General features: G+C 39.8%; 1 protein-coding gene across 1 annotated transcript; it reads left to right on the forward strand.

Moving 5' to 3' along the window:
- The first annotated feature begins 18,705 nt into the window (after positions 1-18,705).
- Positions 18,706-48,616, forward strand: CPO (carboxypeptidase O). The gene is made up of 9 exons (XM_054478878.1): positions 18,706-18,855; positions 28,757-28,853; positions 34,636-34,737; positions 37,481-37,585; positions 38,800-38,910; positions 40,017-40,107; positions 41,574-41,776; positions 47,396-47,480; positions 48,311-48,616. Exons 1-9 carry the CDS (start codon positions 18,788-18,790, stop codon positions 48,571-48,573), a joined length of 1,125 nt encoding a protein of 374 aa, XP_054334853.1. The 5' UTR covers positions 18,706-18,787; the 3' UTR covers positions 48,574-48,616.
- The last annotated feature ends 23,473 nt before the right edge of the window (positions 48,617-72,089 follow it).

The raw sequence follows: 72,089 nt of genomic DNA on the forward strand, positions 1-72,089 counted from the left end.
AATTATCTGCAAGATGCTAGAGAACATTTGTAAACTGGTAATTTTTTTTTTTACCCGGTTACAATTTAGATTTAATCTGGAAGCCTGTGAAACCTGAAAATATTTGGGTTCTTCTATTTATTTATAGTTTACCTTTGTATAAGAGAGGTTTATATATGTTTATTAGCTGGGGGTTGAATAGTTAGGAGGAAGAGCTTGAATCTAAGGAAATATAAGCAAGGAAGAAAATAAACCAATTTGTCAGGGTCCTGATCTCAAGATGAATTGGGGGGTGATGGTAGAGAGATAGGGTCAAAAGCAGGGCACCTTCTCTTCTAAGTCAGGAGGGGAGGAGTTGAAGTAAAGGTGGATTTTTAAATATGCGTTCGACTTCCTCAATACAGTCAGAGGCTGTGTCATCTGCTGAGAGATGAGTAAGTTCAGAATGGGTGGAGCTCTTGAGAGCAATGAAATTTGACCATCCATTGGGGGAATTGAGGTGGAGCTGACTAGACAAAGAAAGGATTGCTGAATGGTGACAAGGATCCCGGTGAAGTTGAAGGCTATGAATTTGAAGTGGCAAAGATTTCTCTGTCCTCCTAAGTCTCTGATTTAGAAGCCCTCCTTTGGGCTTCCAGGGCACTCTGCTCTACCATCCTGATTATGCTTATCACACTATGGGGTAACTGTTGAACTCCACCCCACCACCCCACCCCATCAGACTATATGCTCTGAGAAGGAAGAGAACCTACCTCTTATTTTCTGTGTATTGCTCTGAGTAGTTCTGCTGTTTCCAGTGCACAGTGGATGCTCAATAAATACTGGCTGAATAAGCATTAGCACTGTGGTCATCATGAGATTCTTCTATTGCTCTCAGAAGCCTAGGTAGAGAAGCAAAGGAGGTAGATGGTGTAAATGATCCAAGGTGGTTAGAAGGTTTGCAGGGTGGACATGGCACAGGGTGAAGATGTTAAGGGTGCTGGCGAGAGTCTTGCTGACACAGTGCACCATGAGGGCTGGGTTGAGTAGGATTTGAGAGGTGGCAAACATCCAGATGAAGGAAAGGTTTGGGGTGAGGCCATGGGAGCGGAGTGCTTATGAGAAAAATGAGGGTTGAAGCAGGGCTGGGATATGACCTTGGCAGTCCAAATGTCTCCTGGTCTCTAAGCTCTACTTTTCAGTGAATTCCTCACGATCCAGTGGGAACCTCCCATCATCAAGGGTAAGGAGGGGAAAAGCATTTAAACAACAAATAGATTCTAGTTGAAAATAGATTTGTGAGTGAGAGAAGAAAACAGATATTAGAACTTTACTTCTAAACCACAATATTGACATTAAATTTGTACAGATAATTTTTCTTCAAAGTAGATAAAATGAAATTTGCATAATCATGTGGTTAAACTTTGCAACTATCATAGCTTTTGGTCACTATTATTACCCTGGTTTTCAAAGCACAGACCATACCCAAGTCATCTTTGTGGACCCTGAACCGAGCACATGGGGGTACTGCCCAGCTGGCTGGCACAAACCTGGAAACAGTCTCCAAGTCTTGAGTTCTTTATTTTACTGGTAACTAAAACCTATTTCTACTGACATGTCAGTCAGTTAAATTTACATGTCTGTTTTATGGTCTTTTTTTGAGCTACTAAAGACTTCTGCTTTCCGTTTTGCAGATATTCTATTTAGATAATACCAGGCAGGGAAGCAAGAGAAGATCTGCACAGATTTGAACACTCCATAAGTTTTCAAATAAGTGGGGAACACTCACAGGTTCAGGAAGACTGCATTAAGAACTAATTTTTTCTGGGATAATTGAACTTCACATCATTCTAACAAATAGGTACTGAACATATACTCTGTGAAAGACACTGAACAAATGGAAAATATATATTGTTCCTGCTGTCAAGCAGTTTGCAGTCGGGTAGAGAAGGATTAGAATGACATAAGTGACTACAGAAGAAAGCAGAACTGTGGAGGAGACAGAAGGACAACTGCCTTGGGTAAGAAGAAAATCTTCAAGAGGTCAAGGATCAAGTTTTTTGTGAAAGTTTATAATCACAATCACTTCATGCCCACAAGATGCTCTGTGGATATTCCCTTGGACAAAAACTGTCATCAACAAGGATACCTTCAGAGACCCTGCTCTTAAATGCAAGGCCAATGGGAGCCAAGGTGTAGTCCAAAGAGAGGTACCAGATGGGTAAGAACAAGTCGTTCTCCCAGAAACTGTGGTTTTAGATGTTTTTGTTGTTTTCAGTCTTTACAAATAAAAAAATAAATAACATACATATGAAATCAGTACTCAAAATGTCATGGTTTAAATGACAAGCATTTATTTGGCACATGAATCCATGAGCTGGACTCAGTGATCCTTCTGATCTGTGCTGGCTTCTTCAGGCCTCTGGGGTCAGTTAGGTGTTTCTGCCTCTAAAATGTGGCCAGCTATTGGCTAGTGCAATGGGGAAACTTGCTCTCATCATCTGAAACTCTAGTCCATGCTTGTTCCTATGTGGCATAAGCACAGCCTGAGGGCAAACCCCAGTACATATGTGCTTTTTCATGCCTCTGCTTGTGTCACATTGGATACTATTCCATGAACCAAACAAGTCACAGTGCCAATCTCAGAGTCGGTGCAAGAGAGCACCGCTACAGTGTGTGGAATCAGGGAAGGGGCAGACTTGTACCCATTTTTGTAATCTACCGCTCCTTGCTAATTGATAAGGGAGACAGATAGTAGGTTACACAACAAATAGAAGGTCATCACAGTAGGTCATCACACATTCATAGTAGGTCATAGTGGAAGTCTTCCTATTATTACTAGTGATTAAAGAAATATACATTAATATGGGCTTCTAGTCCTCATTTTGTAGAAGAGAAAACTGGAGGCTCAAAGCCTTGCTAAGATGATGGGTAGATGACTATGACTACCCAGCCTGCAGACCAAGCAAGATCCCCAGCTCCAAGTTCAGCAGCCAAAGGCAAGCCTCGATTCATACTCTGGCTCTACCACGTCTTAGTAGTATAACTTTGTATAACATTTCTATGACTCAATTTCACCTCTGTAAAATGAGAGCAATAGGCGGGGTGCGGTGGCTCACGCCTGTAATCCGAGCACTTTGGGAGGCCGAGGTGGCAAATCACAAGGTCAGGAGATTGAGAGCATCCTGGCTAACACGGTGAAACCCCGTCTCTACTAAAAAAAAAAAAAAAATACAAAAAATTAGCTGGGCATGGTGGCCGGCACCTGTAGTCCCAGCTACTCAGGAGGCTGAGGCAGGAGAATGGTGTGAACCCAGGAGGCAGAGCTTGTAGTGAGCCGAGATCACACCACTGCACTCCAGCCTAGGTGACAGAGCGAGACTCCATCTCAAAAAAAAAGAGAGAGAAATAATACCTACCTCACAGATTACAAGGACTAAATGAGATCATGTGAAAACATTCTTTGAAGGTCTTGGTACCTGTTTAGTTCATACCTCCTCGTTTTCTTTCTGATGCAATTTTGTGAAACCAGCTACAAAATAAAGCAAAATCAGAAAAGCCTAGACAAAACAAACTAGAAAATAAATAGATAAAACTATAGGGACTAAGAAGAAACTGCAATTTTTGTATTTAACTGGTGACTGTTCATTCTGTTGTTAATTCACCCAGCAATTATTGAGTGCCTCTTCTGGACTTGACACTGTGCTAGGCATTGGGAATGCAGTGGTAAACAGAAAGAGGCAGATTCCTACCCTCATGAAGCTTAGAATCTAATGTCAAAAACAGACAATAACCAAATGATCACATTAATTAGTGCCGTACAATGCTCTTGGTTAGTTTTAGTAGGAGACCATATAATTGAAATATGTGACCCAATTAAGAGTAGGAGGGGGCCAGGAAGGGTCTCCTTGATAAATGGATGAGTGAGTTGAGGTATGAAGGGGACAGTGATTATTTCATCTAGACCACGGTGGTGTTATAAGGGGCCAAGCCATGTGGTCTCTGTGGGGAATTAGAAGGAGATTATATTAACCCTAGGCAATGGGAAGTCATAGAAGGGTATGAGCAAAGTTGAGATTTGGAAAGCTTTCTCTGGGATCAGGGTGGAGAACAGATTAGAGCAGGGAAGAAGTGGATGCAGCTAAATTACCAGACTATTGGAAGATGACTGGAATTACAATTCACTGATTATTTCTATTTTTTAAAAAATAAAGTAATGGTAGACCTGTTAATTCTACTTTGCAAAGCATACATCCTAAGGAAATATACCCCAAATATTTGTACATTGATCAGAAGTGGTCAGTGACTAACATTAGACCACTAATAGTACATTTTAGAATGAAATTATTGACTAAATGGGTTTTAGACAGCTAAGTTATTGTAAAATCCATGTGTGTTGGTCCTTAAGAACCAACTGGGTCATATTTATTTTATCATTACCAATTTTAAAAATCCATGTACCTAGCCAGGTTGTCCCTACCCTAGTGTCACATTGCAGGGAGAAATATTAAGTGGGCTGTGATATTTCAATATGAAAAGATCCTGCACAGCTGCAAAGTACAGCAGGAAAGTGTAGATGATGTGAAGATGTTAAGTGTTAAACAAGCTGAATACAAATTATTAGCAGCACAGTGATTATTAGGAAAAACTCATGAGCAAAGTTCAGAAGAGAAACTGAAATATTTCCTCAGGCTTGGGTACTTGGTTTAAAAAGACTTAAGAGTAACACTTGAGTTTAACAGTAGTGTTGGGAGTGGAGTCTACTTATTCATCACCGAAGGGGCTCAATTGCATTGCTTCCCAAAGAAAGTTGAGAGACTATGCTCCCCGCACCGTGTAATTGTAGCTTGATGCACTAGTCACAGATTCTTAGAAATAAGTAAACACACAGATCTTCAACTGAGACTCTCAACTTCAGCGTCTTCATGATAATAACTGTACATTCCAAGTTTTTGGTACTTTATAGCACCTTTTTTTCTACAACTGTAAAGTGCCTGTGGGAAGTGATTGTATTTTAAATATCTCAGCTTAATAAAAAATGCGAGAAGTTAAAGGTAGATGTGAGAAACATTCAGATATCTACAAAGCAATTTTTAAAATATTAGTGAAATTAGTGACTAAAAATGAAATTTCAAGTTGCTGCTGAATCTCCTAGAATAAACCTAGACTGCATTGACATGTAATTGTTTTTCAGTGACAACTATAGCTTCCATAAGAAAGTTTTGGAGGCTCCTAAAAATGACAGATAAATGAACTAACCTAACCTGCAAAATTAAACTATAAGAGTATGGACCTTGAAAAGACGGGTATGGTTCAAATTCCTTCCCTCAGTTGGGAAAATCCCATTACCCTTTGAAATTGCAGCTTCCTTGTAGGAAAAACAGGGATAAAAGTAACGATCTTTCAGGGTTGATAGGAAATTTAAATGAGGTATTGTATATGCAAGCAGCTGAGGAACACTCAATTAGAATATTAGAGCCCCTTCCTTATCTTTCAGACTTGAATGAGTTTCTTGGTGCATTTTCTTCCTCTTTCCCAGCTTAGCCAGCTTAACAATTAAAGCAACACCTTTCCAAGTAACATTGGAAATTTGACCTCCTCATCAGAAAAATGTGTATAGACATCTCTGGAGTCGGGCTACCCCACATAAAGCTTGGATTTTGGCTTCACTGTGGCTGCAGGTATTTGAGGATGCAATTAGCTGAACTAATCTCACTCAAATTCCTAAGTGCGACTTCTTACGTGGTTTTCATCTAGCCGTTCTATCTATCCCAACAATAATCTGTTGCTATACCTCGAAAACACTGAGTGCCGTCAGGAAAAAATGTGCAAAGCACCACAAAGATTATGGGGCATCTACTATGGAAAACCTAGACATTGTCTAGAGCATTGTTTGTGGTTATCTCTGTCTTTCATTGCCTTTGATCTATTTTTCAACTCTCCACATTGTAGAAAATGACTGATAATTCAAATGATTCTTTTCCATAAAAATGCAAGTGAACGATGTTCGGTGGAATGCAATGGACTAATTTTGTAGGTATTTGTAAATTTATTTTAACATTTTGTATTACCTATGTATATATGTGATTCTCTGAATTCTCTTTTGAACTGATTGTAACATCTTACTGGATCTCATTAATTAATGCATTAGATAAAGTCTTTGACCCATGTTCATTGTATATGAGAGTCTTGATTTTATATTAAAAAATGATCCTTTGAGAGTGGCTAATCCTGACAAGGGGGATTCTCCCAGCACAGTGCACCAGCTCTTCAGCTGATCCTGACAAGAGGGATTCTCCCAGGACAGCACACCAGCTCTGCTAAGGGACAGACTGCCTCCTCAAGCGAGTCCCTGATCCTGTACCTCCTGACTGGGTGAGACCTCCCAACAGGGGTCAACAGACACCTCATACAGGAGAGCTCCAGCTGACATCAGGCCAGTGCCCCTCTGGGGCAAAGCTTCCAGAGGAAGGAGCAGGCTGCAATCTTTGCTGTTCTGCAGCCTCCACTGGTGATAACCCAGGTGAACAGGATCTGGAGTGGACCCCCAGCAAACTGCAGCAGACCTGCAGAAGAGGGGCCTGACTCTTAGAAGAAAAACTGACAAACAGAAACCAACAACAACATCAACAAAAAAGACCCCCAACACAAAAACTCCATCCAAAGGTCATCAGCCTCAAAGATCAAAGGTAGATAAATCCATGAAGATGAGCAAAAACCAACGCAAAAACGCTGAAAATTCCAAAAGCCAGAAAGCCTCTTCTCCTCCAAATGATCACAACACTTCTCCAGCAAGGGCACAGAATAGGGCTGAAGCTGAGATGGATGAACTGATAAAAGTAGGCTTCAGAAAGTGGGTAATAACAAATTTTGCTGAGCTAAAGGATTATGTTCTAACCCAATTCAAAGAAGCTAAGAACAATGATAAAAGATTACAGGAGCTGTTAACTGGAATAACCAGTTTAGAGAATGACATGATGGAGCTGAAAAACACAGAACGAGAACTTTGTGATGCAAAGACAACTATCGATAGCTGAATTGACCAAGCGAAAGAGAGAGTATCAGAGCTTGAAGACTATCTTCCTGAAATAAGGCAGGCAGACAAGATTAGAGAAAAAAGAATGAAATGGAAAGAACAAAACCTCCAGGACCTATGGGACTATGTGAAAAGACCAAACCTATGACTAACTGGAGTAGCTGAAAGAGATGGGGAGAATGGAACCAAGTTGGAAAACACACTGCAGGATATCATCCAGGAGAAACTCCCCAACCTAGCAAGACAGGCCAATACTCAAATTTGGGAAATCCAGAGAACCCCAGTAAGATACTCCATGAAAAGATCTACCCCAAGACAGATAATCCTCAGATTCTCCAAGGTCAAAATGAAGGAAAAAATGTTAAGGGCAGCCAGAGAGAAAGGCCAGGTCACCTACAAAGGGAAGCCCATCAGACTAACAGCTGACCTCTCAGCAGAAACCCTACAAGCCAGAAGACACTGGGGGCCAATATTCAATATTCTTGAAGAAAAGAAATTCCAACCCAGAATTTCATATCTGACCAAACTAAGCTTCATAAGCAAAGGAGAAATAAAATTTTCTGCAGACAAGCAAATGCTGAGGGATTTTGTCACCACCAGGCCTGCCTTGCAAGAGCTCCTGAAAGAAGCACTAAACATGGATAGGAAAATCACTACAAAAACACATTGAACTACACAGACTAGTGACACTATGAAGCAACTACATTAACAAGTCTGCAAAATTAACCAGTCAGCATCATGATGACAGGATCAAATTCACACATAACAATATTAACCTTAAATGTAAATGGACTAAATGCTCCAACTAAGAGCACAGAATGGCAAGCTGGATACAAAGACAAGACCCATAATGGTGCTGTATTCAAGAGTCACATCTCATGTGCAAAGACGCACATAGACTCAAAATAAAGGGATGTACGAAAATTTGCCAAGCAAATGGAAAGCAGAAAAAAGAAGGGGTTGCAATCCTAGTTTCTGACAAAATAGACTTTAAACCAACAAAGGTCAAAAAAAGACAAGGGCATTACATAATGCTAAAGGGTTCAATTCATCAAGAAGAGCTAACTATCCTAAATATATATGTACTCAATACAGGAGTACCCAGATTCACAAAACAAGTTCTTAGAGACCTACAAAGAGACTTAGACCCCCACAAAATAATAGTGGAAGACTTTAATACCCTACTGTCAGTATTACACAGATCATCAAGACAGAAAATTAACAAAGATATTCAGGATTTGAACTCAGCTCTAGACCAAGTGGACCTGATAGATATCTACAGAACTCTTCACCCCAAAACAATATAATATACATTTTTTTCAGCACCACATGACACTTACTCTAAAATTGATCACATAATTGGAAGTAAAGCACTCCTCAGCAAATGCAAAAGAACTGAAATAATAACAAACAGTCTCTCAGACCACAGTGCAATCAAATTAGAACTCAAGATTAAAAAGCCCACCCCAAACTGCACAACTACATGGAAATTGAACAGCCTGCTCCTGAATGACTCCTGGGTAAATAATAAAATTAAGGCAGAAATTAAGAAGTTCTTTGAAACCAACGAGAACAAAGAGACAATGTATCAGAATCTCTGGGATGCAGCTAAAGCAGTGTTAAGAGGGAAATTTATAGCACTAAATGCCCACATCAAAAATATAGAAAGATCTCAAATCAACACCCTAAGATCACAGCTAAAAGAACTAGAGAACGAAGAGCAAACAAATCCCAGAGCTAGCAGAAGACAAGAAATAACTAACCTCAGAGCAGAACTAAAGGAGACAGAGACACAAAAAACTCTTCAAAAAATCAACGAGTCCAGGAGCTGGTTTTTCGAAAAAAATCAGTAAAATGGACAGACCACTAGTGAGACTAATAACGAAGAAAATAGAGAAGATTCAAATAAACACAATCAGAAATGATAAGGGGGATAACACTACTGACCCCACAGAAATATAAACAACCATCAGATAATACTATAAACACATCTATGTGAATAAACTGGAAAATCTAGAAGAAATGGATGAATTCCTGGACACATACACCCTCCCAAGACTGAATCCCTGTATAGACCAATAACAAATTCTGAAATTGAGGCAGTAATAAATAGCCTACCAACAAAAAAAAAGAGTCCAGGTCCAGATGGATTTACAGTTGAATTCTACCAGAGGTACAAAGAGGAGCTTGTACTGTTTCTTCCGAAACTATTCTAAACAATTGAAGGATTCCTCCCTAACTCTTTTTACGAGGCCAGAATCATCCTGATACCAAAACCTGCCAGAGATACAACAACAACAAAAAAACTTCAGGCCAATATCTCTTTTGAATATTGGTGCAAAAATCCTCAATAAAATACTGGCAAACCAAATCTAGCAGCACATCAAAACATTTATCAACCACGATCAAGTTGGCTTCATCCCTGGGATGCAAGGCTGGTTCAACATACACAAATCAATAAACATAATTCATCACATAAACAGAACTAAAGACAAAAACCACACGATTATCTCAATACACGGAGAAAAGGCCTTTGATAAAATTCAACATCCCTTCATGTTAAAAACTCTCAGTAAACTAGATATTGAAGGAATGTATCTCAAAATAATAAGAGCCATTTATGACAAACCCACAGCCAATATCATACTGAATGGGCAAAACCTGAAAGCATTCCATGTAAAAACTGGCACAAGACAAGGATTCCCTCTCTCACCACTCCTATTCAACATAGTGTTGGAAGCTGTGACCAGGGCAACTAGGCAAAAGAAAGAAAGAAAGTATATTCAAATAGGAAGAGAGGAAGTCAAAGTGTCTTCTTTGCAGATGGCGTAATCCTATATCTAGAAAACCCCATCATTTCAGCCCAAAAGTTTCTTAAGCTGGTAATCAACTTTAGCAAAGTCTCAGGATACAAAATTAATGTGCAGAAATCACAAGCATTCCTATACACCAACAACAGACAAGCAGAAACCCAAATCATGAATGAACTCCCATTCACAATTGCCACAAGAAGAATAAAATATCTAGGAATACAGTTAACAAAAGAAGTGAAGGACCTCTTCAAGAAGAACTATAAAGCACTGCTCAAGGAAATCAAAGAGGGCACAAGCAGATGGAAAAACATTCCATGCTCATGGATAGGAAGAATTAATATCATGAAAATGGCCATAGTGCCCAAAGCAATTTATAGATTCAGTACTATTCCCATTAAACTATCATTGATATTCTTCACAGAATTAGAAAGAAACTGGCCGGGCATGGCAGCTCACACATGTAATCCCAGCACTTTGGGAGGCCGAGGGGGGTGGATCACAAGGTCAGGAGATCAAGACCATCCTGGCTAACATGGTGAAACCCCATCTCTACTAAAAATACAAAAAATTAGCCAGGCATGGGTGGCAGGTGCCTGTAGTCCCAGCTACTTGGAGGCTGAGGCAGGAGAATGGCGTGAACCTGGGAGGTGGAGCTTGCAGTGAGCTGAGATTGTGCCACTGCACTCCAGTCTGGGTGACAGAGCGAGACTCCATCTCAAAAAAAAGAAAAAAAGTATTTTAAAAGTTATATGGAACCGAAAAAGAACTCACATAGCCAAGGCAATCCTAAGCAAAAAAAAAAAAAAAAAATGCTGGAGGCATCACACTACCCAACTTCAAATTATACTACAAGGCCACAGTAACCAAAACAGCATGGTACTGGTACAAAAACAGGCACATAGACAAATGGAACAGATAGAGAACTCAGAAATAAAACTGCACATCTACAACCATCTGATGTTCAACAAACCCAACAAAAACAAGCAATGGGAATAGGATTCTCTACTTAATAAATGGTGCTGGGAGAGCTGGCTAGCTATATGCAGAAAATTGAAACTGGATCCCTTCCTTACACCTTATACAGAAATTAACTCAAGATGGATTAAAGACTTAAACATATAACCCAAAAGTATAAAAACCCTAGAAGAAAATCTAGGCAATACCATTCAGAACATAGGCATGGGCAAAGATTTTATGAAGAAATTGCCAAAAGCAATTGCAATGAAAGCAAAAATTGACAAATGGGATCTAATTAAACTAAAGAGCTTCTGCACAGCAAATGAAACTATCATCAGAGTGAACAGACAACTTACAGAGTCGGATAAGTTTTTTGCAATCTATTCATCTGACAAAGGGCTAATATCCAGAATCTACAAGGAACATAAGCAAATTTACAAGAAGAAAACAAACAACCCCATTAAAATGTAGGCAAAGTATATGAACAGACACTTCTCAAAAAAAGACATGCAGCCAACAAACATATGAAAAATAGCTCAACATCACTGATGATTAGAGAAATGAAAATCAAAACCACAATGAGATACCATCTCACGCCAGTCAGAATGGCAATTATTAAAAGGTCAAGAAACAACAAATGCTGGCAAGGTTGCAGAGAAATAGGAATGCTTTTACACCGTTGATGGGAATGTAAATTAGTTCAACCATTGTGAAGAAGAGTAGGACAATTCCTCAAAGATTTAGAATTAGAAATACCATTTGACCCAGCAATCCCATTACTGGGTATATACCCAAAGGAATATAAATCATTCTATCTTAAATATACATGCACACATAGGTTCACTGCAGCACTATTCACAATAGTAAAGACATGGAATCAACCTAAAGGTCCATCAATGATAGACTGGATAAAGAAAATGTGGTACATACACACCATGGAATACTATGCAGCCATAAAAAAGAACATGTCCTTTGCAGGGACATGGATAAAGCTGCAAACCATCATTCTAAGAAACAGGACCCACAATAAACAAATGAGTACAAAGATTTTAAAATGTGAATCACCTGGGGATCTTGTTAAAATGGAGGCTGAGATTCTACCTTTCTAACAGTTCCTGGGGTCATAATGATGTGGCTGGTCTTGAGCCCACATTTAATTTAATTTTAGATATTAGGTTTTAGATAGTGTCTTAGTCTGTTTGGGCTATGATAACAAAAATATCTTAGTCTGTTCAGGCTACTATAACAAAGTTATAAACAACAGAAATGTATGGCTCACACTTCCAGAGGCTGGGAAGTCCAAGAACGGCACAAGCAGATTCGGTGTTTGGTGAGGGCTTTGCTTTACAGCTGGTGCCTTCTTGCAGCATCCTCACATGGACATTCTCACATGGAGGAAGGTGCAAACAAGCTCTCTTGGGCTTCTTTTATAAAAGCATGAATCCCCATCCATGAGGGCTCCACCCTCATAACCTAATCACCTCCCAGATGCGCCCCCACTCCGCCACCACACAACTGCACTGGGGATTAAGTTTCCACAAATGAACTGGGGGAGGACACAGACATTTAGACCACAACAAATAGCATGGTCAATGAAGATCTCTCTGCTACTCAGTCTCCTTTTCTGTAATTGGGGTTATTAATTGATCCTGCTACATAAAGGGTGTTTGTACATTAAAGTACAGTATCTTGGACATAGTAATAATTCTATACCCTTTTTTTTATAACTCTGTCACTTTAATTTTTAAAAGACTTCCCTGCAGAACAGCATGGCATCCTTCTAAGGAGTTAAGAAAATGATAATAGAAGCAAGAAGGAGATAGGAAAGTTAAGGTAAAGGACACCCTCCACTGACAATATTATTTCCAGGAATGGTAATAACTAGAAATTTTGTGAAATCTGGGAGGTCTCAGTGTATAAATGTGGAATTAGACTTCTGAATATACAATATTTGGGTTTATTAAACCCCAAAATAATTTTAGTAGCAATTACTTCTCTGAGTGTAAAATTAATCTCAATTTATAAAATAAAGTAGAAATTTCATGTCTATCCTTTTATAGAAATTATTTTAGAGATATGGGGTAAACCCTCAGGAATAGGAATATACAAATTGCATTAAATTATGTATATTTTATTTTAAAAGCCAATTATGCTGGAAAATGTTATTATTTTATAAACAGAGAGCTAGGATTATGTAGATTATATACGGTTGGTTTTAGAAGCTAAGATATAGCTTATTTTAAACAGATGCTGTATTTCAGAAATGCATTTCAGAAATCTGTTTTTTCAATATATATAAAGCTGAGAAGCTTCACCCACCCCCCTTTTTTAGGAAAATCCTCTGATGAACTTTACATTAAGATATTTCACAGTAAAAGAAAAAAAAAACCAGCTTGATATTATGCTCTTTGGGGAGTTTGGTTTTTCTCTTTGGTATTGTGTGGTCTTATGTTAGAGTAATCCTGCATAGCACTGTAATCTAGTCACACATCATTGTTATTAGTGTCAATGATAATTATACCATACATTTTGATGGCATCACAGTCTTCAGAGGGTTTTTCCATACACTACTTCAGTTAATGTGCTCCACAACCTGAGAGGAAGGCAGAACAGGTATAATTTTTTTTTCTTTTTTTACAATAGAAGACAAGTGAGATTTGCTGAAAATTGCGTGGTTGAGAAATGGAGGAACATGATTCAGAACCTAAGGCTTCTGAATTCTAACTCATTACTCTGCACCCAGCCCATCTAAGGTTGCACTGAGACTCTGACAAGGAAGGCAATGATCTGTGATGACCTTGCTGAATATATTAAGCAGAAATGAGAAGACATAGGACAACAACCTGGGGCAAAATGCAGATAAGGAAAGGAAACCTGTCCTAATTGGGTTGTCTTTCCTTTAAGTACCTGAGCAATGGATGGAAGCAGAGCCTCAGAATAATAACCCTCTTGATCAAGTTTTTCAGGATGATGATTCAGGGTGATGGTTTGCAAGCATTCTCTTTGAAAAGTAGTTGGTAGTTGATGCAAAATGAAATACTGTCCAGCTGAGAAAGAGATGGAAAATTATCCGGTGGCTAATTCCCAAGCTGATGGCCCTACCCTACCTCAGTTCTATCCCCACCTCATGCCCTGCAGATTGCTGGGATTTCTGGTGGAAATCCAACTCCTCTTTAAAACCTCCTCCATTTCCTCACCCTCCACCTCTACTCTTAGCACTTGAGAGCATACATTTAGTCTTTGCTCCTCTTCCCTCCCCAGATGATCCAAATAGAAAATACATCAGCACGTGGGAAAGAGCAACATTGATTTTCTTCACGGAAAGGCTGAGGACCCTGCGCCTGCCACACGTTGGCCAGGGTGAGCAAGCAATGAAGGAGAAAACACTTTTTTCAAAAAGCCAACTGGTAAGGAATGTTACTAAGCTACCATGTAATTTTCTGTAGCTTTCTGGCTGTGTGTCACAAGCCTGTTAAGGCCTAGCCATGTAGGATTATCCCTGTTACTTCCAAACTTCAGTTTTGTTTCTGAATTTAATTATCCACAAAGTTTCAGAAAGATCCACATAACTCAAGATCAATTACATTCATTTATTTTCATGTTTTCTGGGATCTGGCTGGTGTATTGGCTGGATCATCTGAAAAGCAGATACCAAGATGGAGCTGAAAGTAGAAGAGATTTTAGGGGCATAATTTTTGTGAAAGATAAAGGGGAGAAAAATCAAGAGAAAGCAAGGAGAGCCTTACACCCAGATCTGACACCTGTGAAAAGATAGAGGGAGGAAAGGAAGATTGGCCAGAAAGGGCCTCAGACTGTGGTACAGCCACAAGAAGTTTGCTCCTAGAGGCACCTTGCATTGGTTCAATGGTGAGCACTTATGCCAATTCTGTGCTCAGTCATTGGTTAGAGGATGTCCAGGTAACACATAGTCCCAGCGTGAATACAGAGTCAGATTCTGAAGCTACTCATAGCCAGAAATTGACAGCGGTTTCTTTCTTGAAGGTAGAGCTGACTTGCACACTTCCACAGCTGGGCAAAGGAAAGAAGATGGTCGCAGCAAAGCTAAGTCCCTACCTGTGTATGTGAGAGGCTACATCTAGTCAGTGGATTTATGCCATCTGACTAGAGCATAGATACAGATTCATCCATGCATCCATGCATCTGTGGACCCATGTATCCATCCATCCATCCACCCATCCATCCATCCATCCATCCATCCATCCATCCATCTGCTCATTTCTTGCTTTAGATGATGGCAGCAATCTGCTGAAGCTTCTGTCAGAAGAACCTCTCCTTGGTGCTGCCTCAGAAATCAAATCTAGATTTTGCCTCTTCTGCTAGTAAGGCTGTAAGTTCTGAGTGTCAACCAGCTTATATCTCCACCCAACCTGCCTCCAGCTCTCCTTGCAACCATAAGTCAATGTATTATCCATCTGAGACCAAGCCCTTAACCACACCTTAATTGCTGCCAGTCTGATATATGAATTATTTGAACCCCACTGGTACTTTGCTCCACTAGGCGGACCGTAATTCATGTTATAGTCCCTTTGATTCAGTGTTCCAGGCACAAACAATGCACACCAAGCAAGTGATGAAGTTTATTGCAATGTCCTTGGGTTCAGGGTCAATGAGAGCAACTGACAAGCAGCAGAGGTAGTGAGCTGACTTGGCTGTGTGCCTTCCAGTTCTTAAGTCATTGAAGCTGTTCACCTTCAACATGACCCTGGCTTTTGGTAATAATATTTCATAGCAGCCTCTATCCAACTAATGTGGCAACAAGCCATGCAATTTTGAGCCCAGAGAAATCATGGGCCTTTTGAGAGCACATTATTTTGGAGGATGAAGTCGGTGGAAATGTGTAGGGCTTGGCAGGTAATAAAAAGAGGTTGATTTTTTAAACAAATAATTCTACCAATTAGAATATAATTCTCTTTGAAATCAGCTATCTCTAAGGTCCTTTCATGTCTTTCATCCCATTACTTACTCTATCAAAGAATGCGAGTTTCACCATGACTGAAACCAATTCTCCCCCTTTTTTCCCCTAGAACAATGTTTATGTGTTGGCAGGCTTTCTCTCATGTGGCTTAAAGGACCACATGTGTTTGCAGGCATTCCATCAAGTAGTTTAAAGAGCATAAAACTTGCAGTAATATTTTTGGGAGTAAATTTTATTGTTATGGCTTTAAAACAATCAAATAAAAATAAGAATTCCATTAGTAGTTGAATATTGTAATAATAGAGTTGAGAATAAATTTTACTGTTATAGGAACTATAAAACAGCAATAATAAAACACTATTATTGTGAATAAATTGTGTGGAGATGACTAACTAGAAAGCTATAAAACACAACGATAAGAAATAATCTAATCACCAGGAAAGATGTGATAATAATTCACCCTTGTTAGTGAGGAGCCCGTGGTTCCACTTCATTGGCCCTGAGTTCCCTGGGTTACTGCTTGCATTCCATAAGGTTACAGAAAGATAATCTTTGGCCAGGGGAGTTGGCAGGAGACCACATATTACAGTGAAATTGGATGTGGGGATTGAGGAAAATCCAATTATCAGTGACAGTTAAGAAAATCCTGTGTAGTAATACCAAATGTCCTCACAACACATTTAAAAAATTATTTGCAGGTTTTTAATAACAATTTGTATGTATTATTTGACTACATTTTTATGTGTTTTTAAACTTTTATTTATATTCTTTTGTTTCAGAATAACTGTATGGAACTACATATCAGTAGCAGGGGAAGCCTTTTGTAGTCTTTCTTTTTATTTAGACTACCCATACGTCCCTCTGCTATGAATCCATGTCAACCCATTCCAATTAGCAAGAGTATGGAAAGAAGACACCCTTAACTTCCAGGTCCCCCTCTCTTTCTGTGGAACTGACAGCACCATTAGAACCCTTGCTCCAAAATTAGTACTACCAAGGTTCCTGCCAGTCCCCTCACTTGGGTGAGGAAGAGAGTGGCATGGGTGTTGCATTTTACCCCTCATTCTGAACAGCAAAATTCAAATTTAAGATTTTTGAATTAACTAAATCCCAAGGGAAGGATGCAAAATGCTAACAATGCAGTTTTCTTTAAGGTGCCGTTATCGTAGGCAAGCTATGCTGAGTTTTCTATACTCACCGCCTCCACTTTCTCACTTCCCTTTCCTTCTTTAACCAGCTCCAGGCAGGCGTTTGTCCCCACCACGTATCTACTGAAATTGCTCTTTTCAAGGTCTCCGGGAGCCTCTATCCTGCTGGTTATGATTGGTTATTTCTTCGTCCTCGTTTGACCAGTGGGTAACTCCCATTTTTTTTGTTTTTAATGCTTTCCTCATTTGGCTTCTGGGACACAATAGTCACCCATTTTTTAACTACCTCATTGGCTGTTCTTCACAATTCCCTCGCTGGATTCTTCTCTTCTACCAAGTCCTCTACAAGTTAGGTCAGCCCAGGTCTCAGTCTTTGTCTTTCTCTGTCTATACCCACGCCCTAGATGAACTCCTCTAGCCCAGTGGCTTTAAACACCATCGTGATATTGTGATACAATAGGAAATACATATTTTGTCTTTGTCCCTGGTTCCTGACACAGAGCTCCTAAAACCCTTGCAATTTCCTCTGTGATAAGATCAATAAAGGTAAAAGGGCCATTTTTGTTATTCATGACGTCCCTTTTGACTATGTCTAAGTTTAAGTGAACAGGTAACTTTTGGAAAGTTTCTAAGGATGGCGGCTGGTTGCCAGGAGAATCAGCCATATGATTAGAAAGTTGGAACTTACAGTAATCCCCTCCCATCTCTGGGGAGGAAAGAGGGACTAGAGATTTATTTAATCACCAATAACCAATGATATGATCAACCATACCTATGTAATGAAATCTTCATAAAAACACAAGGGAACAGAGTTTGGAGAGCCTCTGGGTTGCTAAACACATGGAGGGACTGGGTGGATGGCATGCCTGGAGACAGCATGGGAGCGCTTATCTCCTCTATTTTTTTAACTGCATTCTCTTTACTTGAAACTGTAATATTTGTTTGTATATTTGTTTATTTTTCTCTCAGCTCTACTATGAGTTCCATAAAAGAAGGGACTCTGCCTTGTTCACCCTTGTATCTTAAGTATCTAGCATAGTGTCTTGGTATACAGTGGTACTCATGAGATTTTTGTAGAATGAATACATGAATACAGGGCAGAAGATTTAAACTGGGTCCCTAAATGCCAAGGACTCCATTTAAATACTCTACCTGCTCTGCACTAAAGTTTGCCTTGCCCAGTTAGACTATTAGCAGTGGTCTTAACATGAGTCTTTAATTTTACTGGTCAATGAGACTCAAGCATAACTTGGCTATGTCTGAAAACATGGTGGAGTATCTGACAGACTCCTTCATGTAAGAGGGGCGTGAGGTAAAATCCACATGGGAAAAGATTGAAACTGTCTTCACTGCTCAGATTTGAAGAGATCTGGATTTGTTTAAGAAGCTGGTGATGTGGTTCATCAGAAAAAGAGAAGGCATTTGACCCCAATCAAAGCCTTAGATTGAAGGAGGAAGTGGAGATTCTGAATAACGACCATGTCCATTTTGACCAGAGCAGAGTGTTCTTTCTGGTCTCATGAACAGGCTCATGATTCACAAAGACTAGCCTACTATTCCCATCCAACCTGTGTGAGGGGAAGAGCAGGAATGATTGCTCCTGAGTACGAGTTATGGGGGTTACTAGAAATACTCCGAGGTAACTTTACATAGGGAGGAAATTTATTTCAGGATCTGGTGAAGTTGAGAGCTCACATAAATTTGGTTTTAGAGAAGAAATGAAATATCAAATGGTACAGCATTTCCCCCCTTGGAAAATGTGTTTGAGGACATGAGAGAGTTAATAAAGCAATTGCCCGAGTCTCTTTCTGCTGAGACATCCACTAACTGACTTATCTCATCTTGATTGTGGGAGCCACAGTCTTGATGCATTCATTCTCAAGGACACTTGATCTACTGCCAGAGAGGCCCAGAATTTTCTAACTTACTGTGTGGCAGAATGAAGCCTCTGCTTGAAACCCTTTATCTTTTGGGGATGCTGGTTCCTGGAGGGCTGGGATATGATAGGTGAGTGTAAAGTGGGAAGAGGGACTGATTATTATGATTTAGATTGTCTAAATTGAATGGTTTCTTTTTAAGACCAGTGCAGCTGGCTTCTCCTTCCTTACTACTCATATATACCACCGTGAGACGAGAATAATAAAGACCACTGAAATTTATCACTGAATAATCATAATCCTCTAATAATCCTTGAATAAATGAATAAATATCTAGCAAACATTTCCTAACACAATGCATGAGATATACCAAGAGACATGTCATGTTTTGTGATTGGAAAAAGAAAATTGTAATACAAATTCTATATCCCTCATTTTCATAGTATGTCAATTGGTAAATCACATTATCCTAATTATTAAGAAAAATGTTAAAATGACCAAATAATTTCACCTAGAGATAAGTACTATTAATGTTTTCAGATAGCTACCTGATTATGTATGCAGCACTATTTCTGAAATATTTCAGTTAAATTGTATTACAGAAATTTTCCTATGGCATTAGCAATTTATTTAAAACATAGTTGAAATTGCTAATAATATTCTGTCATTTAGTCAATTCCTGCTCTTTCATTTTTACAAATAATGCCGTGATGAGCAACCAGCTACATATTTTTTTTTTTTTTTTTTTGCTTTTTGCAAATCTTTGATTATTTCTCTAAGAAGTGGAATTACTGGGTCAGTAACTGAGGAAAATGTAAGGTTCTTGCTACACATTGCCCAATTACCCTCTAGAAAGATTACATCAGTCTACACTTCCAATAACAGTGTATGAAAGCACTTTTTAAGTGTTTGGCAAATTGACAAGTAAAAAATACACATTGTTGACTTCCTTTGTATTTTGCTGATTTATAAGAGTAAATATTTTGTCTTGCTTATTACTAATTTTATCATTTTATAAATTGCCCATTAATGTCATTTGCCCATTTTTGTGGTCTCTCCCTATTCTTAATGAATCATAAGTTCTCTAAATACATTCTATTGAAATCTGTGAGTGTGTATGTGTGTGTGTATAGTTTCCATATAAAGTGTGTTTTTCCCTTGTTCATATGCAAATCATTATTTTGCTCATTTAGCATATCTCATGAAGTATATGTGGTTATAATTGGTATTTCCTCTTTTGCTTCATGGTTAAAGAAACCTTGCAATGAACTTGCTCTCACATAACATAGAAACTCACTCCAATTTTTGTCCCACAATAATTGTCTGACCTCAGCTTGGTCCTTATCTTTATAGACAGTTCAATTTCAGATACTTACAGAGTCCAGCACCTCTGTAATATCAAAAACCTGTTTGAATATCTCTGTCTCATTTTTCCATTAGTTTACTTGGTTTCATATACATAGGGCATTTATTTTCCTTCCTCATCCATAAATTGGAAATGAAGACTCTTACATATTTTACAGGAAATACAAAAAAAAATTATGCTGCTTAAAAATATCAAGAGCCTTAAAACATAAATCTTTTGGCCTAGTGTTCCTGCCTCTGGACATCTATACTGAGGAAATAAACTAAAGTCTGAAAGAGTTTTCTGCAGCTCTGGGATGCAACTTTATTTGTAATATATATATTCCAATATTTGGAAACAACTTGAATGTCTGTGTCAGGTTATGTAAATGCTGATATGTGATATAGGACAATGGGATATGATTCATACAATAGAAAAATAAGTATAAAACTTTTTAATGGCATAGGAAAATGTATGTTTTATGCTAAAGGAAAGAGGCTGTATATAAATCTAATGGAGTACTTTAAAAAATAAAATAAAAATATGTACTAAAATGGTAATTGTTATCTTTGGTTGGTGATATTTTTTCCCTTCCCTCAACTATTATTCATTTTGCAAATATCGTACAATGAACATGACATAAAACTTTTATTTAAAAAATCAGATTCCAAGCCCAGGTTAAATTATTGAAGTGACTAGGCTCAGGCAGTGGGACTCAGATGAGACAGCTTCCATTGGATGGTTCCTCATGACTGCACTTGACCGTGCTTGTCTTTATTGGCCGCTTTTATTTAAATTATTAGTTATTGATATAAAAAATAATGGTCACTTGTATGTAACTCTCGCCAACTCAAAACATATGTTAGCTGCAATTTTTGATAATCTTTATTCACTACATGTGATAATAGTCTAGAAAATTTAAAATTAATAAAGATTACAAGCTTTGTAATATTTCTCCTGAGCCTTTAGGGAGGTAATCTCCCATATGTTATATATTGCGTACATCCTGAAAAAGTGTAACTCTGTATAATCATTTGGGATTTAGCAATATCAATCAAATGGCTTGAAAATGTTCATCCTCTTTGATCTACTGATTCTTGGAATGTAGCTCAAGGAAACAATAAAAAATAAGAACAAAGATTTACACAATAAGGTATTATCTCTAGAATTATTTACAATAGTATAAAAACAAAAAGCCACATAGCTTTAATATCCAGCATAGAAAAAAATATTTAAATAAATGATACTATGTAACATATACTTACTGTCAAATAGTGTGCAACCATTAAAGAGTTTTCGTTGGTTTGAGGAAATGTCTTTGGTAGAATACAGAATACAAAGAAACAAATACAAAATTATATATAGATATAATCTGCATGCATTTAAGAAAAATAAATGCACAGATAAAAGTCTGGAAGGAAATATGCCAAAATATCAGTAGTAGTTTACTCAGGGAGGTGGAATTATTGATAATTCTTCCTTCTCTTTTCTATTTTTCTCCTCCTTTTTTACCTCTCCATACTTTCTACGTTTTCCATGTTACGCATATGTTAATTTTGTAAGCAGAAAAATAAAGTTTGAAAATACAGAACTATCATGAAATATTCATGTAACTATTTCTTCACCAAGTATTTAAAATACAAAATTTGCCTCAATATTCATTAGGATTTTTTTGCCTCTTTATACATTCCAGTCAAAATGCTATCAGACCATCATCTTTGATCTGCAGACTTTATTAATAATGTACCCCAAAGGATCATTTTCTCTATTAAACATTTTATGAATTCCTGTTCAAAAAGAATACACAAAGTACAATAATCTTTTCATTTGATCAGTGAGATGAGACTGGTGATAATTTGGGAGATTAGCCAGCTTTTTCCTCCCCTCTCTACATGTATTATGCATCACCTAAGAAATTACCTAGAAACAGAGAATAGCCTTTTGTAAGTATATGGTTTAAGCATTCATTTGAACAAAGTATTCGAGTTTCTGAGGTTTACGTATTGTGTTTCAGTTTCATATACAAGTAATAAGCATTTTTAATATCGGGGCTTTCATTTAAATCCAAGACCATTCACTTTTTTTGCATATGAAATGGACCCAGTTGTTCAATGCTGGGCTTAGGAAGTAACAGACTCACACATTTTGTAGACATTGTAGCCAAGAGTAAGGCAAATGCCTGAGGGTGTTAGGTTATCTTTATTTAATTTATTCCCCTCAGTGTTATGGCATTGCCAGGGAATCCCAGCGCAGTTGAAACAGGAATTCACCAGGTGCAAACCCCACTTTTCAGTGTACTCCCTTTCCTAGACCACTGAGTAGATACCTGTGATAAGGAAAAACCCAAACATTTGCTAAACTATGTGAAGGAGGGAAGAACAGCCAGCTTCCTTGTTCTCAATACTGTTGGGGAAGCATTGTCAATAATCTCATTTCCTGGCAGGACAGGATGGGCCAAACAGCCAGTGTGAGGAATGAGAGACAGGGAGTGGGGGGTTGGGGGGAGTTAAAAGAATATCCTCTTCATTTGCTTCATTCCCTCTCCTCTTTCCATTCTGAGAAAGGGTTAAAATGATTTTTCAGTGACTTTATAATACTTATTTTTATTATCTTTGTAGTCCCAATCAGAGGTAGACAATTTGGATGATTTTTTAGCCCCTAAAAGTGGACTAATTAATACTTCATCCTTATTTTCTAGGATGTCATAAAAGAATAGTTAAGCCTACATAACAAAGTCTTCAGGAAAAAAAAAACTGGGATAATAGTATTTACCTTAAGAATTATTGTTACAATCAAATGAAGATAGATAGACAGATAGATAGATAGATGATAGATAGATAGATACATAGATAGATGATAGATAGATGATAGATAGATGGACAGACATGATATAGATATCAAGTTTTTAGAACAATTTCTAGCATACATAATTGCTAGTAAAATATTGGTTGTTATTATTGGCTATGCTTGAGTTTGGAATTCTCCCTCTCCTGACCTTAAAACAGTTTGTGCACCATTTAATTGATAGTTAATCAGGCACTAGCTTATCATACCTCATGCCTTGTTATTTAATGACTAAGTTTTTTTGCTTTTGATGTGTTTATGTCTTATTGTCTTAAGTAGATTTTTAATTCTGCAAGAAATAAACCTTCTTTTCAATTACTACTACCTATTACTACTTTTGCATAGAGTAGTAAGAGTATATACCCACTGGGTGGTTGAGTGACTTAAATAAGATAGTAATATAAAGTGCTTTGACCAGTGCCTAGCATATAGTGCTCAGTAAGGGTTAACTATTGTATTGTTAGTATAAAATATACATATTTACTGATTAGTTTATGAAGACATGAAATGTGTTCCTGAAAATGTATGTTAAGAATGAATTTTTATGACTTTTAAATACACTATAAAATACATGTATTTTCTTTACATAATGATCATCTTTTGTAAAGCAATCAGCCTCAACATATTACTTTCACCAGTATATATTTTTATATTAAAATTTCTCACTCCGAAGCACCCTTGTTTATTAAAAAATCAAATGAATGGTAAATATTAGAAATAGATTTGTGAATAACATGAAGATGATCGTTTCTCAACTATTACAATGTAAATAACATTTATTTCTTTTAATCTTCTTTTAAAATTCATTTTTATTGTTTTAACCAATTATTTAGACAATCCTATCTCATGAAGACATTGAGATTGTCTTTTCATTTGGACAAGCTAATAGGGCAAACTTCATTTAACAATGTAATAAAACATCTTTAATTTTGAGAACAAAGAGCTTCTGTTAAAATTATTATTAATATTACTAACGATTAATAATAATAAATCTAACTCTAAGTTTAAAGTAGTGGAATTGTGTGGAGAAATTGATTTCCATTCGAGTAGCTTAATGTGGTACATGACGCTAAGTGAACCAAAAAAAAAATAAAATTAGGACTTACATAGATATGACTGGAACTTGAGTTTTAATTAATTCTATCAAAACATTTTGTAGTTTGGCATTGTTTGAGGATAATACTAGTTGGATGGCTAAATTATTCTTTGTACAATTTTTATTTTTAATATCGTGCAGCAAAATAGGGCTTTTGCTTTGTTTTGAATTTTATTTTAACACTTACTAGGAATTGACAATGTGTCCGAAATTGTGCTTATTGTTAAGCACAGATTATCTTATTTAATCCTCATAAAAATCCTTTGGGAAGGTACTATTATTATTCCCATTTTACAAATAAAGAAATGAAGACTTAGAGAAAGAGAAGATACAATACTATTTTGAGCATTTTTTGAATGCTCAAGAAAATGTAGAAGAATAGGTAAAAGTCATAGAAATGTTAGCTAATTAGATCTCTAACATACTTCATTGCAACTCAGTATCACTATACAAAAGTTTGTACCCCAGCAGCTCCAAAAGTTTATACTCCAATGCCATTAACATAGTAGTCATTCTGTACATATTTGCTGGGTAAATGAATTACCACTTAATATGCCCTGACAATAAAAATATAACCCCATTTCTTGCTTATATAGGGCATTTAAACTAGGAAACTCAGTCATTCAACAAACGTTGGTGTGGCTTACAGATAGAATATTAGCTGTATGACTTACTAGCTCTGTGACTTTTTGCAAATTACCTAATTTCTCTTGGTCTCAGTTTCCTCATTTGTAACATATGGAGAAAAACAATTTACAGAGTTGTAGTGAGAATAAAATTATATACTCTGCATGAATGTTTCTCTTAGGTGTGAGCACAATATCTGGCAAAGAAGAGGCACTGAGTAGCTTTATTAAGCTGTTTGTTAAAAAATAAAGCATAAATAGACATTTGGAATAAGCCCATATCTATTAAAAAATTGAATAGATAGTTAATTAGCCAGGCATGGTGGCACATGCCTGTAATCCCAGCTACTCAGGAGGCTGAGGCAGGAGGAGTGCTTGAACTTGGGAGGCGGAGGTTGCAGTGAGCCGAGATCACGCCATTGCACCCCAGCCTGGGCAACAAGAGCAAAACTCCGACTCAAAATAAATAAATAAACATTTTTTAAAAATTTTTTTAAATTAAAAAAAAAAGATAGTTAATAATCTTCTAAAACAGAAAGCACCAGGCCAAGATAGGTACACTGGTGAATTCTGCCAAATATTTAAGGAAGAAATTATACCAATTCTCTGCAATCTCTTCTAGAAATAGAAGCAGAGAGAATGCTTCCTAACTCATTTTATGAGATCAGTATTATCTTAATGCCAAAATCAAAGAATTAAAAGAAAATTACAGACCAATATCTCTCATGAACACAGATAGAAATATCTTCAATGAAATAGTAGCAAATCAAATTAGACAATGTATAAAAAGAATTAGACACCACAACCAAGTGGAATTTGTCCCAGGTATGCAAAGCTGGTTCAACATTCAAAAATCAATTAATACTATCTGTTCTACCCACAGGCTGAAGAAAAAACATAACATGATTATATAAATAGATGTAGAAAAAGCATTTGACAAAATCTAACACCCATTTGTGATTAAAAAGGTAGTAGGGAACTTCCTCAACTTGATAAACATCTCCAAAAAATCTAGTTAACATTATACTTAATGATGAGAAACTAGAAGTTTTCCTACTAAGGTCAAGGCAAGGATGTTCTCTCAGCACTCTTTTTCAACGTTATACTGAAAGTCCTAGCTAATGTAATAAGACAAGAAAATAAAATAAAAAGTATACAGATTGGAAAGAAAGAAATAATACTGTCTTTGTTTGAAGATGACATGATTATCAATGTAGAAATCAGAAAGAATCAACAAGAAAGTCTCCTGGAATAAGCAATTATAGCAAAGTTGCAGGATACAAAGTTAATATTAGAAAGTCAATTGATTTCCTATGTAACATCAATGGACAAGTAAAATATGAAATTAAAAACAAGTAACCATTTACATTAGCACCCCTCACAATAAAATACTTAGGTATAATTCTAACAAAATTTGTACAAGATCTATATGAGGAAAACTAAAAAACTCTAATGAAAGAGATCAAAGAAGAACTAAATAAATGGAAAGTCCATGTTCATAGACAGGAAGACTGAATATTGTTAAGATGTCAGTTCTTCCCAACTTGATAGCAAATTATTTTGTGGTTATTGACAAACTGATTCTAAAGTTTTTATGGAAAAGTGAAAGATCCAAAATATTCAACTCAATATTGAAAGAGAAGAACAAAGTCAAAGGACTGACAGTTCCCAACCTCAAGACTTAATATAAAGCTACAGTAATCAAGACAGGTGTTATTGGCAATAAAATTAACAAATAAATCAAAGGGAGAAAACAGGGATCCCATAAATAAACCTACATAACAAGATCTTTGACGAAGGAACAAAATAGTCTTTTCAGCAAATAGTGCTGGAACAACTAGACATCCAAATGCAAAATAAGTGAATCTAGACATAGACATTGCACCTTCACAAATATTAACTCAAAATGTATCATAGACCTGAATAGAAAATGCAAAACTATGAAACTCTAGAAGATAACATAAGAGAAAACCTAGATGACTTTGGGTATGGTGATGAGTTTTTGGATACAACACACATGACACAATCCATGAAAGTAAGAATTGATAAGCTAGACTTCACTAAAATTGGAAACTTCTACTTTGCAAAAGACAATGTTAAGAAACAAAAAGACAAGCCATAAACTGACAGAGTATATTTGCAAAACACACATCTGACAAAGGACTGTTATCCAAAATATATAAACAACTCTTAAAACTCAACAACAAGAAAAGGAATAACTTGATTAAAAAATTGGCAAAAGACTTGAACAGACACCTCACCAAAGAAAATATAGAGATAGCAAGTAAACATAAAAAAGATATTCCACATCATATGTCACTAGGGAATCACAAATTAAAACGAGATAATAATACTTGTTCATAAAACAAGAAGATAATACTACACACCTATTAGAATGGCCAAAATCCAAAACACTGACAACACTAAATGCTGACAAGGATGTGGAGCAACAGGAACTCTCATTCATTGCTGGTGAGAATTCAAAATGGTACAGCCACTTTGGAAGACAGTTTGGCAATTTCTTATAAAACTAAACAAACTCTTACCATATTATCCAACTATTGCACTCTTTAGTATTTATCCAAATGAATTGAAAACATGTCAACATAAAAACCTGTACAGGGATGATTATAGCAGCTTTATTCATAATTGCCATATCTTGGAAGCAACCAAGGTGTTCTTCAGTAGATGAGTAAGGGTAAATAAACTGTGGTATATCCAGACAATGGAATATTACACAGTGCTAATAAAGAAATTAGCTTATTAAGCCATGCCAAGACATGGAGGAAACTTAAATGCATACTATTCAGTGAAAGAAGTCAATCTGAAAAGGCTGCCTACTGTATGAGTCCAACTATGTTACATTCTGAAAAGACAAAACTATGGAGAAGTAAACAGAGCAGTAGTTGCCAGGGGTTAGGGAAAGGGAGGGATAAATTGGAAGAATGCAGAGGATTTCTAAGGCATTAAAACTATTTTGTGCCTGGCTCAGTGGCTCACACTTATAATCCCAGCACTTTGGGAGGCTGAGGCAGGAGGATTGCTTGAGGCCGGGTGTTTGAGAACAGCCTGAGCAACACAGTGAGACCTTGTCTCTACAAAAATTAAAAATTAGTGGAGTATAGTGGCTTGGACCTGTAGTGCCAATTAATTGAGAGGCTGAGGTAGGAGGATATTCTGAGCCCAGAGCCCAAGGCTGCAGTAAGCTATAATCATACCATTGCAGTCCAGCTTGGGTGACAAACTGAGACCTTGTTTCAAAAACAAAACAAAACAAAACAATTCAGTATTACACTATAATGGTAAATATGTGTCACCAAACATTTGTCAGAATCCACTCAATGTATGAAGAGTGAGCCCTACTATAAACAATGGACTTTGGGTGACAATGATGTGTCAAAGTAAGTTCATTGATTCTAACCAATGTACCACTGTGGTGTGGGATGTCTATAGCGGGGAAGATTTTGCGTGTGTGAGAACAGCGGGTAAATGGGAACTATCTGCATTTTCTGCTTAATTTTTATGTGAACCTAAAAGTGTGCTAAATAATAAAGTTTATTTTTAAAAAGATAAACCATTGCAAAAAAAAAAGATTAGTTCTCACCATTATATGCAGTACAGTGGTTAATATTGCAAGGTCTTCAGTCAGACTGTCAGGGTTTAAATCCCTAATAACACTTTCCCTGTGATTCAGTTTCTTCATCTCTGAAATGGAGATAATAACAGTACCTATCTCAGAGTTTTAGAGAGCAGTAAAGAGATTTAAATTGCTTAGAACAGCGCATGTCTCATAAGTTTCACTTCAATAAATCTTAGTTATTGTTTCATATACAAATTTTAAAGTATTTTTATCTACAACATTTTATTGAATTATCCTGGCCTCCCTGCAAGGTTGGAATAATTGTTCTCACTCTACAGATGAAGAAACTTCGGCTCAGAGTAGCTCAGTGGCTGCCCAAGGTCTCACAATTAGTAAGTCATGGAGCCAAAGATTCCAACACAGGCCTTTGTCCTCCAAATCCTGTGCACACTGATTCTACTACCTTTTTCAACAACCCACCAACCCTCAGGATATCCCAGTTTCATCACTGCTTTTCCTCTTACTTTCTTCCTTTTGCAGATCCTTAGCCCAACACAGACAAGAGATTGTGGACAAGTCAGTGAGTTCATGGAGCCTGGAGACGTATTCCTATAACATATACCACCCCATGGGAGAGGTAAGGAAGGACACATGGCAGGAGGTTGGTGGTTGTCACAACCTACTTTAGGATGGGCAAAGAATGGTTCACTAGTAATATCCATGCATTAGAGGGGCTGGAAATGTGGTGTTAAGATCTGCCAATACATTGAGTTCAAGGGATTCCTGAACATCTCCCCACCCACCACCACCATTGAAGCTGTAAAAGCTGGTGATATGAAACTTTAAAAAATTAATAACAAAAAGAAAATGGACAAGAACATCCCAATGAGCCAGTTTTGCTGCTGTGAACATGAACCAGAATTAACTCTTATTTTTGTTTGTCAAGTTCTTAGCAAGTTTAAGCTGGGCAGCATTGCTGTTTATATGGGTGTGAGGTGGAGAAGCCTTCTGATTGAATCATATTTAGCTGAAAATGTATTTATTGTAGGATTTACAGGACACATGCAGTAGTTCTTAAGAGAGGAAAACTTTTTGAAAATTTTTATAATCTATCCATCTGACAAAGGGCTAATATCCAGAATCTACAAAGAACTCAAACAAATTTACAAGAAAAAATAAACAACCCCATCAAAAAGTGGGCAAGGATATGAACAGACACCTCTCAAAAGAAGACAATTATGAAGCCAACAGACATGTGCAAAAACGCTCATCATCACTGGTCATCAGAGAAATGCAAATCAAAACAACAATGAGATACCATCTCACACCAGTTAGAATGGCGATCATTAAAAAGTCAGAAAACAACAGATGTTGGAGAGGATGTGGAGAAATAGAAACAGTTTTACACTGTTGGTAGGAGTGTAAATTAGTTCAACCATTGTGGAAGACAGTGTGGCGATTCCTCAAGGATCTAGAACTAGAAATACTATTTGACCCAGCAATCCCATTACTGGGCATATACCCAAAGGATTATAAATAAGTCTATGATAAAGACACATGCACACATATGTTTATTGCGGCACTATTCACAATAGCAGACTTGGAACCAACCCAAATGTCCATCAATGATAGATTGAATTAAGAAAATGTGGCATGTATATACCATGGAATACTATGCAGCCATAAAAAAGGATGAGTTCATGTCATTTGCAGGGACGTGGATGAAGCTGGAAACCATCATTCTAATCATGCTATCACAAGGACAGAAAACCAAACACTGCATGTTCTCACCCATAAGTGGGAGTTGAATAGTGAGAACACATGGTCACAGAGAGGGGGAACATCACACACCAGGGCCAGTTGTGGGTGGAGTGGGGGACTGGGGGAGGGATAGCATTAGGAGAAATACCTAATGTGAATGACAAGTTGATGGGTGAAGCAAACGAACATGGCACATGTATACCTATGTAACAAACCTGCATGTTGTGCACATGTATCCTAGAACTTAAAGTACAATTAAAAAAAAAAAAGGGATGGAACAAAAAAAAAATATCTTGCATGTACCTTTTCAGTATAAATAGAGAAGACCATGTAAATTATACCTTACAACTACACCCTCTGTAATCTCCATACAGTAAAACTGGAAAGGTCAGAATATTATTTAATGTTTTACAATTTATATGAGAATAAACTGAATTGTAGCTTCCCCCCCAAAAAAAGAAATATTTGTATTGCTGTTAAGATAAGTTTGGTGGTTTCCAAAATTGGATACAGTGAAAACTTAGCTTCTACTTATGTATGTGTGTGTATGTGTGTATGTATGTGACATTATGCAAATCTTTTCTGAGGTATAAATTTCTAAAAATAGAGTTGTTGGGTCAAAGAATACACACGTCTACATTTTTATATAAATGCACAATTTGCCCTTCAAATGACCGTTACCAATTTATTCTCTCAGCATTTGGGAATATATTCATATTTTCCAGACTTTTTTTCAACAAGTACAAGAAAAGATTTACACTTTCTTATATAGCAGTCACCCCAAAGTACTGAAAGCTCTACAATTTTGTAAAGGTCCAGTATGGCCCATGGACACTTTATGACCTGGTATCAGAGATGTGTTCACACATGGCTTGACCACTTGCTGGCAGTGTGACTTTCACAAAGACACTTATACTTTTTAATCCTCAGCTTCCTCATCTGTGAAACAGAAATAGTAGTATCTATCTTGTAGCATTGTTGTGAGAGTAAATGAAATAAACACTACTACTATGTACTGAACAAGCAATAAATAAAGAATATTTGTTGCTGCTACTGGCTGCTATTTGTAGCTCTCTCAAGACTTAAGGCATCTGCATCTCACCTAGTCTTATCACAGATATAAACACAACTACCCATGTGGTAAGCTGTTATTCTTTTCAGTGAATAGACTGAAATGAAAATACCCTCACTTGAGTAAGTATTCCTACTGTTATAATACATTTTATCTATACCTAGCCCATGCTAAAATGAATGTCAATTGAGATATAACAATTTTCAAATAGGATATTTGTTATCCCTCAACTTTTTTTTTTTTTTTGAGACAGAGTCTTGCTCTGTTGCCCAGGCTGGAGTGCAGTGGGTGATCTCGGCTCACTGCAACCTCCACCTCCTGGGTTCAAGCAACTCTCTGCCTCAGCCTCCTGAGTAGCTGAGATTACAGGCACTCGCCACCACACCCAGCTAATTTTTTTGTATTTTTAGTACAGACAGGGTTTCACCATCTTGGCCAGGTTGGTCTTGATCTCCTGACCTCTTGATCCACCCACCTTGGCCTCCCAAAGTGCTGGGATTACAGCCGTGAGCCACCATGCCCAGCCAATTAACTATTATTTACTATAACTCTTGGTTGTTGTCAGAGACATCAACTATATAGAAATTAATTGTAAGAGGTGTGAAATGCTGATGATTGTCTGAATATGTCTTATGTTTGTGAATTTTCTTATTGCATTCATTGTTATGGAACCCCAAGTTATGGACTTCCAGACCAAGGTATAACACTCTTTGTAGCACAACATAAGACTTGTAATTAAATCAGCTGCTCTTCAGGTCTACTCAATTGAATCAAAACAACTAGCTTAGGACTTGATACACAAACTTCTGTTGGCATGTGAGAACATGTGAGAAGGCCATACTCAGGTCTTCTCTAATCTTGGAACCATGGTGTATTAGTCTGTTCTCATGCTGTAATAAGGACATACCCGAGACTGGGTAATTTATAAAGGAAAGAGGTTTAATGGACTCATAATTCCACATGGCTGGGGAGGCCTCACAATCATGGTGGAATGTGAAGGAGGAGCAAAGCTATGTCTGACATGACAGCAGGCAAGAGAGTGTGTGCAAGGGAACTGCCCTTTGTAAAACCATCAGGTCTCCTGAGACTTATTCACTATCATGAGAACAGCTCAGGAAAACTTGTCTCCCACCCCATGATTCAATTACCTCCCACCAGCTTCCTCCCATGACATATGGGGACTATAGAAACTACAATTCATGAAGAGTTTTGAGAGGGGACACAACCAAACCATATATTCCACTGCTGGCCCTTCCCAAATCTCATGTCATCACATTTCAAAACCAATCATGCCTTCCCAACAGTCCCCCAAAGTCTTAACTCATTTCAGCATTAACTCAAAAGTCCACAGTTGAAAGTCTCATCTGAGATGAGGCAAGCCCCTTCCACCTATGAGCCTGTAAAATCAAAAGCAAGTTAGTTACTTCCTAGATACAATGGGGGTACAGGCATTGGGTAAATACATCCATTGCAAATGCAAAAAAAATTGGCCAAAACAAAGGGGCCACAGGCCCCAAGCAAGTCCAAAATCCAATAGAGCAGTAATTAAATCTTAAAGCTCCAAAATAATCTCCCTTGACTCCATGTCTCATATCCAGGTCATGCTGATGCAAGAGGTGGGCTCCTACAACCTTGGACATTCTGTCCCTGTGCCTTTGCAAGGTACAGCCCCACTCCTGGCTGCTTTCATAGGCTGGCATTGAGTGTCTGCAGTTTTTCCAGATGCACAGTGCAAGCTGTCAGTGGATCTACAATTCTGGGATCTGGAGGATGGTGACCTTCTTCTCACAGCTCTACTAGGCAGTGCCCCAGTGGGGACTCTATGTGGAGTTCCAACCCCACATTTCCTTTCTGAACTGCCCTAGCAGCTCTTCATGAAGTTCTTCATGAGGTTCTTCATGAGGGCTCTGCCCTTGCATCACACTTCTGCCTGGACATCCAAGCATTTACATACATCATCTGAAATCTAGGTGGCGGTTCCCAAACCTCAGTTCTTGACTTCTGTGCACCTGCAGGCTCAACACCATGGGGAAGCTGCCAAGGCTTTGAGCTTTCACCCTCTGAAGCCATGGCCTGAGCTGTACCTTGGTCCTGTTTAGCCATGGCTGGAGCAGCTAGGACACAGAGCACCAAGTTCCTATGCTGCACAGAACAGGGGGGCCCTGAATCCAGCCCATGAAACCAATTTTTCCTCCTAGGCCTCCAGGCCTGTGATGGGAGGGGCTGCTGTGAAGGTCTCTCACATGCCCTGGAGACATTTTCCCATTGTCTTGGTGATTAACAATTGACTCCTCATTACTTGTGCAAATTTCTGCATCAGGCTTGAATTTCTCCCCAGAAAATTAGTTTTTCTTTTCTATCACATTGTCAGGCTGCAAATTTTCCAAACCTTTATGCTCTGTCACCTCTTGAACACTTTGCTCCTTAGAAATTTCTTCCTCCAGATACCCTAAACTATTTCTCTCAAGTTCAAAGTTCCACAGATCTCTAGAGCAGGGATAAAATGCCTCCAGTCTCTTTGCTAAAGCATAACAAGAGTCACCTTTGCTTCAGTTCTCAGCAAGTTCCTCATCTCCATCTGAGACCACCTCAGCCTGGACTTTATTGTCCATATCACTATCAGTATTTTGGTCAAAGCCATTCAACAAGTCTCTAGGGAGTTCCAAACTTTTCCACATTTTCCTGTCTTCTACTGGACGCTTCAAATTGTTCCAACCTCTGCCTTTTACCCAGTTCCAAAGTCGTGTCCACATTTTCAGGTATCCTTATAGAAGCACCCTACTCTACTAGTACCAATATACTGTGCATTTTCACAATGCTATGAAGACATACCCAAGACTGGGTAATTCATAAAGGAAAGAGATTTAATTGACTCACAGTTCAGCAGGGCTGGGGAGGCCTCAGGAAACTTACAATCATGGTAGAAGGGGAAACAAGTCCTTCTTCACATGGCGGCAGCAAGGAGAAGTGCAGAGTGAAAGGGGTTGGGGGTAGCACCTTCTAAATCCATCAGATCTTGTGAGACTTATTCACTATCATGAGAACAGCACGGGAAAAGCCCACCCCCATGATTCAATTACCTCCCACAGGGTCCCTCCCATGACTTGTGGGGATTATAGAATTCAAGATGAGATTTGGGTAGAGACCCAGCCAAACCATATCACATGGACTTCAGCTAAAAGATATCACTGGGATCTGTAAAGATGGAAGAAAATCTCACAAAATAAGCCTCACCTGAAATTTCTGGCATGATTGTGTGCCACATGAAAACTAAGGCTGGTGGTCAATTGAAGGATGTGCTGTTATACAATATTTCCGAAGTGTTACTGGTGGGTTATTCAAACTGTTAATTCTTAATAACTTATTTGTAAAGTGCAGTAGTAGAACCTAAGACTTGGTGACAGAATAGATTGTTAAAGAAAGGGAAAGATGGGAGCTTCAGTTTTCTGTTTCTTTTACCACACAGCTGTTGCAATCTAGAGCAAAGATAAGAGTTCAATGTGTCAGTGAAAGAAGGAGTTATCTTAATCAGAGACATGCAAACAATCTTCCTACTGATAGCCACAGTCCTCCCTTGCTGTTTCAGATCTATCAGTGGATGAGCGAGATCAGTGAGAAGTACAAGGAGGTGGTGACACAGCATTTCCTAGGAGTGACCTATGAGACCAACCCCATGTATTATTTGAAGGTGAGTGAGAAGGCTGAGAATTACCTTACCAGGAGAATTATCCAATCTGAGGGTATGTGTTTACTATTCAGGGACTCTAATCAGAAATGTGGAAAAGAGGCTATACGAAATCACTTTGCTTTTTCCACCCCAAATTGGGCTCTTAAAGTTCAAAACTCATAGATGCTCTTGCCTTAATTATCTGGGTGAAATCAAGTTCAGGAGTAAAGAGAATTTGGGAGAATTGAGTGGAACCATGGGGGTAGGGCTGAAAAACAGCAGGGCCCAGAAGTGGACAATGTCCACTCATGCTTCAACCAGAGCTAGTTCACTTCTCACCTGTATTTTAAGTTGTTACTTTGTTTATATTTTTAAATTTTAAAATGTTCTTTTTATAAAAAAGAAAAATGTTTAAAAACCACAGATAGTCTTCATTTTTAGCTTCTTCCTTTTATGGTTAAGGGAACAAAGATCCAGAGAAGTGAGGTGACTTGTGAAAGGCCACACAGCCAGATGTCAGCACAGCCAGGGGGATAACCAGGTCTCCAGCATCCCCTACCCCTTTTGCATGCGACATGACTAAAAGTATTTGGGACCAAAAAGCCGTTTTTCCACAGGGCCAGGACCCCTGGGTTCCTGGTTCTGCACCAGTGATTTTCAATTCAGGCTGCACATTAAAATCACCTGGGAGCTGCCAATAATCCTTATGCCTACACCCCACCTAATTTGGTTAGAGATTTTGACCCAATTGTTTCAGGATGGGACCAGGCATACTTCGAACACTCTCTAGGTGATCCTAATGTGTAGCCAGAGTTGACAATCTCTGCACCAGACCAGTGGTGTTCAAAGGGCAGCACTTAAATCATCATCATCATCAGTAGCAGCAGCAGCAGCAGCAGCATCACCATCTGAGGGCTTGTTACAAATGCACACTCTCAGGTCCCTGCAAAGGTCTACTAAGTCAGAAACTCGGAGGCTGGAGCCCAACAGCCTATTTTAACAAGGCTTCTTCCAGGTGATTCTGATACACACTCAAGTTTCAGAACCAGAGTGCATTTTTACACTTGATCATAGCCAAAAGGCTGAGAGGCGGTACCCCAGTGCATTTCTAACAAGTTCCTAGGTGATGCTGATACCACTGTTCCAGGACCACTCTTTAATCAAGAACGACTACTAAAGTAATATGGCATTAAGAACCAGCATTACTTAGTTTACTGCCCTCTTACTACTTAGTGTAGGTGTGTTAATTTACAAAGTACAGCCGTAAATTTGAGAGTTAACTACAACTCTTAAAAAATTATTGGCTCTGAAATGGAATTTACCCAGGGATTATGTGAGCAACTGGTTGATATATTAAGCATGGGGCACCTGCCTACCTGATTTTCCATAGGCCATCCAAGTCTACGCTAAAGCAGCCAAAAAGACATCTAAATATCCTCTGCCTAGGGCATGTTAAAAAGAAGAGAACATAATAAAGAGTTGCACATAATAAAGAGTTGATAAAGATAAACATGTAAGTAGCATACATGTACTCATAAAAAGGCTAATTATAAGAGGACATTGGCGGGTGCGGTGGCTCATGCCTGTAATCCCAGCACTTCGGGAGGCTGACACGGGTGGATCACGAGATCAGGAGATCGAGACCATCCTAGCTAACATGGTAAAACCCCGTCTCTACTAAAAATAAAAAAATTAGCTGGGCGTGGTGGCATGTGCCTGTAGTCCCAGCTACTTGGGAGGCTGAGGCAGAAGAATTGCTTGAACCCAGGAGGTGGAGGTTGCGGTGAGCCGAGATCGCGCCACAGCACTCCAGCCTGGGTGACAGAGCGAGACTCTGTCTCAAAAAAAAAAAAGACAACATTAAGGTAAGAGGTGGATTAGGAATTGTCCTGACAATTTGAAAAATAGATGAGGCTAAAAGGAGAAGATTCCTTGAATATGATAGATCCAGCCATGTATTTATCTCATTTTGTAAGTTTCTTATAGAGAGGAAGGAGGCCTTCGTCACCTCGGCTTCCAATAGTTTTCAACAAATAGCCCTGGTCTAGGCTATTTACAAATCCAAAACAGATGTGACTGTTCCAAGCATGGGAGTGTTAACAGCCTCTTCTCCACCAAAGAAAATCCACAATTAGCAGATTAATTCCCACCCACCCACCGCTCTGAAAGAGGGGAATCTTCCTTAGAGTGAGGCTGCACTGATGTACAAGAATAGCAAATGGGGAGAAGGAAAGAAGATTGGGCTGGCAGGGAGTCAGGGAGTCTCTGAGGGGAAGGGGAATTTGTCTAATTGAATCCATTTGAAATTTCAAGAATTTTGAGTGGAGACTGGGATTCATTTTAAAGACCTATGATTCTTGAATATTACCTCTTGTGCACTTCACCACTCTAAGTGAACTCTAAGTGCAAAGGTTTTATAAGGTTTATCCATATTTAGCCTTTTAGCTTGTGGATTAGGGGTTATGCCTCTATCTATAGTTAGGGAGTAATTTAAGGTATAGGGAAGATCATTCTTTGGGTGGGTATCACGGGGAGCCAGTGCGCAGTCCTGAGAACAACCATCAATGTAACTGGCAGGAGAACAAGGGTAGCAGAGGAAAGAATCATATTGATGGGTGTCTCATTAGCATCCTTGCCTCCCTCTTGAAACCACAGAGTGGAGTGAAAAAGGAACCTCTAGGGGAATTAAAAATCTCATAACTTTGCGCAGTGGCTTACAATAATCAGCAATTGTTTGGTAATGGGGCATGGATGTCTTTTCCAGATCAGCCAACCATCTGGTAATCCCAAAAAGATCATTTGGATGGACTGTGGAATTCATGCCAGAGAATGGATTGCTCCTGCTTTTTGCCAATGGTTCATCAAAGAAGTAAGGGTCTTTAGCTTCCTCATACTGGTAACTCACCCCCATAAAATACCTGTCACTTCTTGGCTGCTTACAAACCACGCTTCTTTCACATGTTAGTGATGCAACTCTTTACTGTGCTAATCCTTCACCTCAAGTGAAATAAAATTAATGAGTAACTTCACTGAAAACTGAATTAATATTCTGATCTCTTTCTAGTGCATCCAAAATAATTTTTATTGGAGGGTAAACATATCTAAATGTAGAAGAACATATGTCAATGGAGTCAGAGATGAGTTTGAATCCTGGCTGTGCCTCTTTCTAATAGTATTTGGCAAATTTTCTAGTGTTTTTTTTTTTTTAGACAGAGTTTTGCTCTTGTTGCCCAGGCTGGAGTGTAATGGCATGATCTCAGCTCACCGCAACCTCCGCCTCCTGGGTTCAAGCGATTCTCCTGCCTCAGCCTCTTGAGTAGTTGGGATTACAAGCAGGCACCACCATGCCCAGCTAATTTTGTATTTTTAGTAGAGATGGGGTTTCTCCATGTTGGTCAGGCTGGTCTAGAACCCACGACCTCAGGTGATCCACCCGCCTCAGCCTCCCAAAGTGCTGGGATTACAGGCGTGAGCCACCATGCCCATCCAGTTTTCTAGTTTTTCATCTGTAAAAAGAGTAGGAAATGACTGCTTCATGGGTCTGTAGTGTGGATTAAGAGATTTAGCATATGGAAAATACCCAGCACAGTGAATTTTTGTGTATTACTTATAATCCTCCCTTGAGGGAATAAGAAATCTTTAAAAGTAATATAGAATACTTTCTTGGTCAGTTTTTTCAGAAACCCAAACACAGAGAAACTCATAAAGAGTAGTTTTCAGAGTGTTGTCCCAAGATCAACAGTATCAATACCAACTGCAAACTTACTAGAAATACAAAGTCTTCGGCTCCATTTCAAACCTAGTGAATTAGAAATGTGTGGAGACAGGGATGGCAGGAGGTGAATGGGGTAAGGGAGAGTAGAGGCCAGCAATCTGTGTCTTAACAGGTCCCTCAGTGATTCTGATGTGTGATAAAGTTTGGGAACAACTACTGTAATAAGACACGGAGGAGGGCTTGGGGGCTGGAGGGTGGAGGTGTGATGTGCAGTCACCTCTTATAATTAAGCTGAAATTGGTAGAAAATTAAGAGAGAAAAGATCTCTTCTCAAAATAATTCTGAACATTTCTTTCTTAAATTTCCAGATCCTACAAAACTATAAAGACAACTCAAGGATACACAAGCTCCTTAGGAACCTGGACTTCTATGTCCTCCCAGTTCTTAACATAGATGGTTATATCTATACTTGGACAACTGTGAGTACACCATGTTTGGTCTTGGGATGTGTTCATGAACTAAAGCTCAATTCAGGTTAATTTTTCCAATGTTAGCCATTCCAGCTCTAAAAATATTTTATACCTATGTAAAGAAAGGAACCCCATTTGGGATAAAAATCAGCTTAACATTTTTAATCAAACCATCTACATTAAGTCTAGGCCTGAGGAAGCCTAAGGCCTTTTTAGAGTTGAAGTCCATTACAGGATTTTTCTTTATTTTTTACTCTCCTCTTCCATCTTCTTAATGTCTGTGGATTGCCTGCCACCCAATTAGGATTATATTGATAAAAATTCATGTACCAACTTGCATCCATGTCAAATCAGTTCTAGAAGCATGAAGGCAATGAATAATGTATAAACACAAAACCAGCCTACATTTTTCAATGCAATCATTCACATGGGGCAAACACCACAAAAAGTCTTTTTATGCAGCAGAAAACTGTCTTTAAAATGTTCCTAAAGTCTATCACTCCTCAAATAAGAGCCCCTATTTCTAGAGAGTATGCATTGTCTCCCCTTTTCCATTGCTCCCCTAAGGACTTCAGGGTCCCCTTTCTCTGGAACAGCCTTTCTGGCCTGATGTATGAATCAAGTCCTCCCTCTGAGCTTGTCTGATGACACTTGTCTTTATTCCCATCTCCACTCATCAGTCTTCAGCTTCCAGAAATGTGCAGAGACCATCTCTGACACACCTGGAACGGCCTTTTTCCATCTGTCAGGCTATTTCCCTTTCATCCTGTATCACTTGGATGTAAAAAATGACTCCAAAGCAAACGTTCCCTGAGTAAGCAGATCACGTCCACAGACACTGCTAATCTGTTCATGAGGAAAAGGCCAAACTACTTCCTCCAATTTAATTGTTTACATGTATGTATACTTTTGGTTGTACAGATGTTCCTAGTATTGGGGGCTGCTAGCCCCTCTGTAAGACTAAAAATTACACACACAAGCTGCCTAATGTTAAAGGGAAGTTCTTCCAGATAATCCTAGGAAACATTTTTCATGTTCAAGGACCACCTATCATCACTAACACTGTGATTTATGAAACCTTAGAACAGCAACATCCCTATGTTCCTCTGCTACAGGATCGTCTTTGGAGGAAATCCCGTTCACCCCATAATAATGGCACATGTTTTGGGACGGATCTCAATCGAAATTTCAATGCATCTTGGTGTAGTAAGTACATGCTTAGTAGATGAATTATGAACAAATAAATAAAGCTGAAAAGTAAGAAAAGAGGTGAATTACTAAATGTATGATTTTTGAAAATAAACATCTAATATGGTACAGCTTCTGGGCTTCCTAATGAGTTTTATTCCCTCTAACAGGATAATATTATCTACATAGAGCTATCAGCATTCAAGTACAGGACTCCAAGTGAAGCTGGCGAAACAAGAACAAAGTAGACCTAGACCAGTGTGAATATATTTCAAATCCATCCCTTTGTTTTTAAATATATGAATTATCATAAAGAAAAGAAAAATCAGAGACTTATCCTTGCAGATTATTTCATAGCAGGGGGCAGGCAGTAAACAAAGCAAACATTTTTCTCTCCTTATGGCATTTTCATGTTTCCAAATCTCAATATGCCCAGTGAATTGAAAGCAAATAAAGAAGGACGAATGGCTGAGAACGTTGCCATTAACCAGATGGGAAGGGTTAAAATTGAGACTTGGCAGCTGTGTGGTCTTGAAAAAATTGCTTCATCTCTCTGCTTTAGTTTTCTTTTACGTAAAATGTGGGTCACAGTAGCCCTACCTTATCAGTAGGTTGTTGTGGGGATTAAATGGGATGCTACATAGGAAGTGTTGGGCACAGTACCTAGCAGATAGGAGGTGCTCAGCTGATCATTCTTATTATTATTAATGAGGATTACAGACTACTTATGTCCTTGCTAAATAGCTCTAATGAGACTCAAGCTAGTAAGACATGAAGGAGAGACTTCAATCAAAAAGACAATGTCAGAACCTTACCCAGGAACCCAAGAAATGCTTTCCAGCCATTTGTTTCAGGGCCCACCACAGGTTTAACTAAAAGTATACTGGCCGGGCACGGTGGCTCATGCCTGTAATCCCAGCACTTTGGGGAGGCCGAGTGGGCGAATCACAAGGTCAGGAGATTGAGACCATCCTGGCTAACACGGTGAAATCCCATCTCCACTAAAAATACAAAAAAAAAAAAAAAAAAAAAAATTAGCCAGGCTTGGTGGCGGATGCCTGGAGTCCCAGCTACTCGGGAGGCTGAGGCAGGAGAATGGCATGAACCCAGGAGGCGGAGCTTGCAGTGAGCAGAGATCGCACCACTGCACTCTAGCCTGGGCAACAGAGCAAGACTCTGTCTCAAGAAAAAAACCAAGTATACTAAAATGCCATTTCATTTTGTGTCCCCTTTCCCGGGCCATGGAAGCATGGAGTTTGTTTCTAAATCCTAACGTTATCCCTTTCTACTCTTCTGAGTTCCTTCTAGAATGGTTATACTTCAGTGACTATCCAAGTTGACTAATTTCACCAGGACTAACTCAGACAACCAAGGGCAAGCGCTGATTCTACTCACAGAGGCCCTGAGTATGGATGACTCCTTGCCATTGGTCATTTCCAAACTGAGATCATGCAGCCTTCTTTGTGGTTTCTTCCATATTCTAGGTATTGGTGCATCTAGAAACTGCCAAGATCAAACATTCTGTGGGACAGGGCCAGTGTCTGAACCAGAGACTAAAGCTGTTGCCAGCTTTGTAGAGAGCAAGAAGGATGATATTTTGTGCTTCCTGACCATGCACTCTTATGGGCAGTTAATTCTCACACCTTACGGCTACACCAAAAATAAATCAAGTAACCACCCAGAAATGGTGAGTCCACAGCACCAAGGCCTCCAGAAAAACCTCAGCAAGACCTCTGCCTTCCTTTTTCTGATTTCCATTTCCAAGATTTTGGCTCCAGCCACCCTTTTGTTCTCTCTGCTTATCCCTATATTCTTTTTCCTGCTTTTGCACCTTGCCAGACGCCTGCTGGGAAGGCTTCGGGTTAAATACTGCTTTACCTACATTAATTAACTACCTGTTTCATAAAGTGTCAAGTTGGGAGACATCTTAGGTATTCATCTATAATATAAATGAGATGATTATGTTAATAATCTGCAGGAATGCACTTTCATTTCTGTAAATTCTCTTGAAGCTCCGTTCAGCAATTACAGCTTTTGAACTGTGCTTTCAAGAACTTGCCAGCTGTTAGTGGAATATGGCATATCTAAAATAACATGGCTAAATAATATCTGCTCTCTTCTTTGCTAAACACAATGCTCTATTTTCTTCTAAACTCTTCCTTCAGTATTTGCCTAGGATTATTTGTAAGGGGAAGTGCCAGCGAAATGCAAGCTGGAGCAGGGAAACTGTGTTTGTCTTATCCAGGTCCTTCTCTGAAGCTGTGTTTACCCAAGCACTGTTGGGCAGAATTACTGAGAAGGACTGGGCTCTTTGCCCTTTTGTGAACCAGAGGACAACAGACACAAGTCATAGAGAGGGTAAATTTAGAATCGCAAATTGTAATGTTTGTTTTCCTTTTATTTTTAATTTTTTTCCATTTAATTGTGGTAAAATAAACATAAAATTTACTGTCTTAACCATTGTTAAAGTATACAGTTTAGTAGTGTTAAGTATATTCACATTGTTATGCAGCCAATCACCGGAACTTCTTCATCTTGCATAATTGAAACTATGCCCATTAAACAACTTTCCATTTCTTTCTACACGAGTCCCTCATAACCATCACTCTACTGTCTATTTCTATGAATCTGACCACTCTAGATACCTCATATAAGGGAATCATGCAGTATTTGTCTTTTTATTTGGCTTTCACTAAGCATATTATCCCAAGTTTCCCCATGTTGTAGGGTGTATCCGAATTTTCTTCCTTTGTAAAGCCAAATAATATTCCATTGTGTGTATATACTACATTTTGTTCATCCCATCCACTTATCTGTCAATGGACACACTTGGGTTGCTTCCACCTTTTGGCTACTATGAACAATGCTGCTATGGATATGGGTGTGCATTTCTCTCTTAAGACTCTGCTTTCAATTTTTTTGATTCATATCCAAAATGTAATTGCTGGATTACATGGCAATTCTATTTTTAATTTTTTGGGGAACCACCATACTGTTTTTAATAGAGGCTGCTCCATTTGATATTCCCACCAACAGTATGTAAGGGTTTCTCCACGTTCTTGCCCACACTTGTTATTTTCTGTTTATCTTTTTATTTTTTTAAACATGCTCCTCTTTATACGCAAATGCTGAGAAGAAGTGGGGCTAAGCTTTCTCTGTTCTTAATATCACAGAGGCCCGATGACCTATTGGTTAGGTTACACCTTTTGCACATCTCCCTCTGGAGCACAACCCAGAAGACACAAGGCCTGAATACTAAGAGAAAAACCACTATAGACCTTTGTTGGAAGGAGCCCTTCTCCCAACAGTCAAAAATGTCCAACAATACTCAAGTACCTTTCTTGCAATTATTCTTTCTTTTCTTGGTCCAGGAACACTTGCACTATATGATCATTTTGTAACGTGGAAATAACTAACATCTGCCTAGATCTTTACAATTTACAGAGAGATTTATAGCTGTTATCTACTTTGACCCTCATGATAATATATTACATTCAGTTTGGAGTATAGAAATTGAAACTCTGAATTAACTTTATCATCAGAACTCTATAAATAGGAAGTGGTGGGGCCCAGGCTAGAACTCATGTCTTCAGATTCCAGAGGCCACATTCATCATCCCACTACCTCGCACTGCCTCTCTCTGCTCAGAAAGGATGTGCAACTTCTAGGAGTCATTATCAGCTAGATTCCCAGTCAACTATGCACTATTTCCTTCTCATTTGTGAGCCCTGGAAGTTCTATTTCTTCAATAAAGAAATCTACAGAATCAGATATTTCAGTCAAGAAGCCCAGAATGCTCCTTTTTCCCAGTTTCAGGGATATTTGTTGTAGATTCCTACTTTCTGCTTAAAGGGATCTGTGACAAACACAAATGAATCTCCAAAGACAGGTAATTAGAGATCTTTGATGGAAAGGGATCTTCCACCAACAGAAAAAGGAGGCTAGTATAGTCCAGTATTTTTCTTGGCTACTTCATTCTCTAATTGGTTCAGGAAAACAGATACTCTGTGACCATTTTGCAAAGTTTGTATTCAAAGGTTGGAGGGTCTTGTAGTGCTGATTGGCTGTCTGGTTAGAGCCCTGTGCTGTAGCCAGAGGCTAGAAGGAGCAAGACAGCAGGAGGGACCTGAGGCAATGGCACCACCACTGCTGGACAGTAACTCTAAGAAGGGAATAACTGGCAACTCCATAGCACTATATACAGAAACCAGTAAATCAAATTGAGAAAGATGGCTTCAATTCTGTATCTCTTACAGTCTCAGGTGCTGAAGAGTTCACATAAACAGTCATCTCCAAGCCTTTTCAATAAAAAGACTGTGAATATTTTACTACCACATGTCTACCTCATTGAAGCTACTTAGCGGTGTTTTTAGGTTCTTGGGGGCAAGCTTTGATAGAGTGCACAAAGACACAGAATCAAGCCAACTGCTCCAAGGAGATTTCCATTTCTAGTACTATTTACAAGCAGCAGAGACTAGTAATTAATCTCTATTATTTACAAAAACCAAAAGTTTATAGAAATCATGGTAAATATTATACTGCATGATAGACAGCTTGGCAATCACTATGTAGGAGAAACATAACTATATATAGCCTCTTTCTAAACTGCTCTGGAAATTAGAATAGCTATAAGAATTCTAATGTTTTACATGCTTACATTCTTTCCATTTGAACTCTCTTTGTATCAACCTCTGTACTCCATCCCAAGCTCTGTTGCCCCCACCTCTACTAGGCCAGAGCTTTATTCAACCATTCTGTGGGCCTGCCTGTGAATATATGCTTACAGGAAATTCTCTGGGCCCAGAGAAGGAGTTGTTAAGCAGGCCAGAGATTCTTAGAAATGTATATTATGTACTATTGGCAAATGAGTTTTTATTATTTTTATTAGGAAGTACCTATAAGCTGAGAAAAAAGAGCAGCAGAGAAATTGGCTCTATTATAGCCTTGCAACGTAGTGTCAGAAGGAGAGAGAAGTACAATCAGGAGTTCCACCTCCAGAGACAGAAGTTGAATTCAGAAGTCTAGGGGATTTCCATTTTATCTTCTCAGAAACGCCCAAATCGCTAAGCTGAGGATCACAACTGAATGCCTCTCATGTCTACCTCTTACTCCTCTCTGCTTCCCCATAGTAATTCCTCATGGAATTATTAAAATAGAACTCAAAAGTTATTTTATCAACAAAGGAGGGTAAACTGGAAAGACTGTTTCCTACCCCACAGCCAGGATTCGAGGAAAGGGAATGATATCGGATAAAATAAATGATAGCTGGCAATGAGAAAAAAAAATTTGTTGTCTAGGGCAAGCTGCAGGAAATAAAAAAAAAAAGTGAGGAACCATTGGAATGGCAAGTGTAGTCTGGGTCTAATGCATATATCCCAATGAAAGATAAGGCCCCACATGGACCAGTTAGCGTGGAGTTCCATTTAAAAAAAAAAAACACACACACACATGGAAATTAAAAATAATTAAAAGCAATTCGTATCTCTGCTAGAGACTCTTAAAGAACTTCAGAAGGGAGTGTGGTTGGTAAATCACAACGCTTTTCCCAGGCCTCTTCTCTCAACTTCATCACATACAGCAGCTACCCTGAATCCTGCCCACCCCTCACTCTCATTTCCTTACCAGAATTTCTCTCTCCAGCAGACCGTTCTTGTACCGCCTCCCAGTGTAAATGATTAAACCAGCTTTTTTAGCCTCTCCTACCCATTATCTCAATTCTGGATAACACAAACCCAGGAACTGAGGCAGACTCAGAATCCTTTTTTAGGGAGTGAGGGAGAAGGTGAATGGCCAAAGATGGCATTCTTAGTACTGAGTGGAGAGAAAGCAAGTGACTTGCAAGTATGTTTGACAGAGTGTTTTTTCTTTGATCTTACTCATACACTGAAAGCCCCAAGTGCCTTAAGAACACTGCCCACAATCGTCCAGTATGATCCCCCCAACTTCCTTATTGCCTTTTTGCCAACAGAAATGTTGTTCCTTTTGAATTTCACTGGGCCAGTTCCCTCTCTAGACAAGCACTACTCTGCAACATCTTAGGGTTCAGCTGGACAATACAGAGCTGGGAGAAGGAGAATCTAAAATGAGACCTGTTCCTAGTCAGGCATCCGGGGAGCTGGTGCAGCTGGAGTGCAGTCAGGAAGCCCTGAGAGGTAAAGCTATGGCAGATCACAGTCCAGGCAGGGAGGGAGACTGTCAGGGGAAGCAGTGGGATATTCCATCCGACGGTGGAACACACATGTTTAGGCTGGGGAATACCTAGAGCGTCTGTCAACAAACCTAGGTGACATGCATCAGAAGGTCAATAAGCCCAGCCAGTAGACTTGGGCCTCAGTTATTGACTCTGATTTCTGGAAAGGGGCTGCGGAGGTGAAGTGGTGGTAGGTGTGGGGACAGGTATGACTTCCAGCTCTGAAATGCTATATATATATAATGAGATAAACACTATAAGGAAAAAGAAGAGGCAGGTCAGAGAGAGGAATGAAGAAAGGGCTATGGGGATTCAAAGTGGGGAGAGAGAGAATCCAGTTGGAGGGATCAGGTAAGACCTCTTGGAGAAGCTGGCATTTGAAAAAGTCCTTTGAGGCTGGGCAGAATTTCAGCAGGCAGAGATAAGAGGTAGGGGTCCCATGTGGAGGAAATATCCTGAGGAAAGATAGAGGCTGAGGAATGTAGGGTAAGGCTGAGGAATGGTAGGAAAATGAGTTTTTGACTATCATCTAGGAGGGATGACAAAATATGGTTTTGGGAAGGTGGGTTAGAGTCATATTGGAGAGGATCTCAAAAACTAGGCTGAGAAGTTTGTACTTAATTCAGTGAGCAACCAGGAGCTCTTGAAGACTTTTCCACAGGATCATGATCATAGCTGTATGCTACCAGATTTCATCTGGAAGCCAGGTGGGATCACTTGAAAGAAGGATTGGTGAGAGAAATCTATTAGAAGATGCAACAGACAATTTCAGAGGTAGAGTCTGACATAGAATGATGGCACTGGAAATGCAACTTGGCAACTGTTTTAGAGAGGGAATATCAGAGATGCCTGCAGAATTCTACATGTGTGCTTGGAAGAGAATGCAAGCCCAGAAATATGAAAGTCAGAGCAGTCTTATCAGTGGGAGAGATGGTGAAACTGGATTAAGTGTGTTGAATCTGAGGTACCAGCAGGCTACCTAGATGTAGACGTCCAATGGGAAGTTGGAAAGGTGGCCTAAAACTCTGGAGATGAATCTGGACAAAACACCAAACGGTTGGATTGTTGGATTTATTTTAAACACCAGATATCTGTCTCTGCATTTCCCACCTACAGATTCAAGTTGGACAGAAGGCAGCAAATGCATTGAAAGCAAAGTATGGAACCAATTATAGAGTTGGATCGAGTGCAGATATTTTATGTAAGTATCTTTTTTTGCCTCTTCAATAGTATCTAAGGCACAAAAGAAGTCAGTGGACTCTGGATGGCGAGATAGGCGGGAGAGGAACAGAAGAGTTCCTGGGATCAACAGGGAGTTGTACAAATCAAAATGACCAAGGATAAAAGGGAGTCTGTACAAATCCAGAATTATACTCTTTAGGGATAAGGTATGAACTAAAAGAAAAAGAATTAATGCGCTGGCTCAGACCAGAACTTCCCCTGGCTTCAGTTAAAAAGAGCTGGCAAGCTAGAAGGCACAAGAGTTAACAGGAAGGACATTGTCCACTGACCTTTGGGCAGTCAATTCAGTTCCCAGAGGACCCATCAGGCTAAGAAAGCCCTGGAGAAAAAATCTAAAGACAAGAATTTAGTTGAAAGGAGAGTGCACTGTTTCTCCCAACCCCAATCTCCACCTTCTCCACCTTCCATGAGCCCCCCTCTAAATACTCGTATAATATTTTCCTTGTGGGTCATTTTGTTTCTGTTCCTTTCTTTAAATGACTCAGTTCACTCTTGCCAGGCAATATTAGGTTGCCAAGTCAGTGACTCAGCTACGAAACTTTAGCCAAACCTCCCTATGTGCCAGACACAGTGCCAGGTATGATGGGGGACAGAGATACTGAATAAGACGTGGTTCCCGCCCTGCAGGGGCTTACAACCAAGAAGAAAGAGAAGACAGCTATTTCTGAGACCCTGATCTAAAAGAGCTTCTTTATTTTACTAAGTGAACCTTTAGTTCCTGAAATGGCTATAGAAATCCGTTCTTTCAAAGTACAACTTCTACCTCTGCCTTCATGTTTTCACCTGTAGATGCCTCATCAGGGTCTTCAAGAGACTGGGCCCGAGACATTGGGATTCCCTTCTCATATACGTTTGAGCTGAGGGACAATGGAACATACGGGTTTGTTCTGCCAGAAGCTCAGATCCAGCCCACCTGTGAGGAGACCATGGAGGCTGTGCTGTCGGTCCTGGATGATATGTATGCGAAACACTGGCACTCAGACAGTGCTGGAAGGGTGACATCTGCCACTATGCTGCTGGGCCTGCTGGTGTCCTGCATGTCTCTTCTCTAAGTGCATTCCGCCCGGGCCGTTCAACCCCAGTGGCATGAGTGTGGCTGGAGGAACGGTGTGCTATGGTTGCAAAGAAACCAAATAATTTAACTAAAAATACATCCTATTTCAATAAGGAAAAATCATGTCTGCGTTTTAACATTTGTTTTTCTGTGAGTTGAGCTTTATTCCTTTATACGAGGAATTGGTTAGGTATTAGTTAGTTATCGCTACAATAATGCTGCAAACCAAACCTCTCTGAAACCAAGTGGTGCAAATCTACAGGTCATGATGCAGTGATCTTGGTTGTGCTCACTTAGGCATCCATGGTCAGTTTCAGGGCAACTGGTAGATCTCGGATGAACTCACTCTGGGGGTTGGATACTGTATAGTATCCTATACTATCCTACTAGTATAGGATAGCCTCAGCTGCAATGAGGAACGGGGGCTGTGCTCCATGTATCTTCTCGTCCAGCACGTTAGTACCATGCACTCATGGCCATGGAGCAAAAGCAGCAGAGGAGCTTTTGCCAAGCTTTTGCCAAGGAGCTTTTGCCAAGGAGCAAAAGCAGCAGAGCAAGTCTCAATGTGCAGGCGCTTTTCAAACCTCTGCTTGCATCCTATTTGCTAACATCCCATTTGCCAAAGGAAGTCACATGGCTGAGCTCTGCATCAAGGGGTGGAGCAGAACAGAAGGTGGTGAGTGAAGAATTGGGGCCATCAGTGAAATGACTCTATCTGGTGTTTATATCACACCCTTGGGCTTCACTGGCTTAGCTTCATAGTCGGTAGCTCAGCTACAATTCGAGGCAACTCAACTAGATGGCTATTATCCTATTCAGCTTTAAACGTGGAGAAGACTGTGAGTTCCAGTGGAACCCCACTGCTCTTGAAATCTAACTAAAAGTCACACAGTGAGATTCTGATGGGGCCTTTTGTGTTCTACTAATTTTTGTGATTTATGATCTCAACATTCACTAAGGAAAATGAAGTAGGAATAGGTCTTCTGCCTGGGGGTCTGGGGATTTTTTTCTCATCTGTATTCTTCAAAAATTTTGCTTATGCTTTTGAACCAGGTTCTTGCTTTCTTAATTTTGTGTTAGTGAGTTAGTAGCAGCATTCAGAGGATAAGTTATACAATCTCTCTTGATGACTGTTGCTGGTTTTATTTACTTATTTATTCATTAAAAAAAATTAAGGATCTACTAGGTGCATTTTGATAGGTTCTGGGGTTACAGTGGTGAATAAGATAGACATAGTCCCTGTCTATTTGAAATTTATATTCCAGTGGGTGAAATCAGGACTAGCAGCCATAAATAATTGGAATGGACACGCTGTTTCATACCAGGTGAATCCCAGCTCTAGGGGAGTACAATAAGCAAGAACACAAATAAATAAACTAAATATTGCAGTTTGTGACACATACTATGAAATGAAAAGTCAGTAGAGAGGAGAGGAAGGCCCACATTGTATGTGTACGGATATCTAGGCATTTAATTGTGCTATCTCATCTATTAAACTGTGAGTGCTGTTAAAGTAGCAGCCATGACTGTCATTTCCTATGTATCTCTATGTGACACCTTGAAATGGTGCTAAGCAGTTGTCAGGCTTCGAATAAATGTAGTTGTGACCAGCTGACAGGGCATCACTGGGTGTTCAGTCACCCATTGCCAAATTTCCTTGTTGGTCATGGTCACAATACACTTCTTGGTTGTAACCCTTTTATTGCCTTTCTTTGTCGTCTTTATATCTTCACATTTTGCTAGTGTGTGGCTGATCAGGGTCAGAAAGGAAAATGTCAGAGGCAATAGGGTTTAATGAATCAGGGAACTGCTATTTACATAAAAATGCCAACTCCACAATTGTGGCATTGTCAGGAGGAAATGGTTTGGTTTTATCAACGGTCAGCCTAGAAGGGAAGAAAACTAGTGTGACCACCCAATGCTATATTCAAGAAGAAAGCAGGGGAGCTGTACTTAGAGACACTGGTTATCAGTGTTCGTCTAGCTTGGGTTTTATCTCCAAGGCTATTTTAAAAATAATTCGGACCTCTGAGTACTATGGGAGCTCTGATCTACAAAGTTTAATTCATGTCTAGAGATGGAGCTCATGGGCAAATAAAGTCAGAAGAGAATAGAGAGAAACTCAGTTAATCAATCAGCTTGCCTGAAACCTCCCACATGGATTTTTCCGGATTTCAGGATGTGATCATAGCTTCCTTGAGGGGCTTCACCTGTCTCTGGGGGAATAGGATACTGGGAAACATGACACATTTTTTACTGCTTCTGGAAGTTTTTTACTTCCTGTGAAAGAATCCTAAGAACAGGGATAGAAAGATGGTGAATGACCACACTGATTTTTCTAAGAATGTTTTCAACTTCATGGTGGAAAATGATATTCGGCTGGGAAAACTTCACAGCTGATGCTACTAATGCAATCTTGAGAGTATCCTGTTTGTAGTTTGGTTAGGTCTGGGGTTTGATTTCATCCTACTTTAAAGCTAAGAAGTTAGTTTGTTAATGCTTCATGTATATTAGTAGAAGGCATGAAACTCCCAGTCAGAGTCAAAGGACACTATTTCCCAAAGCACATGAAGCAGCACGAGCATCAGCATATTTACAGGGATTCTTCCTTCTCCCAAGTGTCAAGAGGATGATGCAAAGAGCCCAGATGCCACGTGCACATGCAGCGAGTTGTGCAACTGAGAGAAACACTAAGCTTTGGAATTAACTGCTTCTACAGCAAGCAATAAGCAAGCCTGATCTTATCCCAGAAGACACGTCCCCATCACTTAAGGTTGCTTGCTTACTGCAAATAAAACTGAGAAATGGCCCGGGTAAAAGTGGTCAGGGCCTTGCATCCTTGGCCCAGCCAGGAAGATGTGCAGGAGAAAAAGAGGCTCTAAAGGACTGTCTCCCAGCAGATTTTATGTGTCAGGTTGAATCCTATGAAATTGCTGCTTTTGTGGGTCAATAAATTTCAAGTATTGGTGATTTTACATGGTTCAATTTAAGATTCTCTCAGTGCTAATCAAAGTATTTTTGTAATGCCTCCTTTTTTATTTTTAGGAAGTTTGACTATTCTGCCTTTTCTGTTACTATTTCTGTCTTTCCACCAAATTCTATCAGTGCTTTTTCCATAACTATTCCTACAAAGGATCTAGATCTTCTTGACTTACAGGTGAATTTAGAGTTTAAAATGATGCAAAATAATAAATGCAGGTGATACACAAGCTTCTAGCTCTAGGGTTTTTTTTTTTTTTTACAGCACTGTCAAAGTGAGTTATATTTTTGTTTTCACTATGTATGACCAAGCTCCTATTTCTCTTCCTTATGCAGTTTATCAGTCTCCTGATATGTTACTAAAATATATTCTTTACAGCACCCCAGTATTATTCATATCTTATGTATATCATTTGAATCTGGTATAAATTTATTATGTCACTAAGAGAAGCCCACTGCCCAAGAACATAAAATTGCAGTACTAAATACAGAGTTTTTTAAAAAACCTATTAATAATTATTAATTTATTTTATGATGTGCAGTGATTGAAATATTTTATGTGTATTATCTTGTGTGAAGATGTTACCAGAAAGTCCCAATCCAGAACCCAACAGAGGGTTCCTGGATCTCACGCAAGAAAGAATTTAGGGCAAGTCCATAGAGTAAAGTGAAAGCAAGTTTATTAAGAAAGTGAAGGAACGAAAGAATGGCTACTCCATAGACAGAGCAGCCCCAAAGACTGCTGGTTGCCCATTTTTATGGTTATTTCTTGATGATATGCTAAACAAGGGGTGGATTATTCATGCCTCCCCTTTTTAGACCATATAGGGTAACTTCCTGATGTTGCTATGGCATTTATAAACTGTCATGGCGCTGGTGGGAGTACAGCAGTGAGGATGACCAGTGGTCACTCTCGTCGCCATCTTGGTTTTGGTGGGTTCTGGCTGGCTTCTTTACTGCAATCTGTTTTATCAGCAAGGTCTTTATGACCTGTATCTTGTGCAGACCTCCTATCTCATCCTGTGACTTAGAATGCCTTAACCTTCTGGGAATGCAGCCCAGTAGGTCTCAGCCTTATTTTACTCAGACCTTATTCAAGATGGAGTTGCTCTGGTTCACACACCTCTGACAATACTCATAAGAATCTTGAGTTAGATATTTTATTTATTTGATGAAGAAACTGAGACAGAGAGGTTAAGAATATGCCCATCCATGGGTACACTTTGTTTGTTTGTTTGTTTGTTTGTGTTTAGAGACAGGATCTCACTCTATTGCCCCAGGCCAGAGTGCAGTAGCACAGTCATAGCCTGCTGCAGCCTCACACTCTTGGGCTCAAGTGATCCTCCATCCTCAGCCTCCTGAGTAGCTGTGACTGTAGGTGCACACCACCACATGTGGCTAATTTTTAATTTTTTTGTAGAGACAGATATGTTGCCCAGGCTGGTCTTGAACGCCTGGCCTCAAGCAATCCTCCTACCTCAGCCTCCCAAAGTGCTGGGATTACAGGTGTGAGCCACTGCACCCGGCTGATAACACTGTTCTTAATGATTGATTAGTTTTATTGGAATAGGAATTTTCCAGTTTTAGGATGTCAGAAGTACTCTCTAATGGATACTGCCAGTGCTTTGCCAAAACTCCTTCAGATACCTTCTCCTGCATCCCTCTCCATCTTTGATGTGTTTTTGCCTCCAATGGCTCATACTCATGTGACTTTTTCCAGTGGCTACCCTTGAGCTACTGCATGTACTTTGCCTGCAGCCACAGAGAGTTAGAAGTGTGTGACAGTGACACCTGTTAGAAGAAAATCTTTAGTCAGATTAAAGTTAACAGATTTTAAGTGAGCAAGGAATGATTCACGAATCAGGCAGACTCCTGAGCTAGAGTAGGCTCAGAGAGACTCTGGCAAAGTCACATGGTGGAAAAAGATTTATAGACAGAAAAAGGAAAGTGACATATAGAAAACCCAAAGTGAGGTACAGAAACAGTCAGATTGGTTACAGCATGTCATTTGCCTTATTTGAACACAGTTTGAACAGTTGGCCCCCTTTGATTGGCCAAAACTCTGTGATTGGCACAAGAGTAGGTTACAGTCTGTTTATACCTCCATTTAGGTTATAGCTCACTATATACAGAGAAACCTTTAGGATGAACTTAAAATATGTAAGAAAGCAGCTTTAGGCTAAGCTTGATTTAATACATCCACCACCAGAAACCCCCAGTCTCTGCTTAGAGGGTAATGGATGAGTCCAGGGGTGTGAAAGCCCAGTTCTCTTACAGTGGGAAGTGTAACTAGTTCCAGAGATAGTGTGGGATAAGGTGAAAGTTACTCTCCAAAGAACTTGCCTTGAGGTTGCGCCCTTGCTTGGCTTCCTCCCTTTCTTTGTCTTGCTTCCTCACTCCCTTACTGGTTTATTTTGGGAGAACCTCCTTAATAAATCACTTATGCATGACTCCTCACATCTGGACCTGCCTCTAGGGAACCCAATGTAATTGTCAGTGTTTTGGAATTATTACCAAAACATCATAAGTTTTTAATTTCCTAAAATAACCTTTAATACAAGTATTACTGTTATTCAATATTCAGAATATGCCTGGAGATTACAAATGTTGTATGAACAGAAATATTTCTATTTTGAATATTTTCTCATTCTAGAACATGAAGAGTCTTATTCCAGATAAGACTTTTATTTCAGGATAACATGCATTTTTAGTTGAACCTCTTGTTGAAGGCACAGTAAAAAAAAGATTAGTCTTTATGGACTTGTAAATTTTAAAGTATTTGGTGTTATGATAAGACTTTATGAGAAAATAATAGTCACTTATTATAGTTTTCCACTCTACTGTAATCAAGACTGCATAGTCTTTTCTCAGCTACTTTGAAAAAGGACTTTTATTTCTGTCTCAGGATTTATTCATTTAAAATAATTAAAAAATAAAGCTCCAAAGAGCTTTAATGGTGAGTGTATTAAGTCTTATCCTGCCAACATGTTCCTTTCCTACAGAGCTCTTATTCTGTTTTTGCTGAGGATTTAAAAAAAAGAAAAACATTTTTGAAACTCAGCTCCAAAATGATGCTTCCAATAAAAGATGAACAGTGTCCTTTTTATTTACATAGATGGTGCAAAAGCAACCACAGAGACACAAAGAAGGCAAGGAGTAACGTGTCTTCCCACTATGAGTTTGAACCCACAAAAACCCAGTTGACTAGATAGAGGATCTTGAGAAGGTGAAGTGTAAAGTCAGGTTAGGATCAGGTGGTTAAAGAGCCTGAATGCCAGACCAGAGTCTAAACATTCTCCCTATAGACTGTGGGGAGTGCTACCAGAAGTAGTAAAGGAGTAAAGAGGCACAGGGAGTAAAGAGTAAAGATTACTCTGGAAGGATGATCTAAGATGAAATAATTAGAGGGAAGAAGTCAGGAAAAACAGTTCAGAAAATATTATACTGGGCATGACACCACCCAATGGGTTCATTTTGCCCCCTGCCTAGATAGAGCTCATTTACCAAGACAGGGGAATTACGATAGAGAAAGAGCTTAATATACATAGAGCTGGCTAAATGGGAAATGGGAGTTTTATTATTACTCAAAGCAGCTGCCCTGAAAATTTGGAGGCTAGAGTTTTACAAGGATAGTTTGGGAGGCAGGAGCCTAGGACAGGGGGAATGCTGATTGGTTGGGCATGCAATCATAGGGGTATGGAAAATGGCCCCCACGTGCTGAGTCTACTTCTGGGTGGGGGCCACAGAGGAGTCACTAGTTCAGGTGAGGCATCATCAGAAATGCAAAAGCCTGAAAAGACATCTCAAAGGGCCAATCTTAAGTTTTACAATAGAGGTGTTATTTACAGAAGTCATTGGGGAAGTTGAAAATCTTACGATCTTCAAAATAATGGCTGGTAATCTAACCAGGCTTACGTCTTAGCATAAATCATCCTCCTAATATGGTGGACTTCGATTACTTTTACAAAGGTGGTTTAGTCTGGGGAAGGGCTATTATCATTTAAACTATAAACTAAATTTTTCCCGAAGTTAGCTTGGCCTATGCCCAGGAATGACCAAAGGGCATTTCAGAAGTTAAAGGCAAGATGGAGTTGGTTAGATGAAATCCCTTTCACTGTCATAATTTTCTCACTCTTATGATTTTTGCAAAGGTGGTTTCATACACACATGAATTGAATAACAACTAAGTTGAGTTGGTGGCCACAGAAATTTCCATTCTTTCCCCACAAAGGGACAGAAATCAGAGAGGTTATTCAGAAGGATCCAAGTATTATAAGATCATGAGAACTTGTCTTCAATCATCTTTGCTTCATCCCTGCCTGAGAAAGTATAATAATGCTGAAAATTGACTTATAGACCTACAGAAGCCAGAAGGGAAGCAGAATGGAAAAATGAGGAGCCATGTGTTTTCAGATAGGAAATAGGAAATGCAGAATTGTCACGCTGAGGTGTCAGTTGAAATTCAGGGTTAGTTTTCAATCTTACAGTCAGGTGTTGAGTCACATGCAACCTTCATTTCAATCTCATATTTCAAACCTCATTCAATATGGAAACTTGAAAAAGCTTTTAAAAAATTAAAAACTATAATCTCCATCGGTTTCCTCTTACACATACGCTAATTCACCCTATGACATTTACTTTATAATTAGGTTTGCCAGTCTATCACTTTAAAGGTTGACTATTTTCTCAAAGGCTGTTGCTTCAAAGATTTGTTGTGCAGGAGAATTCTTATTTCAAATAAAAATTTACCTTGAAGCATAAAATACAACTCAGATAAAAACAGAACTGCTCTGTCTGATTTGGGAAGGCTGGGTAATGGGTCTAAAGATACTCCCTGTCCCCCAATTTCACTGCAGACCTGAAGCACTTACTACTCAAATTGTGGTCCATGGGCCAATAGCATTAGTTTTAGATGAAAGCTTGCTCAAAATTCAAATTTTTCAACATCAGAACTTGCGTTTAACAAAATCCCAAGGTAATTTGATGCTCTTGAAAATTTAGGTAGCACAGCTTTAGAGTACAGACATCACCTGGAAAGCTTGTTAAAACACAGATTCTTGTCCACATCAATAGATCAGTGGTAGAGCACGAGAGTCTGCATGTTTAACAAGCTCCCAGGTGATGCTGATATTGCTGGTCCTCAGACCACTGCACATCAAGTGGCAAGAAGCTAGAGTAGTGACTCTCCAATGTTAGTGGGCATCAAAATCATCTGGAAGGCTTGTTAAAACCTGAGCTAGTGGGTTCCATCTCCCCATCAGAGTTTCTGATTCAGTAGTGGGACAGAAGGTGGGAATGTGGAGAATCTTCATATCTAACAAGTTCCCAGGCAATGTTGATGCTGTTTCTCTGGGGAACTCACTAGAGCATTTGGCTCATAATTAGGAAAGGTTGCCACTAGGTAAGCAGAGGTATCTTGATTTAGTTTTTGAGTGAAAAGAAGTAAAATACAAAAGAAAGACAAAAGTTTCTGCCCTTAAGGATCTTAGAGTCTAGTTCAAAATACAGAAAAGTAAACAAACACCTCACAAAATGATAAGTACTAAAATGAAGACCACGTGCAAGCAACTAACGGAGAAGAGCCATTAACTCAGCCCCTGTGGGGTGGGCGTGGGAGCGGGCTAGGGAAGTGTTCATTAGTTTTCTTAGAATGTGAGAAAAACTTGGAAGTAGTCTGATAGCTTAAATGATCTGCACTCTGTGCAAGACACAATCTTTAATTTGAGATCCTGATAATAGCCATTGATATACCAGTTAATTATGCATTTGTAATTAAAAATAATCTCAACATCTTTTACGAGGCAGGTTGGGGTAGTTGGGGAGGAGTGTTGAGAATCAGGGGTTTGCAGCAGAAGCAATGGAGAAGGGACTAAACCTGAACATGCCCTCCCTCAGAGTGGGGAAGAAGAGGCTGGAATTAAATCATAGTCAAGAAATAACCGGCCGGGTGCGGTGGCTCATACCTGTAATCCCAGCACTTTGGGAGGCCGAGGCAGGCGGATCACGAGGTCAGGAGATCGAGACCACCCTGGCTAACACAGTGAAAGCCCGTCGCTACTAAAAATACAAAAAATTAGCCAGGTGTGGTGGTGGGCGCCTGTAGTCCCAGCTACACAGGAGGCTGAGGAAGGAGAATGGCGTGAACCTGGGAGGCAGAGCTTGCAGTGAGCCAAGATTGCACCACTGCACTCCAGCCTGGGCAACAGAGCCAGACTATGTCTCAAAAAAAAAAAAAAAGAAAGAAAGAAAGAAAATAAATAACCTGGTTGTCTCTGGCTCTTTATTTCTCAGAAAGTCAAGCATCTGATGTTAGCTCCTGTTCCCAAATTTATTGGTTCATATAACTAAAAGATCTGAAGGGAGTTCAAGAATAAAAGAATCCAGGGATTCCAAAGATGTTATCAGAGTTTAATGAGTTTCCATATTTTAATTTTGCATCAGATCTTTTTCTGTTGGTTTTATTGAAGCAGGCTCTTTCCATGTGGGAGCAAAATGCAACCCCTGCTCTTATTGTCCTTCCACCCATCCCCTGCAGTTCTAGTCCTGGATCCTATGCTCTCCACAACCCTGGAAAAAAAGTGTTTCTCTTTTGTAGTGGTTCCAATACAATTCCCAAAGAGGGACTGAATGGGCCTCCATGAGTCAAGAAGTTGGAATATGCTGTTGTCCCAGCCCAGGTCACATGTTCACTCATAGACCAGCTTCCCAAACCACATAGGTTGAGATGGGAAATAAAATCAGGCCGCTTATGTTGGAAGAAGAGTGAGTAGACGCTGGTCAGTTAAAAAGCAACAACTGGCTGAATGTGGTGGCTCACGCCTGTAATCCCAACACTTCGGGAAGACGAGGTGGGTGGATCACCTGAGGTCAGGAGTTTAAGACCAGACTGGCTAACATGGTGAAATCCTGTTTCTACTAAAAATACAAAAAACTAGCTGGGCTTGGTGGCAAGTGCCTGTAATCCCAGCTACTTGGGAGGCTGAGGAAGGAATCGCTTGAACCTGGGAGGCAAATGTTGCAGTGAGCCGAGATTGCACCATTGCACTCCAGCTTGGGCAACAAGAGCCAAACCTCCATCTCAAGAAAAAAAAAAAAGCAACAGCTTACCCCATCCCAGAAAAAGCACAGGGCCTTTCTACAAGTCTCAGAGTTCACCCTAGCAGATTCTAAGTGTCATATTCTCAAAAAGAAGGTAAAATCATTTATTTCTCAACTATGTGCTGGGCATACATTCAAAATTAGGTTCAGCATTCCCCAGAGCAAAGCCAAAGTCCATTCTACTCACAGTGTCTACTTAATTGTAGCAACCATGTGTCTGTGCCCTTACACAAAATCTTCAGGAATCTGTTTTCATGAACCATTCCCAGGATTCAGGTAAGTGAGAGACACTGTAGGGAAGTGTTAACAGCAAAAACTCTGAAGCCATATTGCCCAGGCAAAGCTCCGCCCATTCACTTCATGGCTGTGTACCTGGGGCAAGTCACAGAACATGTTTGTGTCTCAACTGCCTCATTGATAAAATGCGGATAAGAGGTCCTACCTTACACTGCTGTTGGGGAGATTAAGTAGGTTAATGTTTGTAAAGTGCTTTGAATGATGATTTTCCACGACAGAGTGACTTGTCCACCCTAGACCACTTACTCTAATCACAATGTAAGTGCTTAGTAAATATTAGGAGTTAAGACTATTAATACTAATGATACCGTCAGAAAATGTGGTGTCTGATGCTCCTGCCACAAAGAAGCCTATGTTCCCAAATCACTTTCATTAGGGTTTTCTCTAGGGGTAAATACAGAGAGCGTGTCCAAACAGGTGCTGTGGCAGAACCCTGATTCAGCTTTGTTTTCCTGGAGGCTGGGCTGAAGCTAGGTGTTATCTGAGCTTTACAGATGTGTGTCTCTGAAGGTCCAGGATTTTCAAACGATGAACATTTAAATCTACTTTCAGTGTGAGGCCAGGGAACAGAAGAGAAGTGGAAATATCCTTGGCCATTTCTTGTAGGTGCCCAACCCAGGGATCTGCTTATTGCAAATATTCCTGTGGCCCCTCCTTTCTCCCCAAATTTACCAGGATGCCCAAAACTTGAACCCAGGCTTGCAAAGAAAGCTAGCTACAAGAGGCATTTTTAATTAAGTGCTGTTAAGATCACTTTGGCAGTGGTGATGGGGTTTCACAGACATTATTAAATAATAGAAAAAATGTGTATACATTTTTCTGGAAGAAGCATACAGACATTTTCACATTTTAAAAATATTTTTCAAAGAGTCTGTAACCCCCCTTTCAAAAGATAAGAACTACTGACTCAGAGGGATACTAGTTGAATTTAAGCAATTCAGGTAATTAACTGAAATCAATCAATTCAGTTAATGAGAATATGTTCTTATTTGCCTGATAATTATATTTTTGTTATTTTAAAGGAAAGCTGTTGATAGAGAAATCTGTTATCCCATTCTTTTTCATGATGATGAGGCTGATATCTCCCCAAATGTATTTTTGCTTTTCTAGCCAAAACCTGACAGCTAGCCTCCTCTAGTCAGCAGGGTGTGCCTCGAAGACACAGTTGTGTGTGCTGGTCTTCATTCGCTGTGAGTCTAAACGGAAACCTATAGGTGCTTTTCTGTGTCTTTGGTGTTTTCTGAAAATTTCTCATTAGACGTCTCAACATGCTGGTAAGGTGGAATCTCAAACAATCACCACATAGCAATAGGGCCAAAGAACTCAGGGCTTCCTCCACTGCAACACTCTGCCTGTGCATGTGACTTCTGCTCCAAGTCCTTGGTCCAGTCCTTAACCCATTTATGCCTGAGGTTGCCATTCTTTGAATTTTTGCGATCAGACCTTGGCAATGACCTTGAGCAGTGGGATATAAATAACTTCTACATGCTTAGCGTTCCAATAATGGAACACTGGGCATAATGGTGTAAATAACGTTGGCACTTCTTCCAGAGATCCCGAGGGCAGGGTCCTACTGGTGCCAGGCACTCATTTACAGTAAGCAGCATCTGTTACCAGCCTCAGGAGCAGAAGGTGGGAGTAATGATCACAGATCTCTGCACCAGTGGCTTCCCCAACCTAGTTACTTGTTTGTAATTAAGATGACAATGCAGTCGAGCACGGTGGCTCATGCCTGTAATCCCAGCTCTTTGGGAGGCTGAGGCGGGCAGTTCACTTGTGGTCCGGAATTGGAGACTAGCCTGGCCAACATGGTGAAACCCTGTCTCTACAAAAAATATAAAAAATGAGCCAGGTGTGGTGGCGCATGCCTGTAATCTCAGCTACTCGGGAGGCTGAAGCAGTAGAATTGCTTGAACCCAGGAGGTGGAGGTTGTAATGAGCCGAGATCATGCCACTGCACTCCAGTCTGGGTGACAAAGCGAGGCTGTGTCTCCAAAAAAAGAAAAAAAAAAAAGACAATGCAACACATTTTCACTTCCTTCAGGAATTAGTACATTCCAATTTGAAGGGACAGGAGAAGATGGCTAGGTGTGCCCAGACCTTGGATTCTAAAGACAGAAGGCCATGAACAAGTGCTTGTTTTCTGGTTGGTGGCATTGGAGGAAGGATGATAGCAGGCGCCGCACACAGAGGGTTTTCCAGGAGGTGGCAGTGCGCCCTAAGGCTGGATCTTGGCTGTGCCAGCCTTGTGTATCAACCAAAGAATATTGTAATTGAGACATAACATTATAATGCATTCCAGACCACACAGCTACTCGAGTGTCACCTCAAAATGCTTCTTACTAGTTTCAAAGTCACTGTAACCAGGGTAGGGAGCTGGAAGTGAGGTAGAGGGTGGGGAGAAATGAGAGGGAGCTCTTGGAGACAAATCTGGCAGCGACACTTAGCATTGCTGTGAGTGGAGTTTCAATACCATCAGACCAGGAGATACCCTGATGCATATTTACAACTGCTCCCAGGTTCACCTCTGAAGACCAATAAAAGTAACTGAAGGACTCATATTGTCTGCATTTTAATTCCCAGGTTTACAAGAAATATTTCATTATTCTAATTCACAGGGAAATAAAGCATCTTCCCTTTTTAAATGAAAGGTCTCCTTGTTCAGGGTGAAGAGCAAAGCAAATCAGTCTCTCCCCTGAGAGGTAAGGTTGGCCCCAGATACCAGGCAGTGAGGGGAATGGCCACGTGTGGATGATGGTGATGGGAGGAGGGAGGAGAAAAAAAACACTGGCTGTTGACCAGATCGTGCGTGTGAAACACACATACGAGACGTATTCACACAGAGTCCACCACAGGCGGGGCAGATTGACTCTGTAATTCCAAATGCCTGACAATGACATCTCGGGACAGACTAAGCGATGGAGGAATAAGAGGGAGGCTAGGCAGGTGTCTTTCCCCTGCAATAGGCTGTTGGCTGGGGTGCTGGTTCACGCAGGCACGTTTACAGAAATGAAAGAGCTGGATAAGATCAGAGCAAGGAGTACTACAATGACTCCTTAGTATTGTCACATCATTTACTAGACACGTTTCTCGCTTGGGAGCCTGACTTCCTGTTTACACAGTTCTGATTTGTATTTTTTTGTTTATAGCTCCTTGGACTTAGCCAGAGACGTCCATATGGATGAGAGAACAGTAAAGTCAGCCAGGTGGATTGCTTAGGAAATCTGTGCAAATGAAAATGATACTTAAAGAAAAAAAGCCCAGCCTTTAAATGCCTTTGAACTCATCCAGAGTCTGTATGTGGTTTCCCTTTAATTTAGAAAATTAGTTGCTTTCTGATTTCCTCAACCCTCTTGCACTGGAACTTTGTTCTGTATTCTCCGCAAATCCTTTCTTCTGCAAAACTCTCTTTATTCAGCTCTCTTACCTAATTCTAAGAGTGATCCATGTTGAGAATGCACAGAAGTAGTGTTTCCATGCCATGCTGATAGCACTCAAAATGTACCTGCCTTTCCCATGGCCAAGTGATGTTTTTAAAGCTAAAAAACAAAGCAGACAAACAAACAAAACATTTACACACCAAAAAATTGGTTTTCAGCGCTGGGGTGATGTTCTTCCTATGGCCCTCTGCCAAGAGGCCAGGCCTTCCTAGCAGCGACCACACTGCTTTCTGGACAAGTAGGGAGAAGTGCCTGTTTTGCAGAGAGTGGGAAACCACTCACCAAGTGCAGAACTGGGTTATTTAATGGGGTGGTGGCAGCTCGAGAAAGCTCATCAATAATCAAGTGAGTGGAGCAAAAAGGGGAAGGCTGGAGAATTCCTGAAGCAGGTGGGCTTTCAGCATGGGGACTCAGCAGAAGGCAGGAGTGGAATGTAGACTCCTCTGGGCAGTGCAAGACACAGAATGTTCAGATTCCCACAGAAGAGTAACGTGCAAGACGTGAGATGCAGTACATTCCCTAGAGGCAATGAAATCATCAAGAAAACCTATAAACATTATGGTGAGGCAGCAAGGTCCTATAAACAAAATAAGTAGACATTGGATAGATCACAGAGAAAATGCATGTTAACTCTTTGCAACCTGTACAATAACAGGAATCCCAAACAGAGCATACAGCTAGAACTCTAAGACATGCAATCAGTCCTAATGAGATACCAATTACCCACTCTAGTGAGAGGAATGCATGGTCTACCCTCAGCTCATTATGATGTTTATGATTCCTGCATTCAATTGTTTTCCAAAGATAGCTTTTCGTTTGAGTCCCAATCTAAGGAATCAAGCATTTGCCTGATGCCAAAATATCTAAATCCAGGTATTTCCTACAGTCGGGTAGGAATGTTATATCATTAGCCATATTTAAACTCAGAAATATCAGCCATGAAGATTGTAAAGGTGGTACCAGGATGATACAAATTATTCATGGAAAATGGTGTCATTGTTGTGCAGAAAGGGCGCAGCCCTAAAAAGCACCTCATTCAAAGTCAGTAAGTGTAGGAGATAATGTTCCTATTCTTCATCACAGAGAGAAGTATACAGTGAGGTTTACAAGGAAAAACCCGTATCACACAGCTCCAGAACGTGCAGCAAGCCTGCAGCTTCTAAATGTTTAGAAACATTTAAGAAAAATGTCATTTAAGAAATATTAAGAAAGAGTTAAATTTCACAGGTCAGTGCAGGAAGATTGGTGGGAAAGATATTGAGACATCTTTTACATGATCATATTACTGACCTAGGTTTCTTTGTGGTTCCCGTTGGTGGTAACATTTGCATTGAGTCAGCTGCCAGATCTGCAAAACGCATTTTCTTCTGTTGCTTTTTAAGCTTAAAAGCATAAGACTAGGAGCAATATCTAAAATCATTTGGTCCAAACTTTAATATTTTAGCATGGAACTCTTTGCAAAAAAAACAAGCAAGAAAACAAAAACGTACCTTGATAAATCTTTATACACTTAGGGTTATTTGGTTGTAGGCAAGAGAAATTAATGAGCTAACTAAAGCATAAGGAAATTCACTTGAAAGATACTAATGCTTGCACCTGATTGAAGGGAGGATGTAAGCATGAGGCTTTGAATACACAGGTAATTCTCTCTGTGATGAAGAGAAAGAACATTGTCTCACACACTTACTAACTTTGAATGAGATGCTTTTTAGGGTTGTGCCCTTTCTGCACAACAGTGACACCATTTACCATGAATAATTTGTATCATCCTGGCACCATCTCCTCAATCTTCATGGCTGATATTTTTGAGTTTAAATATGGCTAATGATATAACATTCATGCCACATAGTCAATAGGAACTATCTGGATTCAGATATTTGACCATCAGGCAAATGCTCGATTCCTTAGATTGGGGCTCAAACATCAAGCCATATTTTGAAAAATAATTTAATACTGCACAACCAAAGTGGGAATGAATGAACTTTCACCTTTTCTTTTGCCATTGTAGTTGCTGGTGTGAGGGTCAAACTGTAAGGGGAGAGAGTCTGATTAAGCTGAGGTCACGTGTTTGGCTGTACCTAGGTGGTGAGAGCTTCTCATAGAAACCAATAGCCTGTGTGGCTGGTAGTCAGGACATCTTGAGGCTTTATACAATATGAAGGGTGTAATTCTTCACATGGAAATTTGGGAGCTGTTAGAAGAGAGGAATGGGTGCTGAGAAACAAAAATTCATCAAAACAAAAAACACACACACGCAAACATGCACCCCACACACCAAATAAAACAGATGAACAAAGCTGAGGACAGAAAAGAAAAGGAGCCTGGAGACACACCCCTTACCCATTATAAAAGTGTCTGGGACATTCCACGACAAAGAATGGAAACCACTAACGTGACTCGCTTCTGAAGATTTGGTATCATGAGATCTAATTTGTTATTCCCCACATTTTCAGGGCATGCATTCCACACTATCTTTCCACCAATATTTCCTTCAAAAATTCTTAATGATCATGGTTATAATTTAAATATCAACTCAATATTGACTGTTATCAAAATGTGATTGTGGAAATCACTAGTGTAGTCTCAAATCCATATGACTTTCTACCTCTGGTCTCATGATATGATTGTACTTCTTCAACTTCTTTGAAGTTAGGTGTGACCAGGTGTTGTCCAAAGAAATGTGAGTGGAAGGGTTGTGCATCACTTCCAGGCAGAAGAGCCAGTGCATAGTTTGTGATGCTTTCTTTCTGCAGCTGCTGTGATCAGGTAAGCACATGGTGAGATAAAGCCTGCATCAGCCAGGCTCCCTGACTATGGTGGGAAGACTCCCCTGCCAATCCCTGCAGAAGGTATTGGGTTAAGCCGCTGAGATTTAGGGATTGTTTATTACTGCAGTTTAGCAGATCCTTACTGATATATCTATTTTCTTTTACTCTGACCTCAGAGAAGAAGAATATCTTGTTTGTTCTTCCAAAAAAATACTTAGAATTATGGGTACGCTGTACCCATACAGAGATCATGGACTTTACTGGGCAGAAACTGAGGCTCAGTAAACTAGTAAAATTAGTATACTAATCCTTAATATTTGTCTTCTCCAACCTCCTTCTGATACAGTTTGGCTGTGGGTCCCCACCCAAATCTCATCTTGAATTGTAGCTCCCACAATTCCCACGTGTGGTGGGAGGGACCTAGTAGGAGGTAACTTAATCATGGAGGCGGGTCTTTCCCGTGCTGTTCTCATGATAGTGAATAAGTCTCACGAGGTGTGATGGTTGTATAAAGGGCAGTTCCCCTGCACGCACTGTCTTTCCTGCCACCATGTAAGACATGACTTTGCCCCTCCTCACCTTCTACCACGATTGGGAGGCCTCCCCAGCCACATAGAACTATGAGTCATTAAGCCTCTTTCCTTTATAAATTACCCAGTCTCGGGTATGTCTTTATTAGCAGCATGAGAAGAGACTAATACACCTTCTAAGGCAGGAATTCACTTGGCTATATCCCTACTTTGAAACTACACAGACATGGGTTTGAATTCAGGCTGTGCCACTTACAAGTAATGAGATACCAAGCAGGTGATGTAACCCCTCTAGACCTCAGGTCCCTGATTTGTAAAATAGGAGCAGTATTTTTTTCTGCCTTGCCAGATTATTGTGAGGATTTGAGATATAAAGCACGGATCATGGAAACTGGCATATAGCAAGCTAGTATGATGGTTGTTAACCTTCTTTCTCTTCTTGGACACTTCCAGAGGCAGCATAGACTCATCACTTGGTAACAAACCAGTTTCATCACACAGAACATCTCTAATTGCTAGCAAACTCTTTCTTATTCAGCATAAATCTGCCTTAGCTTCTCTCTATTAGACATTTGGTGTGCTTCTTTTACCTTCTTGAACAGCATGGACCAGTCTTAGTCTTTCCTCCACATGACAACATCATATATCTGAACACAGCTATCCTGTTCCTTCTAGAGGTCTTCTCTCCTCTCAGAAAAACATTCTCAGTTTCAGTTTTCATAAAATTGAATTTCTAGACAACTCATCTAACCTGGGGACTGTGTTTTAAAATCTCTCTGTAGTATCTAGTAATTAGTAGGTGCTAAATAAATATGCATTCCTCTACTCCTGCGTTCAGATTTCTGAGGCCTTTAATATGACACCTAGGGCTGAACACACCTTTGATCTAACAAGCACAGAGCACAGAAGGAGCCACCTTCTCCCACATTGCCTGCTCCCTACTCTGATCTGATCTGGATACTGTACTTGTAAATGCAGCCTGAGATGGCAAATCTTTTATTTAAAGCCAAGTCATGCCACAACCAGCTCATGGTCAACTAAAATTCTTAGATTTTTAAAAACTAATCATTGTCAAGTCAGCGCTCTTCCATGCTGTTATTGCCAAGTCGATTGTTAACCTAATTAAAGAGTCTTTATCCCATTATATGTAATATTATTGTTTTGGGCACTAGGAAAGTCTACCAAACTTTCAGTGTCCTTTTTCTGTCACCTAACATATTAGCTATTTCTCCCAGTTTGAAGTGTCCTCTGAATCTAATCAGTATGCTGCCCTCATCATTAATAATTGTTTTGACTAGGGCAAAGATAGAAATCACTTTCAGCGTGGTAGAATTCATAAAGTGACATCCCCTTGGGGCATGTTACTTTCACTAGTATAGTGAGCATCCATAATGTTATCTGCCAGTGGCCTTTCTTGGAGAACCATCTCTTCTCTTTCATGCGGCCACAAGAGTAGGCTTCTGGGGTGTGTTTGTACAATGCTACATCCGCCCCAAACCTTTGCTCCTGGCTGCTGTGCCAAACTTCTATTTACCTCAGTGAGGAAGGCACCAGGTTCAAGAGGCCAAAGAAGAGACCTAGAACCAGCAAACAAGACATAGGGTTTCATTAGAGGCTTACATATAGAGGAGAGAGTCCAATGGCAGTGGTTGAGCTGGACAGGACATCTGCCTTACCTTTAGCCCAGGGGTTCTGGACAAGATATCCATATGGCCCAGTGGCAACCACTTGAAAACAACATGCAGTTTACATAGCATTTTCACTTAACACCCTCCCCTAAATGACCTCCACCTGGCAACCTTGATTTAACCCAAAACTCAGGGCCTCAATCTCCATAAAGCTTGCGTTCCAGGGGATGGGTCTGGGGCTCTGATGTTTCTTATAGACAAAGAACAATCTCCATGTTGCCCAGTCTCAAGTTCCCTAGCTTGGAGCACACCTTCAGATGCGTCTGCCATCCAGGGTCATTCTAAGGATGTGCTTAAGCCACTGCCCTCAGGTATGTTTACCCTATACTGGCTAAGATTGATTGGTCCAGGGCTAACTTGACACAGGACCAATAAAAATTCCTTCTACTGGAACCAAAAATTGGGACAATGGAGTCCAGTCCAATCTCCCAGGTGGAAGAGAGTGAAATATTCAGAGCTGTATCATGACTGTGCTTTCCTCCACAGGGCCTGGTGGGCAGAGAAGAAAACAGTGAAGCAGGTGCAGAGGGACAGAAAGGAGCAGAATGTGGGTGGCCTTCTACTGCGGCTGACCTGCAGCCCCTAGATCCTCTGTGGCAACCTAATTCTTTTTTTTTTTTTTTTTTTTTTTTTTACAGAGTCTTACTCTGTTGTCCAGGTCAGAGTGCAGTGGCATGATCTTGGCTCACTGTAACCTCCACCTCCTGGGTTCAAGCGATTCTTGTGCCTCAGCCTCCCGAGTAACTGGGATTACAGGTGTGCACCACCACACCCAGCTAATTTTTGTATTTTTCGTACAGGCGGGGTTTTCCTGTGTTGGCCAGGATGGTCTTGAACTCCCAACTTTAAGTGATCCACCTGTCTCAGCCTTCCAAAGTGCTGGGATTATAGGTATGAGCCACTGTGCCCAGCCTGCACCCTTATTCTTGAAATACATCATCTTTTTGCATTCAGTCACTTCAGAGGACTGTCTATTACTGGGAAACCACTGAGTCCTAATTAATTGAAGCACCTTCTGAATCTTATAACCCATTACTCATCAAACCCACCTTGAACCAAGGCTCTGTCTTCTATTCCATTTATTTGTTAGCTTTTGTTTTGGTTTTTCTTTCTCTATCCCAAGTAGCCTCTGTTTAAAGCCAGGTTCTCTAGAACCAGAGCCTGAGGTAGAGATTCAGGTGATCTGATTTATGGAGGGGGTGCTCTTCAGGAAATGGCTGTACGGGAGTGAGAGGACCAAAAGGAAGGGAAAGGGTTGAGCCAGGAGGTGGTTTCAGGTTAGACTTGGCTTGAGGCCCAGGAGGATCAGAAGACAAATGCACCACAGATCAGCCCCAGCTCGAGGACAGGGGGCTGGATTTTTGTGCCTTGTCTGTCAGCAACTGACTGGGGGACAGGGAGGGAGGTGGGCAAGGCAGTGCGGTCAGTTACTAGCAACTCCCCAGCAGCCCTCTAGCGGCTGGGGAAGGGCCCCGCAGCCTGATGAAAGGGATGAGGGTGGGGTGCCCGCCCTGCCTACCACAGCTTTCTTCATCCTACCTATTCCATCATCTTCCTTCTTCCAGCAGGCCACTTCAGGGACAGGTCCTCTCAGACTGCTTAGGACAAAAAGCACCTCATGAATCCCAGTGGTCCTTTTTTACCCTTTGTTGTTATATGTATTTTTTATTATTCTGTAAAATATGTTGAAATTAGTATCAAGAGTAGAAGCCGTTATATGAAGCCCATTAGGGCAGGGGTGGGTGGTGGTGCCCATCATGGTTCTGCATATTGCAGTGGGTACCTGGGATTTTATTGCCCATGTCCATTCCCCCCACTTTCATGATGACAGCACCCCAGATTTCCTTCGGGAAAAAGCCCCACTTCCAGTAGGAGTGATCTGACTTTGCTCCAGGGGTGAGTTCTGATTGACGCAAGCTGATCTGCAAAGTCCATCTACCCCTTCCCAGGCCTCGCAATTACCTTTGAGATGAGAATACAATCTAATTTGAACCAATAAAATGCAGGGAAACTTTGAAGTTCCAAGGGGAAAATGCTTCCTAGCTCTTGGTAAAGACTAAGGAAAGATGTTTCTCATCTTCTGATCGGCGTGGGGAAAGGATGTGATGTTTGGAGACATACAACTATTTCTGGAACCTCAGCCTGGGACCAACCTGAAGAAAAGATCTGACACCCAAAGTGGATGAAAGTCTCTCAAATCCATGGCGCCCCTAAGAATATAGTGAATCTCTGCCTCAAACCATACCTGAAGCCAAATACCTTGAAGCCGTCAGTATGTGAACCAACAAATTCCATTATTTGCTTAAGCTAGTTTCAAATGGGTTTTTGTTTTTTGAAACATAAACTATCCTAAGTGATAGACTGCAGCGAGTGGGAGGAGGAATAGATTACAGTCGGGGAATGTCACCACCCACTTGTTTTTGGCAAACTTTCATGTGTAAACTCTCCTCTTAAGTCTCATAATTTGTTCAGATTTAAAAGCCGGAACAGACGATTCAGCATCCCCGATAACCCTTCATAAAGCATCCTGGCCTGAATGCTGAGTGCCTAGCCTTCCACTGCAGGCATCTGATTTTAGGATCTGGTTTCTGGTATACTAAGCCATTGAAATAACATCAGCTTCATTTGGAAGACCTCCAATTGTTAGCAGAGCTTTGCAGAAACATCTCCTGAAATGAGAAGAAAATGACCTCTCCCGTGGGGGTCTCTTTGAAAGTTTATTAATAAAACATTTGATTGAAACTGTGCATTAATGTCCTTCTGCAACCACTTTGGAAATCGTAAAAGTGCTCCAGATAGCTTAGGATTTACATGTATCATTTCATACTGTGCCCTATGCTGTCCTAGAACTGATTCCAGGCCTGGGCTAGGTACAAGAGTCCACGGAGGGCTGCACAGGGGACACGGCGAGTCACGATCTGGTCCATTTTTCTTCCTCTCCGCAGCCCTTCTAGAGCTCTCTCTTATGAGGGCTGCGGAATTTGCCTCATGCCTGGAGGTTGTGGTGCCCCTAGATGATTTTTAAATATAATAGTCCCAGTTATTATCATAGTTAGATATCTCTTTGTTTCTTTTCTCCGTTTACGGTGCCTAATGCCATCTTTGACCAGATGGAGAATGCAATTAAAATAAATATAATGTAATATAAAAATAAAACAGAACATATTGCTTTTGCAGGGCAATCTGGGCCCAAGATTTTCTGCAGTGGAAATTACTGGCTAAATAAACCTATCTCCTCATTGACACAAAGCTGCGAAGAGAGATTGGTTACAACAACAAGAGAAAGAAATGTGATTATTTCCTAAATTGAAGCAAAAGAAGTTTTGTCCAAATGGAAAATTATTGAAGCAGAAAGTTGAGGTTTTTTAAAAATTTCTTTTTACATAAACACCATCAGCAAATTCAATAACATCACAGTGCAGGTGCTACAGGGGATGACAAGATGAGCGGGGAGAGTCATCTTCCAGAAGAAGATTCTAGTTTAATTGGGGAGAATACATGTACATGGAGGGAAAAACAGAAATACACAGTGGGTGAACTTAAGTAAAGAGATTGTTGTAGCTCTGTTCTGGCCGAGGCCCTGCTTCCTTGTATGGCTGCATAAGGAACTCATCCTTCACAATAAGACATTTCTAATACAGAGTGGCTGAATAATAACCTTGACCACTAAATCAACATAGACCCTGTCTCATTAAAGAGATCTTTGATACAAGTAACAGACTCCAATGTGTGAAAGTGAGAATTTGTTGGAAGGATCCATGTGTATCACACAGAACTCAACAACCCTTCATCTCTAGGAAAGAAGAAATCAGAGCCTGGAGAATCAATAGGGACCAAGGGAGCTATTGCAAATCTTTCTGTGGCACTAGGGCTCCTTGCTTCTACTTCCCTCCATGTGCCTACTTTATTTTTCTCTCTTTTCACACCTTTTGCACATGGTGAGACATCTCTGTCCAGCCCTAGCATCACACTGCTTCCTGGCATCAAGACCCCCAAGTAACTGATGACCATACTAGGTCCAGACTCCTAACAGAGAATCTAATTGGCCCAGGTTGGGGCAGGTGTCCATCTCTGCTCCAATCAGCTATGACCAGTAAAGTAACTGTTGGTCAGTACAGAAATAGCTACAAGAGTCCACCCATTTGGGTAGGTGAACAGTTCCCAGGAAAGGGGCTGGGAAGACATACCAAAAGGTCTTCTACTACAAATTTGGTTCCAATTCATCATATCCATTCTTGGCGATGTATTAAATTCTTTCACTTATGATCATTTCTGTGGTTGCAAGCCATAAGAGATATCCTTATTCTTAAGTAGAATTTATGTTTGATCTCTAAGTCCCAAGTCTAAAACTTAAGATCATGGCTGACATAAACTCTGTACCCTTAGAATAAAGTCCTATCTATAATCTTTATTCTTTTCAACTGTTCCCTTTAGAACCATACACATACTAACTTAGCATATCAAAATTAGTGTAGGCAAAGTTTTACCCAAAGGATTTCTAATTCTAGATAAACAGAGAGGTTGGGAAAGATTAAAGAGCTATATTCTATCTATTGTATGCCAATTGGAATATCTGAAAAATCAAAAAAGGAAGCAAACAAATAATTATTCCAGAGAGAAGTCTGATCAGAAGGCATACTACAGTCATGGTTAGGTATTTCTGTTGATATCTTGATTATGCTTAACCAATTATAGATCTTTTATTTTTGTTACT

Source organism: Pongo pygmaeus, chromosome 11, assembly GCF_028885625.2.
Source record: "Pongo pygmaeus isolate AG05252 chromosome 11, NHGRI_mPonPyg2-v2.0_pri, whole genome shotgun sequence".
Taxonomy (NCBI): Eukaryota; Metazoa; Chordata; class Mammalia; order Primates; family Hominidae; genus Pongo; species Pongo pygmaeus.

Coding starts and splice junctions, on each gene's coding strand:
- CPO (XM_054478878.1), top strand. CDS start 18,788: ATGAAGCCTCTGCTTGAAACCCTTTATCTTTTGGGGATGCTGGTTCCT. Junction 37,586..38,799: donor GCCAATGGTTCATCAAAGAA/GTAAGGGTCTTT, acceptor TTAAATTTCCAG/ATCCTACAAAACTATAAAGA. Junction 40,108..41,573: donor TTTCAATGCATCTTGGTGTA/GTAAGTACATGC, acceptor TCCATATTCTAG/GTATTGGTGCATCTAGAAAC.